The sequence below is a fragment of the Tachyglossus aculeatus genome, chromosome 1 (assembly GCF_015852505.1).
Source record: "Tachyglossus aculeatus isolate mTacAcu1 chromosome 1, mTacAcu1.pri, whole genome shotgun sequence".
Lineage (NCBI taxonomy): Eukaryota > Metazoa > Chordata > Mammalia > Monotremata > Tachyglossidae > Tachyglossus > Tachyglossus aculeatus.
Genome location: NC_052066.1, coordinates 143,676,272 through 143,747,850, shown reverse-complemented (window position 1 = coordinate 143,747,850; position 71,579 = coordinate 143,676,272). Strand labels below are relative to the sequence as shown.

Below are 71,579 nucleotides of genomic sequence, written 5' to 3'. Positions count from 1 at the left end.
AGAGTCCAGGCCCAGGGGTCAGAGAACTTGAGTTCTAATCCCAGCTCTGCTGCTAGTCCGCTGTGTGACCTTGGATAAATCACTTAATTGCTCTGGCCTTCGTTCCCTCACCTATAAAATGGGCATTCAATACCTGTTCTTTCTCCTATTTAGACCATGAGCCTGATGTCGGGGCAGGGACTGAAACCAACCTGATTATCTTGTATCTACCAGTGCTTAATACACTTTTGACACATAGTAAATGCTTAAAAAATACCACCATTATTATTATTCTTGCCTATCTCTGCATCATTTACTCTTTCAAATTCCTCCTCCCTCTGCTTCTTTCCTCTCTGTTTCTCATTCTTTAACTGTCTTCCTTTTTCTCTGTGATTCTGACTTTTTCCTGTCTCACTCTTTATCTCTCTTTCTGTCTTTCTCTCTGGTCTCTAGGTTACTTCGTCCTTTCCACTGTCATAATTATGATAATAATAATGGCATTTGTTAAACGTTTACTCCATCACAAGCACTGTTCTAAGCACTGGGATAGGTACAAACTAATCAGGTTGGATACAGTCCCTGTCCCACGTGGGGCTCCCAGTCTTACTCCCCATTTTACAGATGAGGTAATTGAAGCACTGAGAAGTGAAGTGACTCACCCAAGGTCACACAGCAGACAAGAGGCAGAGCTGGGATTAGAACCCAGGTCCTTCTGACACCCAGGCCCGTTTTCTATCCTCTAGGCCACACTGCTTCTGTTGCTGCTTCACTATATCTCTCTGCCTTTCTGTCCCTGACTTTCTGGTCTCTTTTTCTACCTCTCTCTCTCTCTCTCTCTCTCTCTGCCTCCCCTCCCCCTTCTATGCACTCTCCCACTCCTTAATATTTGTCAGCCTTTTAGCTGCTGCTCTGAAGAGACACTGACACCCACGGAGATGTGAAAGTTGTGTTTTTTTTTTTGAAGGAGACATATCGGCTTGACAGAATTTTTCAAGCATCCCATATTTTATTACTGAGTAAATGAGCCATCAAGATAATGGTCTCTGATGCCGGAACGAAGCTGACTCCCATCGGTAATCCATCAGAGAGAGTTTGTTAAGAATTAGGTTAGCCATTTAGGACTTTATACGATTAAGGAACATTGCTCTCGTACCTTAGTTCCAAGTTGAAAGGGACAACAATTCAGGAACTCGCAGGGAGTTAGAAGCAAATGGCTTTGAGTGGTCTGAGTTTTCCTGCCTGCTCCCCTGAGGGGCGAGAGAAGGTCAGGTTTTCGGGGATGATTCTATTTAGCAGATTCGGCATCCCTGAAAGCAGAATCCTCAGACTTCACATGCAACCTGCCCTGAGACACATCCAACGGCTTTTCCTTTCTCCTACTCCCAGGGCTCAGGAAAATAACAAAATGTGATTCAAGGCCAAGGTGGCACAGACAGCAACAGCACTGCCAGCTTCCCAGTGGCAGAGGAAATCAGAGGCAGCAGACCTAAATAATAATAATAATAATAATGGCATTTATTAAGTGCTTATTATGTGCAAAGCACTGTTCTAAGCACTGAGGAGGTTACAAGGTGATGAGGTTGTCCCATGGGGAGCTCACAGTCTTAGTCCCCATTTTACAGATGAGGGAACTGAGGCCCAGAGAAGTTAAGTGACTTGTCCAAAGTCACACAGCTGACAAGTGGTGGAGTCGGAATTTGAACCCGTGAACTCTGACTCCAAAGCCCATGCTCTTTCCACTGAGCCACACTGCTTCTCCGGTCCCTACTTGCTGCAGAGCAGAAGCCCTGTGGCCACCGAGAATGATGATGATGGTGATGACTGTGGTATTTGTTAAGTGCTTACTATGTGCCAGGCCATGTTCAAAGCAAATCGGGCTGGACACAGTCCCTTTCCTACACAGGGCTCAAAGTCTTAATCCCCATTTTACAGTTGAAGTAACTAAGGCCCAGAGAAGTGAAGTGACTCACCCAAAGTCACACAGCAGATCAGTGGCAGAGCTGGGACTAGAACCCAGGTCCTCCAGACTCCCATGCTCTATCCACTAGGCCACGATGGGATGGAGAAGCTTCCATTCATTCATTCAATCATATTTATTGAGTGCTTACTGTGTGCAGAGCACTGTGCTAAGCATTTGGGAAGTACAAGTTGGAAACATATAGAGACGGTCCCTACCCAACAATGGGCTCACAGTCTAGAAGGGGGAGACAGATAATTCCTGGGGTCTGGCCCCGAGCCCCATTACCCTGATGGTGGAGTGGAAAGGGACTGGAAATCTTTCCTCGTTTCTAATCGGAGCCTCTAGTGCATTTTGGTAACTTGTTATCACCTTCTGGCCAGGTCAGCGGCTACTGCTTCTTCATCTGTCCTCCTTCTGCCCCCTGGTCATCCAGGAAAAAATTCAGCAGGAAGTTTCTCTTTGTATTTCCATTCCTCAGTTCCCTGTTTCTAAGTAATGTTGAAATCCAGCTGGTTTGCTCAGACTGCTCCCCTATGCCAGACCCAAAGATAGCTAGACATATAGGATGGCCTAATGGTTAAAGCATGGGCCTGGGAATCAGAAAGATCTGGGTTCTAATCCCAGCTCCGCCACTTGTCTGCTGTGTGACCTTGGGCAAGTCAGTTCACTTCTCTGTGCCTCATTTCCCTCCTCTGTGAAATGGAGATTTAGACTGTGAGCCCCATGTGGGACAGGGACTGTGTCGAACCCGATTATCTTGTATCTACTCCAGCATTTAGAACAGTACCTGGTGTATAGTAAGCGTTTAACAAATACTGTAATAATTATTCACTCCAAGCAGGTCCAGTTCTCCTGGAGAGAAGAATTCCAGGGGAGTGGCTGGAAGTCAGGGAGCTGTCCTTCTGGGAGGACTCCTTAGCTAGCATCTCACAAGGCCTGTGACAGGAATGGGGAATTCTGAAAAAATATGTCAATTGCTTAGCTTAGTTCTTTAGTTGAGGTTTCCACTCAGGTCTCCCACTGAAACAAGGGGAAGACTCCAGTCTGGCATTGGGTTTCTGGAAGGCCCAGTCCATATGGATGATATAAATGATAATAATAATACTATAACTGTGGTACCTGCTAAGTGTTTACTATGTGCTCAGTAAAGCGCTGGGGTAGATACAAGATATGAGGTCAGACACCGTCCCTGCCCGACATTGGAATCACAGTCTAAGAAAGAGGGAGAATAGATGATGACCCCTATTTTACAGATGAGGAAACTGAGGTCCAGGGAAATCTTAAGTAAACTACCCCAAACCACATGGCAGGCAGGTAGCAAGAGCTGGGATTAGAACCCAGGCCCCCCAACTCCCTGTTCTTTTTGCTCGGCCCTGCTGCTTCTCTATATATGACATTCCACGTGACTTGTGGAGTATGATGAAACCACTCTCCTTTTCTGTGACTAACTCTTCATTAATGGCATAGTAAGTGGAGAAAAGCAGCATGGCCTAATGGATAGAGCTTGGGCCTGGGAGTCAGAGGACCTGAGTTCTAATCCTGGCTCTGCCACTCATCTGCTGTGTGACTTTGGACAAGTCACTTCACTTCTCTGGGCCTTAGTTCCTTTGTTTGTAAAATGGGGATTAAGACCGTGAGCCCTATGCGGGACAGGGACTGTGTCCAACCCAATAATCTGGTATGTACCATATCTGGCACATAGTAAGCGCTTAACAAATACCACAATTACCACAACTAAGTGCTCGCTGTCCAGAAGCCACAGTGTTCATCCACCCGCTTTCCCAACCGTCCTGATCCTATGCCAGACAGCGATCCATAATCAGGCTCACTAAAGCAAACCTCGATCCTGCAGACCTCCAGGCTCCGTAAGATGCTCGAGCACTCCGGTGGCTTGCCCAAACATCTGCCGGGTACGCGTGGTGGGATCCAGGCAGCAGGACATGACCCTCACTAGGGTAGGCATGTCAGAACAGCAGGCTCCAGCAGGGGCAAAGGATGAGCTCATGGAAAGAGAGGGGGAAACAGCGTGCGGGAGGAGGAAGAGCCAATGAGAGAAGGGAGGAGAGGTAAGGGTCATGCAATCGCACATCTGTCTCAACAGTGGATGTTTTAACGGGGCTTCTGTTCGGAGGGAAAGGGAAGAGCAATTACTAAGCTTAATGTCCTTGTCTTCAAAACCTGCCCTCAGGGATGGAACAGCCAATGGGTTGGAGGCTCTGCCAACTCTCAATTATCCACGGTGATGGGGGCGGAGGGATCGCAGATAATTAAAGTCCCCAAATAAACCCAGAGCTTTCAATCCTGCCTTCTTCCTGAGCTGCTCACAAAGAAGGAAATTCTTTCATTTTCCCTCCTTCTGGCTTCCTCTGCTGGCCATCTTGAGGAGGTGTCAGTGAGATGGGCCGTGGCCTTGAAGGTGAGAAGGAGCAAGTCAAGAGACCTGGATAATTCATAGGTTGATTGGGTCAGCTAAGTAGCTCTTACCCGTAACTGTAATAATAATAATAATAATTGTGGTATTTGCTAAGTGCTTACTATGTACCAGGCACTGTCCTAAATGCTGGGGTGGATACAAGTAAATCAGGTTGGACCCACCAGGAGGGGCTCACAGTTTCAATCCCCATTTTACAGATGAGGGAACTGAGGACCAGAGAAGAGAAGTGACTTGCCCAAGGTCACACAGCAGGCAAGTGGCAGAGCAGTGATTTGAACCCATGACCTGACTCCCAGATGCATGCTCTATCCACAATGCCATGCTGCTTCAGTAAACTCAGATCATCATTACAACATGTCAGAATCAAGTCAACAATCAAACCTAACCCTGACATTGACACCTACTCTAGTCCCTATCACTACTCTAAACTTCATCTTAATGATAACCACTGTGTGATTGGAAGGATTTGTATTTTTGATATTGTCAAACTATCATCATATTTACTGAGCACTTACTGTGTGCAGAGCACTGTATGAAGTGCTTTGGAGAGTGCAACACCATCTCCTTCAAGAGACCTTCCCTGACTAAGCCCTCCTTTCCTTTTCTCCCACTTCCTCCTGTGTCACACTGATTTACTCCCTTCATTCTCCCCCACTCCCAGCCCCACAGCACTTATGTACATATCTGTAATCTATTTATTTATATTAATGTCTGTCTCCCCCTCTATACTGCAAGCTCATTGTGGGCATGGAATGTGTATGTTTATTGTTATATTGTACACTCCTCAGTGCTTAGTACTGTGCTCTGCACACAGTAAGCGCTCAATAAATACAATTGAATGAATGGAGGTCATGGGTTTGAATCCCGCCTCTCCCACGTGTCTGCTGTGTGACCTCGGGCCAGTCACTTCATTTCTCTGTGCCTCAGTTCCCTCATCTGTAAAATGGGGATTAAGACTGTGAGCCTCACATGGGACAACCTCATCTCCTTGTATTCCCCCCAGCGCTTAGAACAGTGTTTTGCACATAGTAAGCGCTTAACAAATACCAACATTATTATTATTTTTACATAATCCCTGTCCTCACAAGTTTACAATCAAATTAATGGTAAACAACAAAAAAGGACATTAGGAACAAGAGATAAGCTTGGAATTGAGTTTAAGGCAGTCACCAGGATAGCTGGAATCAAAGACTCAAATTGCATATGTGAGAATAATAATAATAATTATGGTATTTGTTAAGCACTTACTAAATGCCAAACCCTGTAGTAAGCGCTAGGGTAGATTAAGTCCCACGTGGGGCTCATAGTCTCAGTAGGAAGGAGAATAGGCACTGAGTCTTTATGTTGCTCCATGTTACAGAGAAGAGAAGGAAAGCACAGAAAAGTTAAGTGACTTGCCCAAGATCACAGAGCAGACAAGTGGAAGAGCCACTCGAGAAGCGGCGTGGCTCAGTGGAAAAGAGCACGGGCTTTGGAGTCAGAGGTCATGGGTTCAAATCCCAGCTCCGCCAATTGTCAGCTGTGTGACTTTGGGCAAGTCACTTAACTTCTCTGGGCCTCAGTTCCCTTATCTGTAAAATGGGGATTAAGACTGTGAGGCCCCCGTGGGACAAACTGATCACCTTGTAACCTCCCCAGTGCTTAGAACAGTGCTTTGCACATAGTAAGCGCTTAATAATGCCATTATCATTATTATTATTATTATTAAGAGCCAGAATTAGAACCCAGGTCTTCAGAATCCCAGACCCCTGCTGGTTCCACTAGCCCATGCTGCTTCTCAACCACTCCAAGACACCTATTCATATTTCCTCTTTCTCACTCCCTCTCTCTTCCTCACAAACACACACACACATAGACATACACATCACACATACAGGTAAAACCTTAACCCAGGTTTCTGCCCAATAGACCTAAGTAAAGAAAGTGGTCAGTGAAATATTCTTTCCAAGATTTAACCCTTTTCATCATACAAAACTTGGGATTATTTGTTTCGTGGAGCTTCTTCTGTCCTAGTTCTGAGCTCTGTGTTTTCAACCAGATGTGGAGACACCAGTCAGAGACCAAAGAAAAGCAGAAATAAAGATTACAGGATACCAAAAAGAGCAAGAAGACAGGCTACCTTATCCAGAAAGGAAAGAGAAGACTAAGGGGATACCCGTGAGAAGCAGTATTGCCTAATGGATAGAGTACGGGCCTGGGATACAGAAGGATCTTGGGTCTATTTCCGACTCCACCACTTATCTGCTGCATGACCTCGGGGTAGTTACTTCACTTCTCTGGGCCTCAGTTACTTCATCTGTAAAATGGTTATCAAGACTGTGAGCCACATGTGAAACATAGACTGAGTCCTACCTGATTAGCTTGTGACCACACCAGTTCTTAGGACAGTGCCTGGCACATAGTAAGAACCTAACAAATACCATTAAAATAAAACAAAACAAAACAGAACACGGTGAACTTTTCTCTGTGATAATGACAGAAGCACATGGGCCTTGTCAGAGGGCTGAACAAGAAGAACTCGAATGACAATCGCAGCAAGAGGGAGTCTGGGGTAATGTAAGCTCACTGTGGGCAGGGAATGTGTCTGTTCTATTGTTCTATTATACTCTCCCAAGCCTTTGTACAGTGCTCTGTGCCTAGAAAGATAACAAATACGACTGACTAAGAGCTCTCTAATGGTCAGAAGGAAAGGACAGAAGAGAGAGGAGGTTCTTCTATCCAACTTCCATCCTAACCCAGAGACCCTAGAGAGAGACCCCAGGGCTGAATCCCCTTCTAGAGGAGTCTAGCTGTGGGCCTATGGGAAACTGAGTCATATTGGACAAGAAAAAGTAGAGAAATGCCCCCCGGCTGCCAATGGAGACATCTCCGATTAGCTGATTTAGTGATTCCACTCTTTGAGGTTAAGGATTGTAAATTCTCCCAGATAAACAACTGAGTCTCCTCTGGCTACCTGGGGTGGCAGAAAAGTGGAATTGCCAGCTGCTGTTGGCCCAGGAAGTGCTTTTCACTAGGACTCCTGTTCGGCCCACAATTTCCAAAGCTTCTTGGTTTCAATTGGCACTCTCAGCTGGGCAGCTGGGCATCCTCCTCCCTGTCCCCCGCCACCCCCCTGGACTTCTTCCCTGCCACCTCTCAGGACCAAGACCCACTTTGCCGACCTCCAGAGCAAACTCGGTTAGGATGGCAAGGTAATGGAGTGTCCTGAGTGGCTGGAGCTTGCTGGGACCCTTCCCTCCCCAGGAGCCTTTCTTAGCTGATTTCATGGCTGGGAAAGACTGGGCAAAAAAAGGGGGTTTGAGTAATTGGGATTTCTCAGAATCCTGGGCTGCAATGTGGGGAGGGAGTGAACCCTTTCAAACCCACCTTCAATATCACCCTACCACAACTATCCACCACCCTTTAACTTGTGGAAAGAGCGTGGGCCTGAGTGTCAGAAGACCCCTGGGTTCTAATTCTGGCTCTGCCACTTGTCTGCTGTGTGACATTGGACAAGAAACTGCTCTGTGCCTCCATTACCTCATGGGGATTAATGGGAAATAAAGCACCATGTGGGACATGAACTGTAACTAACCTGATTATCTTATATCTATGCCAGTGCTTAGTTCAGTGTCTGTCACATAATAAGCACATAACAAATACCACTGATAATAAAAAACAAAGAAGAAAACAAAAATAAGTCAAAAAATAAAATATAAATATAGACTCAGTCAAACAATCAATGGCAATTAATTAGCCCCTACTGAGTGGAGAACACTGTACTATGTAAGAGAAACAGCATGGCCTAGTGGATAGGGCACGGGCCTGGGATTCAGAAGGATCTGGGTTCTAATTCTGTCTCTGCCACTTCATCATCATCATCAATCGTATTTATTGAGCGCTTACTATGTGCAGAGCTCTGTATTAAGCGCTTGGGAAGTACAAATTGGCAACATATAGAGACAGTCCCTACCCAACAGTGGGCTCACAGTCTAAAAGGGGGAGACAGAGAACAAAACCAAACATACTAACAAAATAAAATAAATAGAATAGCTATGTACAAAATAGTATAGCTATGTGCCACTTGTTTGCAGTGTGATGTTGGGCAAGTCACTTCACTTCTCCATGCCTCAGTTCCCTCATCTGTACAATGGGGATTAAGATTATGAGTCCAAACCAATTTGCCTATATCTACCCCAGTGCTTAGGACAGTGCCTGGCACATAGTAAGCACTTAACTCATTCATTCATTCAATTGCATTTATCAAGCGTTTACTGTGTTCAAAGCACTGTACTATGTGCTTGGCAGAGTACCACACAACAACAGACACATTCCCTGCCCACAATGAGTTTACAGTCTAGAGGGGGAGAAGTTCTTCCTCCATTCAGAACTCCCAAAATACTCCTCCCCTAAAATGACTGTCACATGGCAATCTGGAGGGGATTGCTCTCCTTTAGTAGTGATTGCAGGAAAACAGGAATAGTAAGAGGCAGATTTGACAACAGCCACAAACACTGCAAGCGGCGTGAGCCAAGGACAACCCTTATGGAATCACAATGGGAAGTGGATTGTCAGTCAGACACAAGTCTTTTCCATCACTCCTATTCGCAGGGCATGAAATGGCATCTTCAAACACTAAAAATGTACAGACAAACATACATACGCTAATTGATGGGAAAAAGTGACAATAGAAGAATAAGGGATTTTATTCATGAGTCACAACCAATTCCACTGTCTAGACCTGCTCCCAAAGACTCTCAATTTGAAAGAAACAATGTTATCTCAACCCAGACTTTTAAAAATCTTAGGTGGGAACAAACAATTAATGATGTCCTGAATTCAGATCTACCTAAAATAATCCCTCTAAACTGAGGGGAGAAGGGTGTCAAGTGACCGTCATTGTCCTTTAGCTAAAGAATGGAGGAGAGGGACATTTAATCTAGAGATTTGAAAAGTAAGATGCAGCAGCAATTAGGATAATCTGGGAAATCCAAAACTCTTCTTTCCCTTACTCCTCTGCCCCCTCTTCCCAACTTCTCAAAAACAAAGCTAATTGTTCCACCTTTCATAATAATAATAATAATAATAATAATAATAATGGCATTTGTTAAGCACTTGCTATGTGCCAAGCACTGTTCTAAGCATCGGGGTAGATGCAAGGTAATCAGGTTGTCCCACATGGGGCTCACAGTCTTAATCCTCATTTTACAGATGAGGTAACTGAGACCCAGAGAAGTTAAGTGACTTGCCCAAAGTCATACAGCTGACTAGTGGTGGAGCTGGTATTAGAACCCATGGCCTCTGACTCTCAAATCCATGCTCTTTCCACTTAACCACACTTACCTACGCAGCCAATCAACTGCTTTCTACCTTTCTTGTCCACTGATAATACATGGGGAGGAGGCACCATCAGCCATCAAACTGAGAGGATCACCTACCACAATTACTATTATTATCATTATTATTTTGACTATACAATAGAGTCGGTACACATAATCCCTGCCCTCCAGGAGTTTTCAATAAAGTTGGGGAGACAAATCCTGAAACAACGCCAGTCTGCAGAAATACTAGATGAAGCAGAGATGCCACTGGACAAGACGCTTGGCTCCGAGCTGGAATCCAAGTTAATATATCTGTACCCACACCACTGAAGCACCTGATGGCAGTCAGTTCCAGGTATTGACAGACAGGCATGGTTTCAGGGCCTGGATCTCCATTCATTCATTCATTCAATTGTATTTATTGAGCTTTTACTGTGTGCAGAGCACTGTACTAAGCGCTTGGAAAGTACAAGTTGGCAACATATAGAGATGGTTCCTCTCCACTCCTCATGGATTCCTTGCAAGTACTTTGTATGTTTTATCAGTTTTATGGTATTTGCTAAATGCTTACTATGTCCTGAGCACTGTACTAAGTGCTGGGGTAGATAAAACTAATCAGGTTGGACCCAGTCCCTGACCCACATAAGGCTCACAGTCTTAATCCCTATTTTACAGATGAGGTAACTGAAGCACAGAGAAATGAAGTGAGTTGCCCAGGGTCACCCAGCAGACAATTGGCAGAGCTGGAATTACAACCCAGGTCCTTCTGACTCCCAGGGGCAGTTATCTGTCTGCACAGCCTGGCCACCGCACCCATGGGATGGCTTTATTGACAGAGACTGCCTTAGTCCTTGACTCAGCCAGATTCTCTGATTGAGTTAGAATCCTCTATCTGTTCCGCGGATGCCTGTGATAAGGTTCCTCGGTGTTCACACGGCTGGAGCCAGACAAGGCTCATTTATTTCCTCTCACTCGGCATGGTTTTCTGAGTAAAACAGAAATGCAGTGATGTGGCAGGGGAGAGACTCAGGGGGGACACGGAGAGTATCTCACCAGCAAGGAAGAGAGGCATTGTGGCCTACCGGATAAAGCCTCGGAGTCAGAAGAGCCTGGGTTCTAATCCCAGCTAAACCACTTGTGGGCTGTGTGACCTTGGGTGAGTCATTTAACTTCTCTGAGCCTCGGTTCCCTCCTCTGTAAAATGGGGATTAAGACTGTTTGTGAGACATGGCCTGTGTACATCCTGATTGGCTTATATCTACCGCAGTTCTCAGTACAGCACCTGGCACACAATAAGCACTCAACAAATATCATTAACAAAAAGGAGTATTCCCAGGTGATGTCTGACAAGGGTGCCAAAGCAACAGCCATGGGACCCTGGAGGTTCAGGAGAAGTGACTGCAATTTGGAAACACAAGGCAGATGTGCTGGGAAGTGGCAGCTAGAGATGGGTGGGAGGAGAAGAGAGAGGGAGGAGGAAGAGGCTTTTTTGGATAATAGGGCCAGGATGAGGGAGGAGCGGAGAGCCAAGCCAGACCATGCAGACAAGCACTGAGTAAAGTGCTTTGCACACAGTATGTACTCAATAAATTTGATCGACTGACAAAAGTCCCGGCCGCAAATGTCCATCCCTCCTTTGAGGATCCCCAGTGGGAAAGGGCTGGTGGTTACTCCTTCAATCAACCAATCGATCAATGCATTTACTAAGTGTTTCCTGGGAACAGAGCACTGTTCTAATAATAATAATAATAATAATGATGGCATTTGCTAATGCTCGAGGGCATGCATTATAACAATATAACAGAGCTGGAAGACCCATTTCCTGCCCATAATGGGCTTACAGTCTAGAGGAGACAGACATTAATACAAATAAATAAATTACAGATATGCGCATAAGTGCTGTGGGGCTGAGGAAGGGGTACATAAAGGGAGCAAGTGCAAGGGTGAACTGTTCTGTTTGGTCCCTGTGGATAACTTCCCAATCATGGGTAAGCTCCTGTCCTAAAACCCTGGGCCTCAAAACTCGTGGAGATGTTGTAGGCCATCTGGTCCAGCCCCTTGCACCCAGGCAGATGCAGGACCAGGCCATCTCAGACAGGTGGCCAATTATATTTCTTTTTATCTTTAAAGACCTGAAGTGTCAGGTCCTGGGATAGGACGCACAAAGAAAGGAGTGGAGGGTCCCTACAGGCAGTCTTTAAGGAAAGAATCCCCTGGTCCTGAATGGGTTTGTCTTTCACTGGGCTGGAGACAAAGGGCTGGCCTGGATGACGTTAACATCCCGTCCAGCTCCGGGATTCTAACTCTAGAAAAAGGGATGCCACTGATTCACCTAATGTTCCAATGTATTATCCACTACTAGTCGAGAGAGTTCTGTTTCATATCCAACTGGAATCTCTCCAGCAAGTCAATTTCCTCTTGTTCAGGCCTTAGTGTTCTCAGAGAAAAATTAGCCAACACTACTTAGTAGAACTCCTGCTACGCTCCCCCTCAGCCTTGTCTTCTCCAATAAAGCCCCAATTCCCTCAACTGTTCCTCACAGGAAAGACAAAATTCCATCCCTTTCCCTATTTTTCCTTCTCTAATCCTCTCTACTCATCGGTTTCTCCATATAACCCTTTGAATGTGCTTTCATTTTCCCCAAGCACTGTCACATTAATAAGTTCATTTTTATCACAACATCCCTTGGACACAGAGACCAAGATCATTCTCCCCATTTTACAGCTGAGGACTCTAAGGTTCAGAGAAGTTAAGTGATTTACATAGCACACAACAGACCCATGGCAAAGCTGGGATTAGAACTCAGGCCTGCTGACTCCCGGCCGCTTTAGCAGGCCTCTCTTTCTCCCACATGGAAAAACCCAGCTGTGGATACAAACACCAAACCACGTGGTCAGGACCTAAAATAGACCAGGGCAGACCAAATGGAAATCAGGCACGGGACTTAAAAAAAAATCAGACAATGGGTTTGAAATGAAATGAAACATTCCCTGCTTTTCTCTAGCTTTCATGAAAGGAGATTGGGTGGTGGATGGGGGAAGAGGAGGAAACTGGAATAAGTTTGCTGCTGATGGTTTCTTCTGGTCTTAGAGTGTGGGGTTCTCCAGACTCCCAGCATTCTTTGGAAGCTGTCAGTGCTGCCCCAACCCAAGCCCCCACTCATCACCTTCTTCCCACAGTCCTGAGGTAATGGTACTCCCCTCTTTTCCCTAAAAATAATTATAATGATAATTATGGTACTTGCTAAGCACCTACTATGTGCCAAGCACTGTTCTAAGTACCAAGGAATTATTTATTTGTATTGATATCTTTCTCACCAACTCTGACTGTGAGCTCGTTTTGGGCAGGGAATGTCATTATATATTGTTGTATTGTACTTTACCAAGTGCTTAGTACAGTGCTCTGTGCACAATAAGTGCTCGTTAATTCTGACTGAATGAATGAATTGAATGAAAACAAGTTAATCAGGTTGGACACAGTCCCTTTCCCGCATGGGGCTCACAGTCTTAATTCCCATTTTACAGATATGGTAACTGAGGCCCAGAGAAGGGAAGTGACTAGCCCAAGGTCACGCAGCAGACATATGGCAGAGCTGGGATTAAAACCCAGGAACTTCTGACCCCCAGGCCCATGCTCTCTTCCCTAAGCCACGCTGCTTCTAAAGTCACTCTGCTTCCCTCCGTTCTGGCCCTGAAATTCCAAACCCAAAAAGTGAAACCAGTTACAGGGTGAGTGGGGGTGACAGAAGAGGGTGAGGGAGAGGACAGGCTGTGCAACATTAAGGGCGGGCCATGAGGGAGGAGACCCAGGACGAGGGGAGTAGGGGAGGGGGAAGAGGGGAGAGGAAATGAATCTTTTGCATACTTGTGGCGTTACTTAATTGTTTTCCCCTCTGTGTGTGGCTGGAAGCTGGTTATCGGCCCAGTCGCTAGCCGGGGCCCGCTCTGTTTGAGGCCTCCGGGAACTTTGATTTGAGCCCCTGAAACCACTCCATCCTGCCGGATTCTATCTGAAGCCAAAGACGTTGTACAGCATTGTTCCAGGTTGGGAGGAAGAGCTCTCTCCGGCCCCGGGAATCAGCGGGTGGGGAACAGAAGGCAGGCTAGCCCCGTTGGGGCCTGGTCCTGCCCTCCAGCAGCCAGAGGTTTGTTTCTGGGGCTTCGGCCTACTGGGTTTTGGCTCTGAAGCAGGCCCCCGAGCAACTGGGAGAATAATTTTCCCAGAAGGGGAGAGCACTCCAGTGGGGTGAATCACTTGGAACAGAGCTGCCCAGCACAGGTAAGTAGCCGGTTTTCTGTGTTCCTAGCCCTGCTGCTTTCTTCAGTTTCACTGCCCCACTGTGGCTCAGGGCAAGGAGAGGGGAGGGGCACAGTTTTCTCCCATGTGGACTTTATGCCAGGACTTGCTGGGGGTTAGCCCTAGCCCTTGTGGACTCGGTGTCTCATATTCCCGGCATCTCTTTCCCTCCAGGGGAAGCATCCGTTATCTTCTTAATATGAATGATGATAATAGTCATTCAATCATATTTACTGAGCACCTCCAGGGGAAGCTTTGGTTCTCTTCTTAATATTAATGCTGATAATAGTCAGTCAGTCGATCGTGTTTATTGAGCACATACTGTGTGCCGAGCACTGTACTAAGCACTTGGGAGAGTATAACATCATAACAGACACATTCTCTGTCCACAATGATCTTACACACTACTAAGAATAGTGGTTTTTGTTAAGTGCCTAATATGTGACAAGCACTGGGGTAGATAGAAGATCGGCAGGTCCCAGGGACCACACAGTTTCTCTTCCTTCGGATATTTTAGAGGGTCTTCCATGCAGCAACTTCTCCCCTCCTCCCCTCTCTCCCTGCACTGACAAGCACCCATTGGGAAAAGCCTCTAGCTCTCATCTTTGATAGATTGCAACTGCTTTAGGGGCAGTGAGTATTGTTGTTTGTCTCCAGGCACCTTGTACAGTACTGTGCACAAAGTAAATGACCAGGCAGTGACCTTTTTTTAAAATTATATTTGTTAAGCGCTTACTATATAATGATGATGATACTAGTGATGATATTTGTTAAGCGTTTTCCACGTGTCAAGCATTGTTCTAAGCGCTGGGGCAGATAAAAGCTGATCAGGTTGGTTACAGTCCCTGTCTCACAAGGGGCTCACAGTCTTAATCCCTATTTTACAGATGAAATAACTGAGGCACGGAGAAGTTAAGTGACTTGCCCAAGTTAGCATATCAGACATATGGCAGAGTCAGGATTAGAACCCTCTGATTCCCAGGCCCATGCTGTATCCATTAGGCCATGCTGCTTTCCTATGTACCAGGCACTGTACTAAGCACCAAGGTAGACACATTCTAATCAGGTTGGATACTGTCCATATCCCACATGGGACCCACAGTTTTTACTTTCCCAAGTGCTTCGTACAGTGCTTTGCACATAGTAAGCACACAATAAAAACCCTTGACTGATTGATTAATTCCCATTTTACAGATGAGGTAAATGAGGCAAAGAGAAGTAAAGTGACTTCCCCAACGTCACACAGCAGACTAGTGGCAGAGCAGGATTGGAACCCAGGTCCTTCTGACTCCCAGGCTCATGCTCTATCCACTAGGCCAGTGGGCAGCGAGAACATAGCTCTGCACGCAGCGGCTGCTCAGTACACTGCTCAGTACACTGCTCTGGCACACAATAGGAGCTTAGTACAATATTACGTGTCCACTGTATGTGTTTAGTACAGTGCTCTATATACAGTAGGAGTCCAGTACAGTGTTCTGCCTACAGGGACTAATAATAACAATAATAATAATAATAATGGCATTTATTAAACACTATGTGCAAAGCACTGTTCTAAGCACTGGGGAGGTTACAAGGTGATCAGGTTGTCCCAAGGGGGCTCACAGTCTTAATCCCCATTTTACAGATGAGGTAACCGAGGCCCAGAGAAGTTAAGTGACTTGCCCAAAGTCACACAGCTGACAGGTGGCTGAGCTGGGACTTGAACCCACGACCTCTGACTCCAAAACCCGTGCCCTTTCCATTGTACCACGCTGCTTCAGTTTGCTATTCAAAACTTTTGTATTGTTCTCTCCAAAGCACTTAATCAATGAATCTATGGTATTTTTCGAGCACTTACTGTGAGCAGAGGACTGTCCTAAAATACTTGCGAAAATACAACAGATAAGATAGACATGCTTCCTGCCAACAATTGGCTTACAGTGTTAATATAGTGCTCTGCCCACGGTAAGCACTTAGTAAATACCTTTGACTGATTGTTTGATTGATTGACTGACAAACCTCTCAACCATTCACAAAGATTTCAGACCCAAGAACCTATATAAAAGAATGCATTGTGGTCCAAGTAGTTTTGGTACAGTGCCACTCAGCCTATCTCGTCTCCACCAATCTTATACCCAGTGGGACAATGGGTGCAACAAATGAGCGGATGGGCAGCATAGAGAACAGCGTGGCTTAGTGGATAGAGCACAGGCCTGGGAGCCAAAGGGCATGGGTTCTAATCTCAGCTCCAACACTTGTCCACTGTGTGATCTTGGGTAAAGTCACTTCGCTTCTCTGTGCCCCATCTGTAAAATGGGTATTTGGGACACGGACCGTGTCCATCCTGATTACCTTGTATCTACCCCAGTGCTTAGTACAGTGCCTAGCCACGTAGTAAGCACTTAGCAAATACCATAAAAAATTGGGAAATATATGCAACTGTGTGTAAACCTATTAACAGCTCAAGAGCCCACAGCACAGTGGCAACGTTGTGCCATACCAAGCAGAGCAGAGGAAATTGGTTGTCGGGGCTGATGCATGTTCTTGGCCAGAAACATTAGGTAACCATTTTTTCATAATGATATTGAGTGCTCACTATGTGTAAAACGCTATTCTAAGCCCTGAGATAGGTACAAATTAGGTTTTATACAGGCCCTGTCCCACATGGGGCTCATAGTCTAAGTAGAAGGGAGAGCAGGTATTCTCATTTTGCAAGACTCCCATAGTCAGTCCTTCAGTAGCCTTCAGCAGCCTTCACAACAGACAATTACTCCCCTCATTTCCAAGCCTTATTGAAGGCACAACTCCTCCAAGAGGCCTTCCCTAACTAAGCCCTCCTTTCCTCTTCTCCCACCCCTTCTGTGCCACCCAGACTTGCTCCCTTTATTCATCCCCACTCCCAGGACCAGATACACTTATCCGTAATTTATTTATTTATACTAATGTCTCTCTTGCCCTCTAGGCTGTAAGCTCTTTGTGGACAGGGAATATGTCTTCGTATTGTTATATTGTACTCTCCCAAGTGCTTAGTAAAGTGCTCTGCAAACAGTAAACACTCAATAAATAGGATTGAATGAACGACTGAATGAATGAACCTTAATGGCACAACCTCAACATGCTATGCCTTGCTGCTTCTGCCCATTTCACCCCTCCACCAGGGTGACAGGACAACAATCCTGCTAGGTTCATTGATCAATCAGTCGATGATATCAATAATCAATCTGTGGTACAGATCAGGGCAGGTTTCCTACCTGGGACCCCGCTTCCCTCCTTATTTACTCCATCCACTGTGAAATGATTCAACGGCAGAGCCTAGAATTGCTGGAAGGAAGAAAACTCTCATCATTGAACCCTCAACCCTGTGATAAAGCCTCTCATCACCAAAACTAGCGTCATGGCCTAGTGGGAAGTCAGGAAACCTTACCCTGAGTCCCAGATCCACCGAAGGCCTGCTGTGTTTCCCCTTCACCGTCCCGTGCCTCAGCGCTCCCATCTGTAAAACGGGGAGAATCATCCCTACTGTTCAGGGATGTGGTGGGGGTAGAATGAGAAGGCGGAGGTGAAAATGCTTAGGTTGAATCTGGATGGAAACTTTCATATCATTTCAGGAAAAGCGCCAGCTGTTGAAGTTGTGGCCTCCGGGAGGGGTAGGGTCTCCTATCAGATCTGGGTCACGTGGCCCTCGGACTCCTGTGAGGCAGAACAGCTGGAGGACTTCTGGCCCTGGGGAGAAGTAGGGTCCTTCCAATTCCTCCAGCAAAGAGAAAATTTTCACTGTTTAATGTCTATTGAATAGAGCATGTGCCTCAGTCAGAAGGACCTGTGAGCCTGTTGTTGGGTAGGGACCGTCTCTATATGTTGCTGACTTGTACTTCCCAAGCACTTAGTACAGTGCTCTCACATAGTGAGCACTTAAATATTCTTGTTATTTATTTAGTAGCATGTATGTCCCACTGACACTTCAAACTTAACATGTCCAAAACAGAACTCCTTATCTTCCCACTCAAACCCTGTCCTCCCATTGTGTCTCCCTGTTCTAGACTGTGAGCCTGGTGTTGGTTAGGGGACATCTCTATATGTTGCCAACTTATACTTCCCAAGCGCTTAGTACAGTGCTCTGCACACAGTAAGCGCTGAATAAATATGATTGAATAAATGAATGAATGAATGAATGAATGCTCTGCACACAGTAAGCACTCAATAAATATGACTGACTGAATGAATGAATCCCAGCTCTGCCACTTCATTCACTCATTCAATCGTATTTATTAAGCACTTACTGTGTGTACTGAGCCCTTGGGAAGGAAGAGTACAACAATAAACAGTGACAATCCCTGCCCACAAGGAACCCACAGTCTAGAGTGGGGGAGACTGACATTAATACAAATAAATACAATTACAAATATATTATAAATGCTGCAGGGTTGGGAGGGGAAAGGCACTTGCCTGCTGTGTGACCTTGGCCAAGTCACTTCACTTCTCTCTGCCTCGGTTTCCTCAACTGTAAATTGGGGATTAAGACTGTGAGCCCCATGTGAGACAGTGACTGTGATTAGCTTGTACCTAACCCAGCACTTAGTACAGTGCCTGGTACGGAGAAGTAGCATGGCCTAGTGGAAAGAGCACAGCTCTGGGAGTCAGAAGGACCTGGGATCTAATCTCGGCTTTACCACTTGTCTGCTGTGAGACCTTAGGCAAGTCTCTTCACTTCTCTAGGCCTCAGTTCCCTCTTCTGTAAAATGGGAATTAAGACTGTGAGCCCCCTGTGGGACAGGGACTGTGTCCAAACTGATTTCCTTGTAACTACCCAAGTGCTTAGGACAGCACAAAATAAACACTTAACAAGTGCCATAATTATTAGTAGTGGTAGATTATGTCTACCCCAGCTCTTAATAACCTGTCTGGCACATAGTAAGCATTTAACGAATAACCATTAAAAAATAAATGAATGGAAACCTGAGCACACTTCCCAGGGCTGTTGTAACTCTGTGCTCAGCTGAGGATCGTGTTTCTTAGGCGGGTTTGGTGTTGTTGACCTAGTTGGATTACGGTGCCTTGGGCAGCCAAAAAGGAGTTTGCTCAAGCCCTGGTTGCCCGCTGCTGCTCTGATGCTGGACTTGCAAAGGTGACCATCCTCACAGCCTCCCAGACAGGGATGTAGGGACGTCCAGACTCTTTGCCCTGAGCCCCAGGTGGGTAGCTTTATTTATTTATATAAATGTCTGTCTCCCACTTTAGACAGTAAGCTCACCATGGGCAGGGCATGTGTCTGTTACGTTGAAGTCAGTCAGTGAGTCAATCGTATGTATTGAGCTCTTTCTGTGTTCAGATCACTGTACTAAGCTCTTGGGAGAGTACAATATAATAGCAGACACACTCCCTACAGCACTTAATACAGTGCTCTGAATACAGTAAGTGTTCAATATAAGCTTGCTAAGGTCAGGAAATGTCTCTGTTCCATTGTCCTATTGTACTTTCCCAAAAACTTAGTACTGTGCTCTACACCCACTAAGTACTAACTATAAACTCGTTGTGGGTAGGGAATGTCTCTGTTATAGAAGCAGCATGGCTCAGTGGAAAGAGCCTGGGTTTGGGAGTCAGAGGTCATGGATTCTAATCCTGCTTTGCCATTTGTCAGTTGTGTGACTTTGGACAAGTCACTTAACTTCTCTGGGCCTCAGTTACCTCATCTGTAAGATGGGGATTAAGATTGTGAGCCCCACGTGGGACAACCTGATCATCCCAGCGCTTAGATCAGTGCTTTGCACATAGTAAGTGCTTAACAAATACCATCATTATTATTATACTATTATATTGTACTCTCCCAAGCACTTAGTACAGTGCTCTGCATACAGCAAGCACTCAATAAATATGATTGACTGACTGACTGAACCCAGGTATGTCCAGCTGACCAGGGGGTCTATTCAGGGGCAGACTGTCACGGGGCACGATTAGTGTACCTTGCTGTTTCAGGTTCATGAAAGGGCTTCTTCCAGAACCCAAACCTTCAACTGCAGCAAGGCAAATTCAGGTTAGATACAAGGAAGAACATCCCAGTTAGGGGAGGATAAAACAGGTGATTGAGGGAGTCTAGGGGGCTTGAACAAAAAGGAGAGGGCCCATGTCTTTCTGTACATATCTGTACATATCTGTAATTTTATTTATTTATATTAATGCCTGTCTCCCCCTCTAGACTGTAAGCTCTTTGTGGGCAGGGAATGTGTCTACTATATTGCTATCCTTTACTCTCCCAAGCACTTAATATATTGCTCTGCATACAGTAAGCACTCAATAAATATGACTGAGTGAATAAATGAAAAAGTAGGCAGAGAGTGTTTGTTATACTGTTATATTGTACTCTCCCAAGTGTTTAGTACAGTGCTCTGCACATAATAAGTGCTCAATAAGTACAAAGGGCTGACTGACCGGGAAGTATGGATCTGTCCAGAGACAAGGAGTTGGACTCAATGACTCCACTCCATGATGTTCTCCTCCGAGCCCCGGCTGAGAAACCCCAGTCCGGCCGAGATGACCAGAGAGGCTGGGAAAACAATCGTTTTCAGGGGATTCTCCTCCCTTGCCAGCCTGACTCAGGAACCCACAGAGACCCAGGTGTGCCAAGGCCCAGGAGAAGGGGGTCTCAAGAAAACAGACCCTCATATCAGGGGAAAGAACAGAGCACTAGGTCGAGCGAGAGCCTGGATGATCCAAGGACAACAGAGCTCCGTGATCCAGACCATTCCAGCTCCGAATAAAGATTCTGGCCGTGGGCCCGAACAGCCTGCCCTTGGCAAGAGACAGTGGAAAACATCCAGACTAAGTAACTGGGCCTTTCTCCATGCCGGGCACAGGATGGTCTCCAAAGCAAAGCAGCAGCGGGGAGGACCAGCCCCACATTCCTGAATCATGTGTCTCAGTGGAAAGAGCATGGGCTTTGCAGTCAGACATCAGGGGTTCGAATCCCGGCTCTGCCAATTGTCAGCTGTGTGACTTTGGGGAAGTCACTTCACTTCTCTGTGCCTCAGTTACCTCATCTGTAAAATGGGGATGAAGACTGTGAGCCCCCTGTGAGGAAAACCTGATCACCTTGTAACCGCCCCATCACTTAGAACAGTGCTTTGCACTATGTGCTTTGCACATAGTAAGTGCTTAATACATGCCATCATTATTATTATTATGTGCCACCTGCGTTACCTTGGCTCACCTCCCTCTAATTCCTCTTTGTCTCCCAGACAGGACTCACTGTAGGGAGAGAGGGGGCTTTGCACTCGTCATTTGTAAGGGCACTGATATTAGAGGGCACTCATCTCCTGGCTATGTGAAGTGATAGAGGGCTGAGACTTCCTGTCTTCATGAGAACGGACATATGTAAGCCCCAATCAGCTATGGTCTGTCCAGTCTAGAACTCTTGTCATTGAAAACAATACCAGAATGCTTAGAGGAGTTGTGCACTGGTTTCCTCTATGAACATCCCCTCTCTAGGTTTGGGAGGGACCATTCAACATCCTAACTCTTCCCTTTCCATCCCGCCCCTTCCTCCAGTGACCCAGCCTGGACACCCAACACCCCTTACCCTCCCCTCTCTCCATCTATGACTCTCCTTCCAGTGACCCAGCATGGACCCTCCAACACCCCTAACTCTCCCTTCTCCAACTGTGACTGTCCCACCAGTGACCCAGTATTGGCCCATCAACACCCCTATATCTCCTCTCTCCACCTATGATTCTCCTTCAGCGACTCAGCATGGACTGTCCAACATCTCTAACTCCCCTCCCTGAATCTTACCATCCCTCCGGTCTCACTAACCCACAACCTTGGTGTCGTCCTTGACTCCACTCTCTCATTCACCCCACACATCCAATCCATCACCCAGATCTGCTGGTCTCACCTCCACAACATCACCAAGATCTGCCTTTTCCTCTCCATCCAAACCGCTACTTTGCTGGTTCAATCTCTCGTACTAACCCGACTGGATTACTGCATCAGCCCGCTTTCTGATCTCCCATCCTCCTGTTTCTCCCCACTTCAGTCTATACTTCACTCTGCTGCCCAGATTATCTTTGTACAGAAACGCTCTGGGCATGTCACTCCCCTCCTCAAAAATGTCCAGTGGTTGCCTATCAACCTTTGAATCAAGCAAAAACTCCTCACTCTTAGCTTCAAAGCTCTCCATCACCTCGCCTCCTCCTACCTCACCTCCCTTCTCCCCTCCTGCAGCCCAGTCCGCACCCTCCGCTCCTGTGCCGCTAACCTCCTCACTGTGCCTCATTCTCGCCTGTCCCGCCATCGACCTCTGGCCCACATCCTACCTCTGGCCTGGAATGCCCTCCCTCCACACATCCACCAAACTAGCTCTCTTCCTCCCTTCAAAGACCTATTGAGAGCTCACCTCCTTCAGGAGGCCTTCCCAGACTGAGCCCACCTTTTTCCTCTCCTCTTCCTCCTCCCCTCCCCATCACCCCCCTCCCCTCCCCACAGCACTTGTGTATATTTGTACATATTTATTACTCTATTTTATTAATAATGTTTATATAGCTATATCTCTATTTATTCTGATGGTATTCACACCTGTCTAGTTGTTTTGTTTTGTTGTCTGTCTCCTCTTTCTAGATTGTGAACCTGTTGCTGGGTAGGGACCGTCTCTATATGTTGCTGATTTGTACTTCCCAAAAGCTTAGTATAGTGTTGTGCACACAGTAAGCTCTCAATAAATACGATTGAATGAATGAATGAATGAATTTCCCTGCAGTGACCAATCAATCAATCATATTTATTGAACAGTGTGGTCTAGTGGAAGGAGCATGGGCTAGGGAGTTAGAGGACTTGGGTTCTAATCCATGCTCCACTACTTGTCTGCTGTGTGACCTTGGGCAACTTACTGCACTTCTCTGTACATAATTTACTTCATCTGTAAATTGCGGATTAAGACCGTGAGCCCCTCATGGGACAGAGATTGTGTCCAACTTGATTATCTTGTATTTACCCCAGTGCTAGAGGACTTAACAAATACTGTAAAAAAATCTCAGTGGGGAAGATCTCCCCCTCCAGGACTCTATCATTCTTGACTACTGGAGAGAGAGTCAAGCAGAGGCCTACCCATTCTATTCCTATGTTGGGCAATGGCTAGAGAATGGAAAATAATCAGCTACAAGTCAAAACTCACCTGTGCTGGGCAGCAGTGACATGGGAGAGAGTTGAGGGTGGAGATTCAAGCTTACTGCATGGAAGGAGGCAATGGTAAACCACCTCCACATTTTTACTAAGAAAACTCTATAGATACACTACCAGAATGTTTGCAGATGGAGGTGGGGCATTCCGGGAGAGTTGTGTCCATGGTGTCGCTATGTGATGGAGACAACTCGACGGCATAAGGCTGTCGAGCCCCCCTACCAACAGATGTCGGACTAATCTTCACTTGGTGCCCAGAATGGTGATGTTAGAGTAGCAATGGGAGTCAGCTCCAGCATGGAGGTCACAGACAACCCTTGGTCTGTTATGACAGGAAGCCTTCCTTCCCCCACCTCCGCCTCCCCCCTCACTGTGTCCACATACCTGCAAAGCCTGGTTTGAAGTGCTAACAGCGATGGTAAACAGCCCATCGTCATAATAACCATCTTCCTCTTCGACCCGTGGGCAATAAAACTAGATTCAATGAGATGAAAAAATTGCTGGGATTGGAAATAATTGAACCAGGCAGGATAGATCTTCTCTGAGACTGTCATTATGCCGCACCCTGCTTGTCAAAAATCGTTATTCCTGCAGGCGGAGGAAGGGAAGGCATTCAGGCAAGGGCAGTGTTTTCTCCTAAGCATCAAACAATTGGCCAGAGTGATGTGGATTTCTTCGCTGATGCAATTTCCTCATTTGCCTCCAGCAAGTAAATGGACCGTTGTGTCCCAACGCCCAGGTGTTCCACTGAGGCTCTGAGCAGGGTGCCAGAGCAGGGAATTTCACCCAAGCGGCTCACCTTCCCGTCCATATAAATCCCACTAAATGACTCACATCCTCTAGACTGTAAGCTTCTTTGGGCCCTCTTAAAGGTCATAAATGATCTCCTTCTCAAAAATTCCAATGACCTCTACTCAATCCTAATCCTCCTTCACCTCTCCTCTGCTTTCGATACTGTCAACCTTTCCCTTCTCCTGGAAACATTATCCAATCTTGGCTTCACTATCACTGTCCTCTCTTAGTTCTCCTATCTCTCTGGGCTCTCAGCCTCAGTCTCTTTCACAGGCTCCTTCCTCTGCCTCCCAACCTCTAACTGTGGGACTCCTTCAAGGCTCAGTTATGGGTTCCCGTCTATTCTCCATCTACACCCACACCGTTGGAGAACTAATTCGTTTCCATGGCTCCAATTGCCGTCTCTATGTGAATGATTCCCAAATCTACAGCTCTGGCTCTGATTTCTTTCCCTCTCTGCAATCTCACCTTTCCTCCTGCCTTCAGGACATCTCTCTTTGGATGTCCTCCTGTCACCTCAAACTTCACATGCCCAAAACAGAACTTCTTATGTTGCCAACTTGTACTTCCCAAGCGCTTAGTACAGTGCTCTGCACACAGTAAGCGCTCAATAAATACAATTGAATGAATGAATGAATCACCCCAACCCTGTCTTCTCCCTGACTTTCCCATCACTTTAGACAGCACCAACTTTCCTCCCTGTCTCACAAGTCTATAACCTTCGCATTATCCTCATCTCATTCAATCCACATATTCAATCCATCACCAAATCCTGTTAGTTCAACCTTCGCAACATTGCTAAAACCTGTCCTTTCTTCTTCATCCCAACTGCTATGTCATTAATAGCGAAACACTTATCCTATCTCACCTTGATTCCTGCTTTAGCCTCCTTGCTGACTTCCCAGCCTATCTCTCCCCACTCAAATCCATATTTCACTCTGTTGCCCAGATCATTTTTCTACAGAAATGCTCAGTCCATGTTTCCCCACTCCTCAAGAAGCTCCAGAGGTTGCCCATCCACCTTCACTTGAAACAGAAACTCCTTGCCATTGGCTTTAAATCACTCAATCACCTTGTTACCTCCTGTTACTCTCTTACCACTGCTCAGTCCGTGCACTTCACTTCTCTAATACCAATCTACTCACTGTACCTCAATCTCATCTATCTCACTGCCGATCTCTCACCCACATCCTGCCATGACCTGGAAATTCCTCACTCTTCAGTTCCTACAGATGAACACTCTCCCTACTTTGAAAGCACATCATTATCAAGAAGCCTTCCCCAACTAAGCCCTCATTTCCCCTACTTCCTCTCCCTTCTGCATCGCTCTTGCACTGGGATTTGCACCCTTTATTCACCCTACCATCAGCTCTAAAGCACTTTTGTGCATATCTGTAATTTACTTATTCTGATGTCTGACTCCCCCTCTATACTGTAAGCTTATTACGGGCAGTGAACATGTCCACCAACTCTGTGATATTGTAATAATAATAATAATAATATTGACTGTATTTGTTAAGTGCATACTATGTGCCAGGCGCTGCACTAAGTGCTGGAGAGGATACAAGCAAATGGAGTTGGACACAGTCCCTGTCCTGTGTGGGACTCACAGTCTCAATCTCCATTTTACAGATGAGGTAACTGAAGCACAGAGAAGACAACTGACTTGCCCAAGGTTTCACAGCAGACAAGTGGCAGAGCTGGGATTAAAACCCTTGACCATGTGGCTTCCAGGTTCGTGCTCTATCCACTATGCCATGCTGATTCTCAAGAGCTTATTCTCCTAAGAGCTTACTTCAGTGCTCCACATAAATTAAGCACCCAATAAATACCATTGATTGATTAATTCATTTCCCCCGGTTAGTTGTCAGGTGCGAGGCTGGACCAAGTGGTGCTTCCTGGGGGCTGAGAGATGGGGCTGGGTTTAAAGCAGGTGGGGCGGGGAAGGTGGGGATGAGTGGCAATTGGCATTTAAAGGTATCTCACCACCATTGTCCATCTCCCTTTCCTTTTCCCAAAGGGTTTGTGCCTCCAGGCCTGGACACCCACTGCACAAGGATTTCACCCAGAGACAGATCCCCAGGGATCTGGATTTCATCTTGCTGGCACCCCCAAACAGCATGAGGAAGTGCCTGTCACCCCTCCAATGCCTGGGAAAGACAAGGTAAGGCAGGCAGGGAGGCTCAGCCCAGTCCACCTGTGTTCGTACCCTGGCAGACTTCTGTCCATCAGGCCCAATTGGGGGGGTCCATGATTGGGAAGGTAGGGGGTAATAATAATAATAATAATAATAATAGTATTTGTTAAGCGCTTACTATGTGCCAAACACTGTTCTAAGAACTGGGGTAGATTCAAGGTAATCAGGTTGTCCCATGTGGGGCTCACAGTCTTTATCCCCATTTGACAGATGAGGAGCTAACTGAGGCATAGAGAAGCTAAGTGATTTGCCCAAGGTCACATGGCAGACAAGAGGGGGAGCTGGGATTAGAACTGATAATAATGATGGTGTTTGTTAAGTGCTTACTATGTGCCAAGCACTAAGATCTGGCATAAATACAAGGTCATCAGGTTGTCCCACGTGGAACTCACAGTCTTAATCCCCATTTTACAGATGAGGCAACTGAGGCACAGAAAAATTAAGTTACTTGCCCAAAATCACATAGCTGATAACTGACAAAGCTGGGATTAGAACCTACAACCTCTGGCTCCCAAGCCCGTGTTCTTTCCACTATGCCACGCTGCTTCTGAGTAGTCATGGAGGACCTCGCAGGGGGAGGTGGCTCTGTAGGAGCCTTTGAGAGTGTGGAGGGATGTGGCTGGGATCCGTCGAGGGAGGGAATCTGATGCAGGGAGTGCGGTTGGGACGGTGGGTCAGGAGGGAAGAGTGGGGACGGGGAACAGGGAGGAAGGAGGCTGTGGCGGGGATCACCGGCTGAAGACCCCAATGAAGGGTTAGCCCCAGCAGGAAGCAGCCACCCACCCTCCAGGAAGAGAATTATCCCCAGAATCTCCATCTCCTTCTCCCACCCTTTCCCATGCTCAGGGGGGGAATGGAGGGAAGGGAAGGTCATTTTCCTGCTCCAATGCAACAGCCACCCTAAGTCCCCCTGTGCCCCTGACACACACAGGCCAGGGACGGGCAGTGTCCACCTTCGATCCTGAGGAGAAACCAACCCCCAGGCCCAGCTGTGGGCAGCAGGCGGAAAGCAGAGAGGCGGGTCCGGTTCCTGGAGCCCGAGGCCAACACTGTGCACGGTACGCTCCATCACCCCAGTGCCCGGCCCGGCGGCATGCAGCAGGCCGTGGGAAGAGGGTGGCAAGTGGCTGATGGGGTGGCAGACAGCAGGTGGAAATGGGCAGAGGACAGTGGGTGTCAGACAGCAGATGATGGACAGCAGGTGGTGGACAGAGGATGGTAGACAGTGGGTGGTTGACAGTGTATGGCAGAAAGCAGGTGGCAGACAGTGGGGGGTAGGAGAGAGGTGGCAAGGAAGTGCTCTGAGCCAGGCCCCGCCTGGAGTCTAGTGGGAAATGTCATTCACAGGCTGAGCCTCTCCTGCCCCACTCATCTCCCCATGCCCCCAACCCCATGCCCCCAGGGTGTCTTGGGGATTGGGGGGTGGGTAGGGGTTGTCTCCCAGCTCTGATTGCTATGGGCTGGCTGGGTGACCTTGGGCTTCTCTGGGCCATCTGAGAGCTGATTTCTGTCCCTCTCAGACTCCCCAGGGTTGGGTGAGGGTAAAATAAGCTAGCGGTCTGGGCACTTGCTCCCAGCCCTGGGGGGGCCTGACTCTCCCACCATCTGGGATTGGGGCTTGATCAGGCTGACTGCTGAAACAGGCCTCCCAGGAATGCTTCACCTTGGTCTGGACTTCTGTGGAAAATTTCAGGGGGGGAGGAGGTCTCGGGGCCCCAGGAGAGAATCTGTCTTCTGCTATTCCTAGAGTCATTTGGAAATTTCACATTCACCTTTCACCCACTGGGTTTTTGAATCCCAATTCAGATTTTAGAGCTAAGAGCAAATTCCTTTGGTTGCAACACTTTCTCGTCCTCCTCTGTCCCACTCCCACACACTACACTCACCTCCTCCTCCGCCTTTTCCTCCTCTTCCTCTCCCTCCTCCTCTCCTGTTCCTCCTTCTCCTCTTTCTCTCTATCCCTGATCCAAGTCTCCCCCTTTCCCAGGTGCTGGAGGAAACCCCTCAAGCAGTGGGGAATTCAGGAGAAATATCTGGCTAGGGTAGTTACCCAATGGTGGAGCCCAAGGTTGCTGGATTGGGGAGCACCCTACCCTGCTGACCCTGCTCCCTGACTCACTCAGGAAACTCCTCCTCCAGAATTTCTCTCCTTTTAGCTCCCCTTGGGGCACCCATTCCTGCCTGCCCTGACCACGGCTCCCTGGCTCACTCAGGAAGCTCCTCCCCCCGGAGTTTCTCTCCTTTTAGCCCGCCTTGGGGTACCCATTCCTGCCTGTGACACTCAAAGAAGAGGAATCCTTAAAAATCTTTGGTGATCACTTTTCCCTGCCACCTGCCCCTCATCGCCATCCTTCACCCTAATTTCCACCGTGAAACACCTCTCCACACTGCCCATGACCCACCCTGTGACACACTACAACACAACCTGCCACACACCCATGACGTACCCTGCCACACTCCCCACAACACACCCTGTGACACACAGCACCACACTGCCTATAACAAACCCCCACCATGTGTCCATGGCACACCATGTGACACACCCTGACACATTGCCCACAGTGCACCCCACCACACTGCCTTTGACACACTATGTGACACATTCCACTACACTCCAATGACACACCTCACCACTCTGCCCATGACATATCCCACCACACTGCTTACAACACTCCCCAAGACAATGCCCATGATACCCCGTGGGACCCATCCCACTGGGGTCATGGACACTCATCCTGGTTTCTCCGTCTCCTTCCAGAATTCTTCGAAGACAACGTCGAGGGTAAGTTCCCCCGGGAAGGACCATCCATCAGGCTGGCCCGGCCCCAATGCAGAGGGGATTCCGGGCTGAGAGTCCAGCTAGGACAAGGGTTTGGGGCCTGGCCCTGAGGGAGCATCAGAGGGTCTAGCACAGAAGTTGCTGTCCGGGGAAGATTATAAGCATGGACGGGTCCAGTAGTGACCCAAGTCCATGTCCCTCTTTCTCCAATGACAGGTTCACTTTGTGGTCAGGGAAAGGTTGGCGAGGGGGTTGAGTCCCACCCAACCACCCCAAAACGACTGAAAAGACAGCATTCCAGGTGCCCCAGTGGGAGATAGAGACCTGGGCTCAGTGAATCCTGGGACCAACCCAGGAAGGGGGGTGGGGGGGAGAGACGAAGAGAGAGACGGAGAGACAGAAAGAGAGAGAGAGAGAGAGAGAGAGAGAGAGAGAGAGAGAGAGAGAGAGAGAAGTTAATCCTGTTAAAGGTTTTGATAAATCCATGAATGAGTGGTCCATATAGGGAAACTGGAGGGTGAGTCAAGGATGGAGACGGGAGAGCTTGGGGGGTTGGATGATCCATGCTGGATCACTGGAGTATGAGTCGGGAATGGAGGGGAGAGAATTAAGGGTTTTGGATGCCCAATGCTGGATTACTGGAGGGAGAGTCAGGGATAAAGAGAGGTGTTGAGGGATGAGCTAGGGGTGTTGGATGGACCATTCAAGTAAACTGAAGGGAGAATCAGGGATGGAGAAGGGCCCTTTCCTCTCTATCCAAACTGCTACCAATTTAATACAATCACTCATCCTTTCCAGCTTGGATGGAAGTATCAGCCTCCTTGCTGACCTCCCAGCCTCCTGTCTCTTCCCTCTCCAGTTCATACTTCACTCTGCAGTCCGGGTCATTTTTCTATAAAAATGTGCAGGAGTGTCACCCCACTCTTCAAAAAACTCCAGTGGTTGCTCATCCACCTCCGCATCAAACAAAAACTCCTCACCATTGGCTTTAAAGCACTCCACCACCGTGCCCCCACCACCACCGACCTCACCTCAGCTACTCTCCTTCTACAAACCAACCCACACACATCACTCCTCTAGTGCTAACCTTCTCACTGTGCCTCATTCTCGCCTGTCTCACTGCTGACCCCTAGCCCACATGCTGCCTCGGGCCTGGAATAACCTCCCTTCCTCAAATCAGGCAAAAACTCCTCACCCTGGGCTTCAAGGCTGTCCATCACCTCGCCCCCTCCTACCTCACCTCCCTTCTCTCCTTCTCCAGCCCAGCCCGCACCCTCCGCTCCTCTGCCGCTAATCTTCTCACCGTGCCTCGTTCTCGCCTGTCCCACCATTGACCCCCAGCCCACTTCCTCCCCCTGGCCTGGAATGCCCTCCCTCTGCACATCCGCCAAGCTAGCTTTCTTCCTCCCTTCAAGGCCCTACTGAGAGCTCACCTCCTCCAGGAGGCCTTCCCAGACTGAGCCCCTTCCTTCCTCTCCCCCTCGTCCCCCTCTCCATCCCCCCATCTTACCTCCTTCCCTTCCCCACAGCACCTGTATATATGTATATATGTTTGTACATATTTATTACTCTATTTATTTATTTTACTTGTACAAATCTATTCTATTTATTTCATTTCGTTAGTATGTTTGGTTTTGTTCTCTGTCTCCCCCTTTAAGACTGTGAGCCCACTGTTGTGTAGGGACTGTCTCTATATGTTGCCAATTTGTACTTCCCAAGCACTTAGTACAGTGCTCTGCACACAGTAAGCACTCAATAAATACGATTGATTGACTACCAATTTCCATGCACTGGCTGAGAATCCACCACCAAAGTCCATGACAGAAAGCCTAGCTCAGCCCACTGTAACCGTGCTGGAACCATGACTTTGATCAATCAGTTATCAATCATTCTGTGGCAGAGAAGCAGCATGGCTTAGTGGAAAGAGCCCGGGCTTGGAAGTCAGAGGTCATGGGTTTGAATCCCGGCTCCACCACTTGTCAGCTGTGTGACTTTGGGCAAGTCACTTAACATCTCTGGGTCTCAGTTCCCTCGTCTGTAAAATGGGGATTAAGACTGTGAGTCCCACGTGGGACAACGTGTTAACCTTGTATCTACTCCACTGTTTAGAACAGTGCCCAGCACATGGTAGGTGCTTAACAAATACCATTATTATCATTATTATTATTATTTACTGAGCACTTACTGTGCAGAGAACTGTACTATGTGCTTGGGAGAGTACAATACAGTAGAGTTAGTAGTAGATACATTCATTCATTCAATCAATCGTATTTACTGAGTGCTTACTGGGTGCAAAGCACTGTACTAAGTGCTTGGGAAAGTACATACAAGAACAAACAGACACATTCCCTGCCCACAATGAGTTTAGGGTTCATAGGGGAAGACATGCATTAATATGAATAAATGGATTAAAAATATGTACCTAGTGCTATGGGGCTGAGGGTGGGGTGAATATCCAGTTCCCAAAGGGTATGCATAGATGACAGAGAAGGGAGAGGGAGTCGGGAAAAGAGGGTTTAATCAGGGAGGGCATCTTGGAGGAAACGTGACCTTAGTAAGGCTTTGAAGGTGGGGAGAGTGGTGGTCTGACTTACATGGAGGGAGAGGGAATTCCAAGGCCAAAGAAAGGATGTGGGAAAGGGGTAGGTGGAGAGATAGAAGAGAAAGACTGTGAGTTCATTGTGGGTAGGGAATGTGTTTACCAAGTCTGTTGTATTGTGCCCTCCCAAGAGCTTAGTACAGTGCTCTGCGTGCAGTAAGCGCTCAATAAATGTGATTGACTGATCTGGGCACAGTGAGTGAACTGGTGCTAAAGGAGCGAAGTGTATGGTTTATTCATTCATTCATTCATTCATTCATTCAATCAATCATATTTATTGAGCACTTACTGTGTGCAGAGCACTGTACTAAGCGTTTGGGAAGTACAAGTCAGCAACATATAGAGAGGGTCCCTACCCAACAACAGGCTCACAGTCTAGAAGGGGGTTTAGGCTGTAATAGGAAATCAGTTATCTTTACTGCCTCTATAAATACCTCATACTGAGAGCCAAGTGTCTTTAGGGGAGAGAGCAGGCTGGAGGGAGCAGGTAGTGCTCAGAGAAAAGTGGGAAGACTCTAGTTGGGAATAATACTCAGAAGGCAGAGGGCAGGTTTTGGGGGACAGTGCCAACAAGGGAGACGGCAAACTGGAGGGGTAACGGTGCCCAGAGGGGAGAGATCAGACCTGGGGGGCAGTGCCCAAAGGGGTTGGAGGTTGGGGCAGTGACCAGAGGAAAAGCCTGTCCCTCCAACTCTTGCCAGGGCCCTCTGGCCTGTCTCTGGCTTTGCCCCTGGGCTGTGGAAGCCCCACATAGGGAGGTGGGTACAGGTGGGGCCACAGGACGGTCACCATAACCACATGCTTTAATAATATTTCTCCCCTCTCATACGCATCCCCGCAGTTCCGGCCCGGACCCCCGCTGGCCTCTCCCTACTTCTGAGGATCTCCGTATGCATCCTGCTGCTTCTGGCCGGGGGGCTCTGCTACAGCCGGGCCCGGATGGACTACCAGCCCGGGGAGGGCCTGCCGTCCCAGCTCCTGCTCTTCCTCATTCAGCTGAGGAAGGCCGCGCTCACCTGTTGGGCCTGGTTAGGGCGGCAGTGACCGAGGCCCAGACGTCCCCCCGCCCCCCTCACAGCCCCGGACCATTCATTCAGTCGTATTTATTGAGAGCTGTGTGCAGAGCACTGCACTAAGCACTTGCACTGTACTAAGCGCTTAAGATGGAGCCAGACAGGCCACCCAGCTGAGACTGCAGCGGGTGAGGCAGTCCCTCATCCCTGCCATCAGCAGGGCACCCTGGCCTTCTCTGAATGGAGTCCTCGAACTGGGGGAAACTTCAGGTGAGGCTCCAAAATCTGCTTCCGACACTTCTGAAATGCTTCTGAGTCACAGTTGTCATCATCGTCGTCGTCGTCAATATTGCTGAGTAATTGCTGCATTTAGTGCTCTGTATTGGGCACCTACTGTGTACAGATGACTGTACTGAGCACCTTCTGTGTGCATAGCACTGTGAGTACCTACTGTGGGCAGAGCAACAAACAGCACACCTACTGAGTGTACAGAGCACTTTCCCAGGCCTCTGCTATGTGCAGAGAACTGTACCGGCATATTGAGCTAATTATTATTTTTTTTTTGGTATTTTTTAAACGCTTACTATGTGCCAGGCACTGTTTTAAGCACTGGGGTAGATGAAAGATAATCATCATGAAAGAATGTTTATAAAGAGATGGGAGATTCTCAGGTGTTGAGAAGACGGCGTCTAGAGGAGGGTCTCACTGGGCCTGCATAGACAGGAATATAAGCATGCTTCTCTTTGGTGGGGGAATTCCTCTCCATGGCACCCTCCAGGAGGCTCTGGTCCACTCCACCTGCCAGCCACCCTCTGTGACCTCTCCCTCAGGGGCATTCAAGCAGACATTTCCTGAATAATAAACCATCATTTTCATTAAGCGCTTACTTTGAGCCAGGTCCTGTACCAAGCGCTTGGGGTAGACACAAAGAAAATTGGGTCAGACCCACTTACAGCCCCACATGGGGCTCACAGTCTAAAGAGGGTGGCATGGACAGATATTTCATCCCCATTTTACGGATGAGGCTCAGAGATGTCAAGTGACTTGCCCAAGGTCTCTTAGTAAGCAAGTGGCAAAGCCAGGATTAGAACCCAGATCTCCTGATTCTCAGGCCTGTGACCTTTCCAGTAAGCCAGATATCTAAGATGCTGACTGGGCCTGGATAACATCAGCCCGTGATCCCCAGGAGTGGGACTGAGCCTGTGACTGAATCAAGAAAACCAGAGACTCTCTTCCAGGCCCTGATCATCTCCCTCACCCTGAGGTCAGGGACCGCTTCCAAGCGGCAAGACACCCCACCCCACCATTGGCATGGAGCGTGGACCTTCCTCTCAGCCCACAGCTCCCTGCATGGACAGCCAGGGAAAGAGAGGGGCCTCCTGGGACACCTGCAGAGAAAGGGGAGTCTCCCTTCTGATACCCGCCCTCTCTTCCCATCCTATTCTCCCTGATTACAGGAGCACAGAGATAAGCGGGGATATCATCCGGACAAGCATGAAAAAGCACCCACTGGGCCACCACAGGCTGGGAGAGAGAGGGCATCAATTTAGTGTGCAGCAGGAGGGATTTAGGTTAGATTTGGGAAGTAGTTTCTGAAAGGAAGAGAAGTTAAGAGGTAGTGTAAGGAACAGGGGAGGGAACTCATTTCTAGGGGTGGTTTGAGAGCCAACCTACCCTGAGAAAGGAGATTGGACCATATGACCCTTCTGAAGTTCCCTTCCATTGGGCCAGAGTGGGTCTATTTTCTCAGAAAAATAAATACCCCAAATGGCAAGATTAGGCGTTTATTTTCTCTTTCCTTGTAGTAAAAAATAAACTCACGTGCAGCTACAGATATATTCATGCACACACACACAACTCACACACAAATGCAACACACAAACACACACACAGACATGACCGTATGTATGTACAAGTGTGCTCACTTCCCTGTCTTCCCTCCCTGTCTCCCTCCCAGTGGGCCACCCAGGCCCACACCTGCTGGAGCTGGCAGGTCTAGGGGCCAGTCTCCCCCACGACTAGGGTGCCACCACCACCTGTCCAGACACTGTCACAGCATCAGGGAGAAACAGACCAGGAGAGGAAAGGGGTCCAGAGGACAGGTGGAGGTGGCAAAGGATAGATGAGGGATCCCTGACCTTTCTGGGAGGGCTGATCCTGTGATGGGCAGCTCTAATTCTTGTTCCTAAGGAGTTCTGGAATTCTGGAGTGGGTGGGGGGTGGAAAGAAATGAAGAGAAGGGGGAAGGGAAGGAGCAGATAGCCAGTTCACCTGACCTTCCCTGGTAGGCCAGAGAAGGTGGCCTCAAATTCAGCTCCACACCCCCTCCAGCTCCCAATCTGCTAGGGTGAGGCTAGATTCCGGCTGCTGGGGGCCTCATCCCCTGGGAATAGCAGAGGGATAAGCAGAACCCCAGACAGTGCTGGGGAGGGGTGAATCATTCACCTGCCTGGAGGCAGGGGACTGAACTAACTGACCTCTCAGGGTCTCTCCTAGGGTCTTCTTGTTAGTTAGGGTCATAGTTTATCTTTTGTTTGTTTTTTATAGTATTTGTTAAGCACTTACTATGTGCCAGGCACTGTACTGAGTGCTGGGATAGATACAAGCTAATCATGTAGGACACAGTCCAGGTCCCACATGGGGCTCACAGTCTTAAACCCCATTTTACAGATGAGGTAACTGAGACACAGAGAAGTAAAGTGACTTGCCCCAGGTCACCCAGCAGACAAGCGGCGGACCCGGGATTAGAATCCAGGTCCTTCTGTCTCCCAGGTTTTGTTTTATCCAATAAGCCATGCTGTCTGCCACTCAACGGGACACCATCAAATTCCCCTTGATCCCTCTGGGTCTCCACAATGAATTCTTCTTTACGTGTGATGTCAAGGGATTGTCTGTAGCACCTGACTTACCATAGTGGCTGGTGTTGAAGGTAATGGTGGCTGAATGGTAAATGCGAAAGATTTTCCTCTTAGCAAATGCGAGAGGATCAGGGTTCTCTTCCTCACCTAGACTGTTAGCTCATTGTGGGCAGGGAACATGTCTAACACCTCTCTCTCATGTGCATAGTACAGTGCTCTACACACAGTAAGTGATCAATAAATATGATTGATTGATTGATCTCTCAGTCAGGTGAGGCTGGGTTCATCCAATCCATTGATTCTCCTCCATTAGGGGCTAGAGATAAAATAATGATAATAATAATAATAATAATAATAATAATAATAATAATAGCATTTGTTAAGCACTTACTATGTGCCATGCACTGTTCTAAGTGCTAGGGTAGATACAAGGTAATCAGGTTGTCCCACGTGGGGCTCACAGTCTTCATCCCCATTTTACAGATGAGGGAACTGAGGCCCAGAGAAGTGAAATGACTTGCCCAAAGTCACACAGCTGACCAGTGGCAGAGCCGGGATTAGAACCCACGACCTCTGACTCCAAAGCCCGGGCTCTTTCCACTGAGATCATGCCTTCTGCTTCTTCAGCATGCTCCCCTAGCCATTGGAATAATAATGGCATTTATTAAGCGCTTACTATGTGCAAAGCACTGTTCTAAGCACTGGGGAAATTACAAGGTGATTGGGTTGTCCCACATGGGGTTCACAGTCTTAATCCTCATTTTACAGATGAGGTAACTGAGGCACAGAGAAGTTAAGTGACTTGCCCAAAGTCACGCAGCTGATAATTGGCGGAGCCGGGATTTGAACCCATGAACTCTGACTCCAAAGCCTGGGCTCTTTTCACTGAGCCACGCTGTGCTCAGTACAGAGTAGATGCCTAGAAGAGTGCTCTGTGCCCAAGAGTCATTTAGCACAGGGCTGTATATGCAGTAAGCACCCAGTGTCTCCAGGATGGCAGCAACAGGAGATAAAGCTGGGAGTCCCCAAGGACTCGGGGAGGAACTGGACTCAGGTTGCCCACAAACACACGTCCTGTGGAAAGCAGTGGGGCAATGTTTTAGCTAGATGATTAGGAATGTCCTCCATACCCTGCTGTGACAGGCCAGCCTATACACCAGGGGCAAACAGAGTGATGGTGAATTCATTCTTCAGCAAGAATAGCCCTATGTACCCAGTGGTACAAAGCAGAGAAAACCATTGCTGCAGCTGTAGGGACACCAGCTCTTCCACCCAATGTGCCAGGAAAAAAATCAATTCTGAGGTGCCAAATTTTCATTTCCTTGCGGGCAAGGTCATCCTTTTGGTCTCTGTCCCCAACCCAGATGGACCAAATAAGCATCCAGACCTGAAACCGTTTCAAAACAAGCTATATTTCAACAGCATTAAAGCTACAAGCCACCGATTCAGCAACACGACCCAGAAAGGCAAAGTGAGAGTCAAATGTTTACTCCTACCGACTCCACGGGACTCTTATCCCGGCTCCCAGAGGCTGGGCCCAGCGACAGCTCAGGAATCCTGGGATGTTCCGAAAGTGCATTGGAAAGGGAAAGAGGAGGGAGGATATTTGAAATCCTAGGGTGATAGCAGACCGGCTTCCTTCTCGCTCTCTATGATCAGGACTTCATTAATCCCAGGTGTAAATTTTGAGCAATACATAAGAGCTTGGAGATCACAAGAGGGACAGTCAGGGTGAGAAGGGGTGCCTTGGTGAAGAGCGAGGGCTGGGGTGCAGCCGAGAACCCAAAGAGGTGACTGCCCACAACCATGTTTCCTAAGACTCCATCAACCCCGAGGTGGATGCTGTTTGGAAGTGCCCCCGAGGGGCTGGGACTAGGGGTTTGGCAGGACTTTAGCATGTGGGCAGAAGCTGAAATCCATCTTGTGATTCGCTCACCTGGAGCACAGCCAGAGGTGGCCTCTCTGAGTATTATAAAGTAGCGTTCCAACTATAATATAATAACAATAATAATAACAGTTGTGACGTTTAAGGGCTTACTATGTGCCAAGTGCCGGAATAAATAGTATTTGTTAAATGCTTACTATGTGCCACATACTATACGAAGCACTGGGGTGAATACAAGAAGTTCAGGCTGGACACAGTCCATGTCACACATGGGGCTAACACCTTTAAACTAAGTGCTGGGTAGGTACAAGTTAATCAGGTTGGATACAGTCCTTGTTCCATATGGGGCTCACAGCTTTAATCCACATATTACAGATGAGGTAGCAGAGACACAGAGAAGTGAAGTGACTTGCCCAAGGTCACACTGCAGACATGTGGCACAGTCAGGATTAGAACCCAGGTCTTCTGACTCCCAGGCCCAAACTCTTTCCACGAAGCCATGCTGCTTCTCCAAATATTTTACAATCAGGTCAGACATAGTCCCTGTTCCTCACTGGACTCACAGTCTCAGGGGTGGGGGGGAGCAGGGATTTAATCCCCATATGACAGATGAGGAAACTGAGGTCTGAAGAGGTCAAGCCCTCGCTGTAGCTCAACCCAGAAAGTCCAAGCCGTCAGGATCCAGAAGAAATCTAGTGGCAAGAGCATGGGCCGTGAGTCAGAGGACCTGGGTTCTAATCCTGTCTCTGTCACTTGTCTGCTGTGTGACCTGGGGCAAGTCACTTCACTTCTCTGGGCCTCAGCTCATTCATCTGTAAAATGGGGATGAAGACTGTGGGCCCCATGTGAGACAGGAACTGTGTCTAACCTGATTAGCTTGGATCTACCCCACAGCTTAGGAGAGTGCCTGGCACACAGCAAGTGCTTAACAAATACCATAAAGAAGCCCCAGGCCCTTGTCTCTCTGGGGGCAAAGCCAAGGGACTCTGGGAACTTCTGCAAACCTGCCCTCAGTATGGATGTCTGGATTCCTCCACTAAATAACGGCTTCCTTGTGCCTGTTGCCATGCTGGTGGACGGGACGGGTGGTGGCAAGCGACTTGCCAAAGTGACTTGCCAAATGACCCTCCAGCCTACCTTGAGTGAGAATGAGGGTGGAGAGGGAAAGGGAGAGAGAGGGGATGAAGGAAGGTGGAAAAGAAAGTCGAGCCATGGACTTTTGGGTGGGGCCCAGGCCAGAAGCGATGTGCCAGGGATGGAAGCTGCAAAGGAAGACATGGGGAGGGGAGATCCATTTGAAACTTGGGTTGTTGGGGGTTGAAGCCAACCCAAGGGGTGGTCTATGGAAGCTACAAATCCAATCTGGGCCCCATTGGTCTGAACACATCAGGCCCTCAAAGTACCTCATGCCTGAATTGTCCAGGTGGTTCAGTCTGAATTTATTTCAGGAGCCCCAAGCTGCGTGGATGATTTGCCTGTGTAGATCCTCCAGTTTTCTACTTCAGAATGAAAATAATCATAATAATAATAATAGTGATATTTTCGAAGTGTTTACTATGTGCCAGGGACTGTACTAAGCACTGGGGTAGATACAAGGTAATTGGGTCGGGCCCCGCGGAGGCTTGCTCAACCCCACGGTCACTGTCATCAGCGGGTCACAGACTGGCTCCGGCCCCAGCCCCAAGTGAAGGGATGCACCGCCCTACAATCTGAGCCCTGGGTCTCTCTGTTGCACCCCAAGAGACTGCTGACTCTCCTCTGAGGACTGGCCGGGGACCGGCTGGACGATGGGATCCCTCTGAGAAGGGGGAAGGTGGGGAAGGGGGAAGGCGGAGAGGGACCAGCTTGGGATTTCTAAGGGGAGGAAGCTGCCCAGCTTTTCTCTGGGTTCACGGGGGATCCTCCGGGAGAAATTAGACTAGACTGGGCTTATAGAAGGACGAGCTGTGGTTGGACTGGAGAAAGAATGTCCTGATGATCAGGGCTATGACTCACTGGGAATGGCCACCAAGGGGGGCTGTACCATCTCAGTCCCTGGAAATCTTCAAGCAAAGAATCAGTTACTGTCTGATCCAGAAGGGTTAGTCATCCATCCGCCTGATGGGAGATGGGAGACTGGACAGGAAGGGTAGGGTGTGGGATGATAAAGACCCCCTGAGGCCCCTCCCAATAGGGGACTATGGGCTTCCCAAACAGGGGTGCGGAAGGGGATTGTCAGGGAGCTGCAGAAGATCTTCAATCCTTCAGACCTACAAGGAGGACTCCAAGCTGAACAGGATACAATTCAGACCATCTCCCTCTTAGGAGGTGGACAGAAGGTGGTGGGGTTGGGAGTGCAGTGAGAGTGGATCAGGGGATGACTACTAGCTTTAGGCTGTCGGCACCTCCAGCACAGTAGCAGTCTGGCACCCTGGAGCACTTTGTATTTATAGAGCACTAGAAACTCAGTTCCAAAATGAAAGGTGGAAGGGATGGTCGAGACTGCCCGATGGTCTACACCACCCAAGTTCACTGCTTATTCTATTTCCTTTAACCTGCACACACCCACCTGTGGGGTGAGACATCTTGTGCCTGGCAGGAAAGGTCAGTGGCACTGATCTGACTCTCTTTCCAGCTTTAGGCTACTTTCTGCTGCAGGTAAGGCTTCCACACCCCTTGACTCCTGACACACCTCTGGCATTAACCCACTGGCATTTAAGCACTTAATACAGTGCTCTACACACAGTAAGTGCTCAATAAATACGATTTCTGAGTGATTTTTGGACTTGCTGGTGGGCCAGATGGCATGACTTCCTAGGATAAACCTTGCCCCTCTGCTCCCAGGGACCGAAGGTTAATTAGCTGGCTCTGGATTATTCCAACTCCATCAGCACTTCTGTCTAAGGGATTGTCAGGTGCTCAGAGAACTTCCCCTGAATCTCTTCTGGCCTCCAAGTGATGGAACTGAGCTGCTGGGGCTGAGTGTGGCAGCTGAGATCCCCGCCCCCCCCCCGGACAACCAGTGGGTGGATGGTGCCCCCAGTGACAGAGAAAGGCCCATCTGCTCCCCACCTCTCCAACTTTGTCCCGGAGAGAGGAATACGGGCACCATCAGGGCAGACTAATAACCTGTACGGGCCATGGGAGCCTATTCAAGAGGAAGGCCCACTAGGATTTCCCCAAAGGAATGCCAGGAACACCCTGGCCACTCCTGTAGACCACTCCCCTTAGTGGGGCAGTTCCCAGGGGGTCCTTCCCCGGACTCTCCATCCAGTAAGAGAGGCAGCCTTCTTGTCTGCCACACTGTCCAGCTGCCCTGTGTCCCTCTGGCTCCCATTCTCCACCCCCTGGCTTGCTCACCCATGCTCCTTGACCAGACAGTGGCTCCTTAAACAGGTGCCCCCATTCCACAGCAGGCCATGCAATCCACTTTGAGTTATCTCCTGGGCTGGCCCGGTCACTCCTCTTCCGGCCCTGGCCCTGAGGATAGAGCCAGGGTTGCCATGGTTACAAGGGTTCTTCCAGGGAGGGGCAAGACCACCCAGGTCTGGATCTTAGGACTCAAGTGCAACCCCTTAGAGGTCGCAGACATACTCTGCTGAGAGTCCAAGTCTAAACAATGTCGTGCTATTGAGGACAGCAGCGAATGCTTGGTATTGTTGCAGAGTCCAACGACCCCCGGTAGCCAGACCCCCTCACTGAGCTGGACTGAGATTCCACACAATGCATTCACTGCCCTGGATGCTTGACCGTAGACTCTAGATGTGTAAGGGGGATTGGTAGGGAGAGCTCACTGTTCCCAACTGATCCTAGAAGGAGGTGGCGGGGGGGTATGGGTGACCACTGACCCAAGACCTGTGGGCCAGAAGGGACCATGGCATCACACAGACCCTTGAGCTATCTGGGCAGACAGGCTGGACCCAGAGGGGCAGGGCTGTGGAGTTGGTTAGCCAGGTCCAACAGGAATGGTAGAGGGGTGACTTTAGGGGGCTCATGCTCAGAATAGCCAGAGGCAGATTAGGGGCCACTGGTGGGTTGCCTCTCCCCGCCCTACCTTGCCCAGGACGCAGGGAGCCAACCATTCCACCCCCCACCACCCAGATCTTCCTTCATCACCATCTGGGGGCTCCTGGGTGGGGGGCAGGGAAGGTGGGGCAGGGTGCCAGGCAAAGCAGGGGGTGGTAAGGCGGGGGGCTAGATCATGCCACTCCTCTGGTCCAGTGGGGAGGACCGTGAAGACGCCGTGCCCAGCAGCAGCTCCTTCTCGTGGATGAGCGAGTCCAGCAGGTCTCCCTGCCGGTAGTTGTGGTACACCTTGAGGAAGGCCAGGACGGCGATGCCCAGCCACGCCAGCCAGGAGGCCCAGAGCCCGAACTGGACAGAGAGGAACAGGGCAAAGTGGAGCATCAGTGAGTGCATCCCAACCCCACTCTGGGTCCCACCCACTGCCTTGGTTCTCTATTTCCTTTTTAAATGAAATGCGTTAAGTGCTTACTATGTGACAAGCATTGTAATAATAGCTGGGGTAAGTACAAGATAATCGGGTTGGACACAGTCCCTGTCCCACATAGAGCTCACATTCTTAATCTCTATTTTGCAGATGAGGTAACTTAGGTACAGAGAAGTTAAGTGACTTGGCCAAGGTCACACAGCACACAAGTGGCAGAGCCAGGATTAGAACCCAGGTCCTCTGACCTCCAGATCTGTGCTCTTTCCACTGAGTGGGCATCAGTTGAATGAAACAGAAGAGGGGAAAAGAGAGAGATAACCCCCCATGCCGCCACTGCCCACCAGACCCCAGCAGAGCCCCTGGAAGAGGTGGGATGTGCCCACCTCCGGACTTCAGCCATCAGTTGTGGGGGACAGAGATTCTCTGAGATTCCTTAGCATCAGTGGGTGCTTTGCTAAATTCTATGTACTAAGCATTGTGCTAAATGCATGGGAAGCATCATGGCCTAGTGGGAAAAGCATGGAGTCAGAGAACCTGGGTTCTAATCCTGGCTTTGCCACTTGTCTGCTCTGAGACCTTGGGAAGTCACCTAACTTCTCTGTGCCTCAGTTATGTCACTTGTAAAATGGGGATTAAATCCTCCTCTCTCTGACTTAGACTGTAAACCCCTTGTGGGAGAAGGATTGTGTCCAATAAAATTATCTTGTATCTACCCCAGTGCTTAGTATAATGCCTGACACATAGTAAATGCTTAACAAGAACCATTACCAAAAATAAACCAAAGAAAAAAAGAACACTGGGGTAGCTAATCAGATAAGACATGGTCTCTGTCCCTCACAGGGCTCCCAGTCTAAGGGGGAGGAAGAAAAGGTATTTAATCCCCATTTTATAGATGAGGAAACTGAGGGCCAAAGAAGTTAGGTGACTTTCCCTAGGTCAACCCTTTTTCCTCTCCTCCTCCCCATCCCTCCCACCCTACCTCCTTCCCCTCCCGACAGCACCTGTATATATGCTTGTACAGATTTATTACTCTATTTATTTTACTTGTACATATTTACTATTCTATTTACATTGTTAATGATGTTCATCTAGCTTTAATTCTATTTGTTCTGATGACTTGATACCTGTCCACATGTTTTGTTTTGTTGTCTGCCCCCCCCTTCTAGACTGTGAGCCCATTGTTGGGTAGGGACCGTCTCTATATGTTGCCAACTTGCACTTCCCAAGCACTTAGTACAGTGCTCTGCACACAGTAAGCGCTCAATAAATACGATTGAATGAAATGAATGAACCAGCACGCAAGTGGTGGAGGAGGGATTAGAACCCAGGCCTCCTGACTTGCAGGCAGTGCTCTTTCTAGTTGGCCATGCTGCTGCTCAACCCCTTGGCCAAGACAGGGGGATATCTGAGCGGGCAGAGGCTTCTACTCCAAGTCTGGGAGGGTCCAGGGCTTGGGAAGTCTGCTGCTCTCTATGGTGACGGAAAAGGAGGGAACGGGGGCCTTCAGCCTGTTGGGGCTGACCCCTCTAGGCACACCTATTCCCTAATGAAACTAGCTGGGATCTGCCTGATGCTTGTCATTCCCCAAAGCATCCTCAAACCATTACCTCACTTACCCTCACACCAACTGTAGGAGAGAGGGCTCTTGTTCTCTTTTTACAGATAAGGAAACTGAGGCCTGAAGTGACTCCCCAGGTCACTGCTAGGACTAAATCTCAAATCCCCAGACTCAGAGTCCTTTTACTTGCGCTAAAGTTGATTGCTCTGACCCCCAACTCTCTCTGCTGGGCAGATGGACTCAATGGCTGAGGATTTTCAGTCTTAATCTGCATCATGCTGAACTGGGGAGGTGGAAACCAACACCCACACCCCTTAGGTGGGTGGTCTTCCTGTCCCCTCTGCTCACTAAGATCCCCCCATCCTGCTGCTGAGCCTCCCCAAGGATCCTAATGTCTTATACCCTCCTGAGAATCTGTATAATTTGACCAAATGCCTGGTTCTTGGAGGCAAGGAGATAACGGGGAGATAGCCTGAGAAGTCCCCCAGATAATTAGACTTGCCTGATCACTTAAGAGAGTTCCACACCAATGCAATAGAGAGGGCGAAGGGATGAGTTAGGGTCATTACTAAAAGCCCCCAGAGCAAGCTCTTTCATTTCAGCATTGTAGAAAAAGGACAGAGTTGGGTTCCGTTTAACAAGCTACCCTTCCCAGGGAATAGTACAATTAATAGGGGGGAATTAATTCATTAATAGCCTCCTTGACCCCTCAGCCATTTAGCAAGGTGGGCTAATTAAAAATCTGCTGAATCCCACCTGGATAATTAGAGAGAACCAATCCCCTCAGGACCTCAGAAAAGAGGATGTTGGTTTGGGAGACATACAAAGGACAGAGAGAGGTGATCTTTGGCTAGATCGTCAAACATTTTACTATGTTGTTGTCGGAGGTACTGAAGACTGAATGGACCAAGGAAAAGTAAATATTGAGGGGAAGCCATATTGGCCAGTGAGGGACTGTGGATTTCTAGATTTCAGTGTGTCTGACTGGGTTTTGATTTTGCCTCTCCTTTACTGGTCACCTGCTTGATTAGCTGGGGCCCATGTGGGAGAGAAAGGGAGGCTTGCAATCTCTCTGTGCTGGTAGCCCTGGGGATTATCTGGTGGGGTGGTGGGGCCTCAACCCTTGCCTAGATGGAGGTACCCTATGACATTTTCAGGCAAGTGGAAATTGCTTTAGTGGTATGCTTTGCAGGAGCACTCTATAGCTCCCACCAACCCCTGCAAGAGAGGAAAACTCCCAGGATTTGGAAACTGGAATTTGCCTGATTGACCACACCTTCCATACAAGTGGTCTGTCTAGCTTCTCTCAAACTGGGGAAGGTTCAACAGGTCCCAGAATCAGAGAGGTATTCATACCTCATCTTGCCCCTCCCCACAATCTCTGGAATGCAGGAAGATTTTTGAATGTTTCCTGGTTGCCTAATGGGGGACCCAATGTAAGAAGACAGTGCTCTGATTCACACACTATATCTTGCTCTTTCTGCCCTCTTTTTTTCCCCTAGATATATGTATGTGTCTGTGTGTGTGTGGGTGTGTGTGCTTTTGATCTCTTTCTTTCTCTCTCATCTGTTCTCTCTGAAAATGTCACTTTAACCCATCCAATCTTCCAGGAGAGTCCTTATAATATTCCAAAACAAATTATGCAAGAAACCCTCCCGGCCCCTTCCTCCTTGGGTTTTATTTTGATTAAAATCAACAGCCCTAAGGGCCCCAAGTCAGTTTTCCCATGGCTTCTCCATTCTGTTGGTGCCTGGCAGAGTGGCAATTCCAGCCCGAGGTAACCATCTCTGAAGTGAAGCTAGCCTGAGTCTGCCCAACAAGAACAGGGAGAGCATCAGGATGGGGAATAGAGAAGCGCTGTAGCATAGTGGAAAGAGCAAGGGCCTGGGAGTTGAAAGGACCTGGATTCTAATCATGGCTCTGTCACTTGTCAGCTGTGTGACCTGGGCCAAGTCACTTAAATTCTCTGTGCCTCAGTTACCTCCTCTGTAAAATGGGGATTGAGTGTGAACTACATGGGGGACATGGACTGCGTCTGACCTGATTAGCTGGTAACTAACCCAGTGCTTAGTACAGTGCCTTGCGTATCCTAAGTTCTTAACAAATACCATAAAAAATTTTAAAAGAAGAAGACCAGACAAGGCACCACTGGAGTCTGGAACCCACCTACCTGGGCAATAGCAAACTGGTCATAGAAGGCTGAGTTTTCTAAGTTCAGTTCCAAGTCTATGTCCTGGAGCTCTTCACAGCTACAACAGAAAGATGTTTGGGACAGCATAATAATAATAATAATGGCATTTGTTAAGTGCTTACTATGTGCAAAGCACTGTTCTAAGTGCTGGGGGGGGAATACAAGGTGATCAAGTTGTCCCACGTGGGGCTCACAGTCTTAATCCCCATTTTTCCAGATGAGGGAACTGGGGCTCAGAGAAGTGAAGTGACTTGCCCAAGGTCACACAGCAGACAAGTGGTGGAGCCGGAATTCGAACCCATGACCTCTGACTCCAAAGCCCGGGCTCTTTCCACTGAGCCACGCTGCTTCTCTACTGAGCCATGCTGATTTTATGTTCTTCACAAACTCCAGATTTTCCCTGAGGTGCCACTTCTGCCCCATCCATTCAAACTGGTTTCTGTTGCACAAGAAAAGCTCAGGCCCCCAAAGCAGTGCATAGCATTAAGGGATAATTTTTGAGCCCACCCTCCAGGCAAGATGGCTCTGAGACCCAACTTGAGAAGCTGAGAAGGCAACTGCAGTTTGGTCTCTGGGAACAAGTTCCCCAAATCAGTCAACTAACTTAATTTTTTGAGTGCTCTCCCAAGCACAATACAACAGAATTAGCAGACATGTCCCCTGCCCATAACGAGCTTACAGTCTAGAGGGGGAGACCAATATTAATATGAAGAAATAAGTAATTTAAAATATGTACTTTGAAGATATGTACATAAGTGCTTTGGAGGTAGGGAGAATATCAAATGCCCACAGGTCACAAAATGAAGTGTTTTGATGATGCAGAAGGAAGAGCGAGCAGGGAAAAAGAGGACTTAACCAGGAAAGTCCTTTTGGAAGAGATGTGACTTTAGTAATGCTTTGAAGGTTGGGAGACTAGTGGTCTAGAGGATATGGAGGGGGAGGGAGTTCCAGGTTAGGGGAAGGATGGGGGAAAGGGGTCGGTGACGAGATAGATAATAATAATAATAATAATGATGGCATTTATTAAGCACTTACTATGTGCAAAGCACTGTTCTAAGCACTGGGGAGGTTACAAGGTGATCCTACGGGGGGCTCACAGTCTTAATCCCCATTTTACAGATGAGGTCACTGAGACCCAGAGAAGTTAAGTGACTTGCCCAAAGTTACACAGCTGACAACTGGCGGAGCCGGGATTTGAACCCATGACCTCTGACTCCAAAGCCCATGCTCTTTCCACTGAGCCACGCTGCTTCTGTAGATGAGAATGGGGCACAGTGACTAAGCTCATGCTAGTGGAGCAGAGTGTGCAGGCTGGGCTGAAGTGGGAGATTGAGGTAAAATGGGGTGAGCTGATTGAGTGCTTTAAAGCCAATAGTAAGAAGTTTCCGTGTGATGCAGAGGTGGATGGGCAACCACTGAAGGTTCTTGAGAAGTGGGAAGACATGAACTGAATGTTGTCATCCTCCTGGATTGGCCAGTTCTGGAAATAAAAACCAGTGATTCCACAGGATGGGAGACGGAAAAGGATGAGGTGGGGTCTAGGAAATGCATACACACATTCCACCCCATCATTTACTGCTCCATCCCTCACTCGAGGGTGGTTGCTTCCTCCCTTGGCTGCTGCCTCCCTCTAGCGGGGTCAGCATGGGAGATGGTCCAAAGCTCCTCATTTTCCGGTGCTCCTGTGTAATGTTAAGGTGCCGTGGAGACAGCTGCAGATTAACATGCTGCCTGGGGACTTTAAGTTTCAATTGCCTAGTCCATGGCAACTGGATGGGGGGAAGCCCACAGGCCTCAGCAACAGCTTGTATGGCCTGCTACCAGGACAAGCAACGGAGCCCCAGCCTCCTCTCCCCTTGAGTACTAAAAAAACAGCCGTGGCCTAATGGAATGAGCACAGGCTTTGGAGTCAGAGGACTGAGGTCCTAATCCCAGCTCCGCTACTCAACTGTTTTGACCTTGGGCAAGTCCCTTAACTTCTCCATGCCTCAATTCCCTAATCTGCAAAATTACCTCATCCTAATCTACCAAAACCTGCCAGTCTCACCTTCACAACATTGCCAAGATCCTCCCTTTCCTCTCCATCCAAACTGCTACCTTGTTAGTATGATCACTCATCATATCCGATTGGATTACCGCATCAGCATCCTTTCTGATAGCCCAACCTCCTGTCTCTCCCCACTTCAGTCTATACTTCACTCAGATACCCAGATTATATTTCTACAGAAACGCTCTGGGCATGTCACCCAGCTCCTCAAAAATCTCCAGTGGTTGACTATCAACCTTCATATTAAGCAAAATCTCCTCACTATTGGCTTCAAAGCTCTCCATCACCTCGCCCCTTCCCACCTCACCTCCCTTCTCTCCCTCTACAGCATAGCCTGCACATTCTGCTCCTCTGCCACTAACCTCCTCACTGTGCCTCCTACTCGCTTGTCCTGCCGTCGACCCCTGGCTCACATCCTACCTCTGGCCTGGAATGCTCTCCCTCCTCACATCCGCCAAACTAGCTCACTTCTCCCCTTCAAAGCCCTACTGAAAGCTCTCCTCCTCCAAGAGGCCTTCCTACACTGAGCCTCCCTTTTCCTTTGCTCCTCCTCCCCTCCCCACCACCTCGACTCCCTCCTTCTGCTCTACCCCTCTCCCTGACCCATAGCGCTTATGTACATATTTGTTATTCTATTATTCTATTCATTGTTATTCTATTCATTTTATTAATGATGTGTACATACTATCCTATTTATTTTGTTAATGATGTGCATCTAGCTTTATTTTTATTTATTCTGATGATTTGACACCTGTCCACATGTTTTGTTTTGTTGTCTGTCTCCCCCTTCTAGACTGTGAGCCTGTTGTTGGGTAGGGACCGTCTCTGTATGTTGCTGACTTGTACTTCCCAAGTGCTTGGTACAGTGCTCTGCACACAGTAAGCTCTCAATAAATACAACTGAATGAATGAATATATCAATATTCTATTTATTTATTTTGATACTATTGATGCCCATCTACTTGTTTTGTTGTCTATCTCCCCCCTTCTAGACTGTGAGCCCGTTGTTGGGTAGGGATTGTCTCTATCTGTTGCTGAATTGTACTTTCCAAATGCTTAGTACAGTGTTCTGCACACAGTAAGCACTCAATAAATATTATTGAATGAATGAATGAATGAATCTGTAAAATCAGTATTCAATATCTGTTCTCCCTCCTACTTAGACTGTGAGCTCCATGTGAGACTTGTATCTACCCCAATGCTTAGTACAGTGTTTGGCATATAGTAAGTACTTAAAAAAAACCAAAAGTAGTATTATTATTACTAGTAATAAATTGCTTCCCCCAACCTTTCCAATCAATAATACCTGGCCCATGGGATACCTAGGTGTCATTCAGAATATTGTTAGGTTGTCCACTTATTGATCAAGGCTATTGGCTGACAATTTGAGTTTAACAGTGGCAGGATATTCCCGGCAGCACCACCTGATGGAAAACAGTGGGAAATATTGGATTTTTCTCTGCTAAGAGGTGTCATCCATGGGGAAGGATCCCAGGAGGAGGGAGGAGACTTGGGGCAAGCAGTTGGTTGTGGGGGTGGGGAGTCCGCTCTAACTCCTCATCAGAGTCACCCAGCAAGACCCAAGTTCACCTCTAAGTGCCCTTTCCACCCCAGTGAGGCCACTCGCCCCCTGACATGGGGCCTGTCCATCTTCCTACGTCATCTTCCCCTAACTATGCCCCATCATCTCCCTCAATCAAGCTCTATTTCCTGCCTCATTCCAGGTTATGCCAAACAGTGAGGGGTGGGAGGGGGCATTCCACACCAATGTCATCCACCAGAAGGCCCTGGGAGTTGGGCATACCGCTGGGTCTCTAGGGAGTTGCCATTGCTAGAAGCAGCATGGCTCAGTGGAAAGAGCCTGGGCTTGGGAGTCAGAGGTCATGGGTTTGAATTCCAGTTCCACCACATGTCTGCTGTGTGACCTTGGGCAAGTCATTTAACTTATCTGAGCCTCAGTTACCTCATCTATAAAATGGGGATTAAGACTGTGAGCCCCACTTGGGACAACCTGATCATCTTGTATCTACCCCAGAGCTTAGAGCAGTGTTTTGCACAGAGTAAGTGCTTAATGAATGCCATCATTATTATTATTATTATTATTAGTAGTAGTAGTAGTAGTAGTAGTAGTAGTAGTAGTAGTAGTAGTAGATTAAGGGAAGTCCTGGACCCCTCGAGAGCATCTCACTCTTTCTGTGCCCGCAGAGGGTGAGAACCAACGCTGGGAAATCAATGGCAACCCCATCCCATGTCCTGTAGTCCAGGGTCTGCTGAGACCCCAGAGACCCTCCACTGGTCTCTGTGCCACACCTGCTTTCATCGACACCTCCTCCCCATCCTGAGAACCATCACCCACCTGTGGGGGAATGTCCCCTTCTCAGTGATGGCCTCACACCACATGTTGAACCCGACGCTCACGATGGTGCTGGCGATGAAGATGAGGAACACGACGAAGGCGCTGACTAGGAGGTTCAAGAAGGCATAAAAGAAAGAGCTGAAATGCAAAGAGGAGGATGATGTCAGTCCTAAAGAACTGGGACACCACCTCTCCAACTAGCCACTGTTGCTCCCCCCGCCAGCCCCAACTCAGGGACTGGGGTGGGGGCTGCCCAAATGGAATTCACAGTCTAGAGGGGAAGACAGACATTGATATAAATGAATAATTTATAGTTATCAACATAGATGCTGTGGGGCTGAGAATGATAGAGGGGGGAATGCTGCTGTTGACAAATCATGATGGTTTTGTTCCTTCCCAATATCCTCTCCTTGTAAGGTCTTTTATTTTTGAAAATAACTAGTTGGGGGGCGGGGGGGTCTTAATCATATGCAGGGTTGGGGGGCGGGGGCAGGGTAAGGCTCCAGGCTGAGCTCCTTTCATTAACTCTAATGATAAAAATCACCATGTTTGAACATAAACAATCGTTAGCTCCAGTTATCATCTACACAATGATTATTTAATGACCAAAATGAAGATAAGAGTTGAAATTATCAGCTGTTAAATTCATACTGAAGCTCTCAGGACTGTGCAGATATGTGATGTGGGAAAGAGTACGTGTTTAACATAGCTGGAAGGACTAATTTCAAATTAAGCTGCTATTGCACTGATAACTCAAACTAAAAATACTTAGTAAAATGAGCACAATTATCTAGCATCTATTAGTCTTCCAACTATCTAGCTTTACATTGTGATGACTAACAGTAAAGGAGTAAATTTATTTATATTAATGTCTGTCTCCTTCCCTTCCCAGCCCCTGAGACTATAAATTCACTGTGGGCAGGGAATATCTCTGGTTACGTTGTACTCTCCCAAGTGCTTAGAACAGAACTCTGCACACAGTAAGTGCTCAATAAACACAATTGACTGAAGGAGAATAACAAATATTATTGATAGTAAAAGAAAATGATGAGGACTTCTTTCCAAGAAAGATCTCCTAAGAAAATAACTTAATCAACCAGTGGTATTTACTGAGCACTTACCAAGCGTAGAGCACTATACTAAGCACGTGGGAGAGTACAGTGCAACAGAGTTTGTAGATATGTTTCCTATTGAAATGGAGTTCACAGTCTAGAGGAGAAGACAGAAATTGATATAAGCAGTATGGCTTAGTGGAAAGAGCACTTTGGAGTCAGAGGTCATGGGTTCAAATCCCAGCTCCACCACTTGTTAACTGTGTGACTTTGGGCAAGTCACTTAACTTCTCTGTGCCTCAGTTACCTCATCTGTAAAATGCGGATTAAGACTGTGAGCCGCAAATGCGACGGCCTGATCACTTTGTAACCTCCCCAGCGCTTAGAACAGTGCTTTGCACAGAGTGAGCACTTAATAAATGTCATTATTAATTAATTAATTAATTACATGAATAATTTCTAGTATGAACATAGATGGTGTGCGGCTGAGAATGGTAGAGGCACACCAGACGTTTGCACCAACAGTGCCCAGTGCTTAGAACAGTGCCTAGCACAAAATAAGCACTTAACAAACACCACAATAATAATAACAATACTGAGCACGTACTCTCCAAGATCACTCTAACAGTCCTCACCCAATCCCCCTAGACCTCTCAGCTACCTTTGACACTATGCTGTAGATGAAAATGCTAGCTAATCCAGCCACCTTTTTAAATGGTATTTGCTTAGTGCTAAATAGGTGCCAGACACTTTACTAATTGCTGGGGTAGATACAAGCTAATCAGATTACACACAGTCCATGTCCCACGTGGTGTTCAAAGTCTTAATCCCCATTTTACAGGTGAGGTAACTGAGGCCCAGAGGAATGAAGTGACTTGCCCAAGGTCACAGAGCAGACAAGTTGGTGGAGCTGGGATTAGAACCCATTTCCTTCTGCCTCTCTACCGTACTCTCCCACGTGCTCAGTACGGTCTTCAGGCAATGCTGCTCCCAACTGAACCCTGGCGACCAGTTATGGCAGGTAGAGCAGCATGTCATACTGCAATCAGGAAAAGGGTGTCTTTACTGGAACAGAAACAGTGTGGCCTAGTGGAAAGCGCATGGGTCTGGGATTCAGAGATCAGGGATTTTAATCCCAACTCTGCCACTTGGGAAAATCACTTGCCCAAGCAAGTGATCACCTGCCCAAGAAGCAGCGTGGCTCAGTGGAAAGAGCCCTGGCTTTGGAGTCGGAGGTCATGGGTTCAAATCCCTGCTCCACCAATTGTCAGCTGTGTGACTTTGGGCAAGTCACTTCACTTCTCTGGGCCTCAGTTCCCTCATCTGTAAAATGGGGATTAAGACTGTGAGCCCCACGTGGGACAACCTGATCACCTTGTATCCCCCCAGTGCTTAGAACAGTGCTTTGCACATAGTAAGCGCTTAATAAATACCATTATTATTATTATTATTTATCTGTGCCTCTGTTTCCTCATCTGTAAAATGAGGATTAGGACTTGAGCCCCATGTGGGAGAGGGACTGTGTCCAAACCAATTATCTTGTATCTACCCCCATTCTTAGAATAGTGTCTGGAACACAGTAAGTGCTTAACAAGTACCATTATCATTATGTTGCATAAAGATGGTAAAACAGGAAGGCAAAAACAAAAAAGAAACCAAGTACTGCAAGCAACAAACTGTGAGCCCGTTGTTGGGTAGGGACTGTCTCTGTATGTTGCCAACTTGTACTTCCCAAGCGCTTAGTACAGTGCTCTACACACAGTAAGTGCTCAATAAATACGATTGAATAAATGAATGAATGAACAAACATAACAAACAGAACAAGCGTTAATCTTTATATGTGCACCAAGTGGTCTTTTCAATTGCACATGCATCCGTGGGTGAATTTCACTCAGTATCAGCTAGATGGGTAAGCTCATTGTGTTCAGGGAATGTGTCTACCTACTCTGATACAGCGTATTCTCCCACCTACTTAGTACAGTGCTCTGTACAAAGGAAGTACCCAATAAATACAACTGATTGATCTTCTTTGAGCATGAATGACAGCTATATAAAATAAATAAAACCATTATAAAATGCCCATTACTAGGTCAACTCCAAAGCCCATGCAGATCTGCTGGTCTCTGTTTCCAGTAGGGGCTCTGAGTGCTGACCGCCTTCCTGGACCTCCATTCCCATGGTTAAGGATGAAACATCCGATCATCCAACACTTCCAACGATGCCTTCTACGTTCCCAACTTGGCCTCTCTACATCCCAAAATTTCCCCGGGAAACATATTTGCACACAGGCAAGCATACACACACACACACACACACACACACACACACACACACACACACACACACACACACACACACACACACACACACACACACACACACACACACACACATATCTGTAGAGGGTTCTAATCCCAGCTCCGCCACTTACCACCTGTGTGACTTTGGACAGAGCACTTAACTTCTCTTTGCCTCAGTTACCTCATCTGTAAAATGGGAATTAAGACTTTGAGCCCACATGAGACAATATGATTTCCTTGTATCTACCCCAGCGCTTAGAACAGTACTTGGCACATAGTAAGTGCTGAACAAATACCCTCATTATTATTATTATTATTATGTTAAGGTCAAATTACATTACTGATAATGAAATTTCCTTCTCCCTTTGCAAATGTGGGCGATACAGTCCCGTTTGGGCTGGGAACAACTAGTGATGTCCTGTTTGCTCTGTTCCATTTTGGTTATGTAAACTCAAGCATGCACTGTTTCATTCTAGGAATATCTAGAGCTCACTGCAACTTTTTGATCAATCAGTGGTATTTACTGAGCTCTTGTTGTAATCAGAGCCCTGTACTAAGCATTTATACTGTAAGCTCATTGTGGACAGGGAATGTATCTGTTCATTGTTATATTGTACTTTCCCAAGTGGTTAGTACAGTGCTCTGCACACAGTAAGTGCTCAATAAATACAAGTAACTAACTAAATACAGTTGACTGATTTGGAGAATACAATTCAATAGAGTAGGTAGACACGATACGTGCTGTCAAGAAACTTATTTTTGTTTTATAGAATCCGTTAAGCACTTACTGTGTGCCAGGCACTGTACTAGTCACTAGGGTAGTTACAAGCCTATCAGGTTGGACAGAGTACATGTCCCATGTGGGGCTCACAGTCTTAATCCCCATTTTACAAATAAGGTACCTGAGGCACATAGAAGTGAAATGACTTGTCCAAGGTGGCACAGCAGACAAGTGGCTGAGATTAGAACCCAGGCCAGTGTTCTATCCCCTAGTGCACTCTGCTTTCTCAAGTTGCTCAAAATCTAGTAAGTCAGACCAGAACGGGAGATCCAGTTAAGGGTCTAAAAATAGCCCATCACTGACCTCTGGTGAGCCAGCTAGCCTAAACGCTAAGCAAGGGGAAAAAATTCATCAATAAAATCAGTCCCAGTGAATAACGATTCATTCCCCTGCCAGTATATGTTGTTTCCTGCGTGCAGCAGATCTTCACTTGTCACCCCCACAGGGAACAGTAGTTTCCTCTTTGTTGCTGTCAATCAACCCCTCAGAAAAGTACAAGGAGGAGGTATGGGGATGGGGCACACTGTCCCACCTGCTCAGTGCTCATTGTGTTGCAGCAAAGACCAACCCCAGCCTAGGCATGGACTGAATGAAAGAACGGAGGAACATGGAAAGATTTACCTCACACACAACAATCTTATCTCTGGGTTCTCCCTTTGGGCAACTGAAATGGACAACCACCCCCACCCCCTACACACATCTGAGCAACTTTAATAATGATTATTTTGGTATTTGTTATAGCTATGTTCCAGGTATATAGTACTGGTACATAGTACAGGTACTAAGTACTGGAGTGGATACAAGCAAATTGGGTTGGATACAGTCCCTGTCCCACGTGGTATGCACAGTCTCAATTCCCATTTTACAGATGAGGTAACTGAAGCACAGAGAGGTGAAATGACTTGCCCAAGGCCTCACAACAGATAAGTGAGCCTGTTGTTGTGTAGGAACCGTCTCTATACGTTGCCTACTTGCATATATATCAAGGCATTTGTTAAGTGCTTACTATGTGCAGAGCACTGTTCTAAGTGCTTAGTACGGTGCTCTGCACACAGTAAGCGCTCAATAAATACGACTGAATGAATGAATGAGTGAATAAGTGGCAGAGCCGGGATTAGAACATGTGATCTTTTTACTCCCAGGTCTGTGTTCTATCCATTATGTCATGGTTTATTTACATATTTATTACTTTATTTATTTTACTTTTACATATTTACTATTCTATTTATTTTATTTTGTTAATATGTTTTGTTTTGTTGTCTGTCTCCCCCCTCTAGACTGTGAGCCCGCTGTTGGATAGGAACCATCTCTATGTGTTGCCGACTTGTACTTCCCAAGTGCTTAGTACAGTGCTCTGCACACAGTAAGTGCTCAATAAATGCGATTGAATGATGAATGAATGAATGAATGAATGAATGAATGCTACTCTAATCTCTGGCACCCTTGACTCCAAGCCTGTGTCTTCACAGACCACAGGAGGGGAACATGAGGCAACGATTTAGATCATCCAGGGAAAATACTGAAACCTCCCCACTAAAGAAACAGGGTCTTTGTGGTTCAAAACCTTCCAGAAGGGAGGCCTGCACTGACTTACCAGATACTTCTCACCTCTGTCTCACTACTCCTTCGACTTCGGGTGGGGAGTGGTCCTTTCCTAAAATAGAGGATCACTGGAGGCCTGACTCTTCCTTTCTAACTCTTCCTAATGGGACCAACGTTACTCTGGGTCAATGCAACTTGTACTTCCCAAGCGCTTAGTACAGTGTTCTGCACACTGTAAGCGCTCAATAAAAACGATTGAATGAATGAATGAATGGAGGGCTGATGCCATGTTGGGAGGGGCTGGTCTGCAAGGCAAACTCAGCCTGGCTCTCTGCTTGGATAGGTCCAAGGGCATACACTCGGGCTTAGAAGCCCCAAACAGTCTGCCCTCAATCCAACCTGGGTCAGTCAATCAATTGTACTTACCGAGTGCCTACCGTGTGCAGAGCACTGAACTAAGCGGTTGGGAGAGAGAGTACAATATAACAGAGTTGGTAGACATGTTCACTGCCCACAACTGGAAGAAAAAAAAACCTGGATGATGCACAGGAGTCCAAGTAGACCCCTGGGCCAGGCTGAAGGTCTGAGGTTTGGTCCTGGGCCAAAGCCGGCCTCCAGCCCATCCCCAGGACTGGTTGGCCACCCCTTGCCCAAACCAGCAGCTCCACCCCACTGCCACCCTGGGCCTTCGGTGCCATGGGCAATATCCATGCCATCCAATGGGTGCTCAGTGCCCCCCTTCCCACTGTAGTGAGATAAACTCTGATTCTTTGCTGTTTTATTTCTCAAGCCGCAGGGCAGTTCACCCTACGGACAGGGCCCCTGATAGTAAATATGATTATAAATGCCATTATAATTATTATTATCACCAATATTATTATCACCACTTTCATTATGTGCCAAGCATGACGTGGCTCAGTGGAAAGAGCACGGGCTTTCGAGTCAGAGGTCATGGGTTCAAATGCCGGCTCCGCCAACTGTCAGCTGTGTGACTTTGGACAAACCACTTACCTTCTCTGTGACTCAGTTACCTCATCTGTAAAATGGGGATTAAGACTGTGAGCCCCCCGTGGGACAACCTGATCACCTTGTAACCTCCCCAATGCTTAGAACAGCACTTTGCACATAGTAAGCACTTAATAAATGCCATTATGATTATTATTACTCAACACCAGAGTAGATACAAGATCATCAGAACAGGCACAGTGTCTGACCTCCCATAGGGCTCACGGTCCAAGAGGGAGGGAGAAGAGGCATTTTTTCCTTATTTTACAGGTAAGTAAACTGAAACAGAGAGAGGTAAGTGGCCAAGCAGGGATTAGAACTCATTGTGGGCAAGGACTGTGACTGTTTATGTACTCTCCCAGGCTCTTAGTTCAGTTCTCTGCACACAGTAAGCGCTCAATAAATACAATTGAAGGCATGAATGAATTAGAACCCTGACTCGCTGGCCTGCATTCTTTCTCCTTGGCCACACTGCCTCAGACCACAGACTTAGACTGTGAGCCCCATGTAGGCCAAGGAATATGTCCAACCTAGTTAACTTATACCTACCCCAGCGCTTAGAGCAGTGTTTGACACATAAGCACTTAACAAACGTAAGCACTTAACAAATGCCATAAAAAAGCCACATGGCTCAGTATGTTCTGTGGCACAGGGACAAGAGTATGACAGACAGAAATCAGGGATTGCCATGCCATAGGGGCTTTATTGGAATAAAGCCCCGTGCATTTCCACCAGGCTTTCTCTGGAGAACTGAGAACTAAAAATATCCACTCACGCCCTCGTAGGAAGGAACAGTGTCGCCTTTTCCAGACAGGAAAATCGCTTCGGTCACTGAATCTGGGGTCTTTGAGAAATCAGGCAATGGTTCTAATGGAAAGTGTAGATTCATCTGTCCGGCCTAGCTATTGATCCTGAGTTGGATACATAAGAATTCCGTGTCCCAGGGATATCTGCGTATTGGGTGGTGGGGAAAATTACAGGGCGATGCTGGGGTCACTCAATCGAGAAGCAGTGTGGGCTAATGGAAAGAACATGGGCCTGGAAGTAAGAGAACTTGGCATTGCCACTGCACTGCTGGGTGACCCTGGGGAAGTCACTTAACTTCTCTGTGCCTCGATTTCCTCATCTGTAAATTGGGGTTTCATGTTTAGAACGTGCACTCTGCTTAGTACAGTACTTGGCACATAGTAAGCACTTTGCAAATACCACAGTTATCATTATTATTATCAGGAAGATGAGATGGTGAGAAGGAGGGTGGGATTAGTCGGTACAGTCCTTGAGAACAGGGATCATGTCTACGATCTTGATTGTATTCTCCCAAGTGCTTAATTCAGTGCTCTGCATATAGTAAGTGTTCAATCAATGCCACTCATTGATTGACAAGGGGTGGGGAGGAATGATTTAGACAGGAAGGGGGGGGAAGGAAAGATGGGTGAAGTTGACACAATTGTTGCCACCCCGACGGAATGTTCACAGCTTAAAACAAAAGAGAAGTCTGAATGCTTAAGTGGCTGATTAGCAATGATAACAGTGCTTAGGACAGTGTAGAACACAGAGTAAGCACTTAACAAATACCATCAAAAAAGTCACATGGCTCAGTATGGCCATGTATGGCCAGTATGGCCATAGCCCAGGGACAAGAGTATGACAGACAGAAATCAGGGATTGCCATGCCACAGGGACTTTATTGGAATGAAGCCCCACGCATGCCCACCAGGCTTTCTCTTAAGAACTGGGAACTAAAAATATCCACTCACACCCTCGTAGGAAGGAACAGTGTCTCCTCTTCAAGACAGGAAAAGTGCTCCAGTCCCTGAACCTGGGGTTTTTGAGAAATCAGACAACGGGCCTAATGGAAAGTGTACTTGCATCTGTCTGGCCTAGCTATTGACCCTGGGTTGGATTCAGAAGAATATTGTGTCCCAGGGATATTCTTCAGGCCAATTTGCCAGGGGAACCCGGTGGGCTGGAAGGAATATCCAGGGTGACTTAAAGGGGTGTCTCTAGGTCCCCCAGCTCCAGTAGAGAAGCAGTGTGGCTCAGTGGAAAGAGCACCGGCTTGAGAGTCAGAGGTCATGGGTTTTAATCCCAGCTCCGCCACTTGTCAGCTGTGTGCCTTTGGTCAAGTCACTTCACTTCTCTGTGCCTCAGTTACCTCATCTGTAAAATGGGGATAAGACTGTGAGCCCCACGTGGGACAACCTGCTTACCTAATATCTACCCCAGTGCTTAGAACAGTGCTTGGCACATAGTTAGTGCTTAATAAACACCACAATGATCATTATTATTATGCTCTGTGCCTCAGTTACCTCATCTGTAAAATGAGGATTATGACTGTGAGCCCCATGAGGGACAACTTGCTTACCTTGTATCTACCCCTGCGCTTAGAACACTGCTTGGCACATAGTAAGCGTTTAATAAATACCATAATTATTATTATGCTCTGAGCCTCAGTTACCTCATCTGTAAAATGAGGATTATGACTGTGAGCCCCACGAGGGACAACCTGCTTACTTGTATCTACCCCAGCGCTTAGAACAGTGTTTTGCACATAGTAAGCACTTAACAAATACCATCATTATTATTCCACTGGCCTTTTCCCCACCCAGCCATGAGTCCACCTCTTACCATGGGAGACCCTCAAGACCCCATATGATCCAAGCCCCTGCTGTCCCCATGAGGATGTCTCTCTTAGAATGAAATGGGTGTGAGGGTCAGAGAGGGTCTCCTGTCCCTTTGTGACTGAGTGGAGGTCCAGTCCGGTATGGGCCAGGAGCTGGGCTGGGCCTGGGATGGACAGAGCCTCCGCCTGCCCCTCCTCAGGGTCACCCGAGAGCTGACCATGGTCCTAGACGGCCTGGGGCATAGCCCCGGCCTTGGCACCGTGCCCCCACCCAGATGGGGTCAGTCCAAGGGGCTGTTTGCACTGGGGTGCTGCTGGAAGTGGGGAAGGGGCTTTGCCACTTGTGAGGTGTTTATTCTGCGTGGGGGGCATTGTGCAGGGACGTGGCTTGGAGAAGCAGTGTGGCTTAGCGGAAAGAGCCCTGGCTTGGGAGGTCGTGGGTTCGAATCCTGCCTCCGCCTTTTGTCAGCTGTGTGACTTTGGGCAAGTCTGGGCTCCATTTACCTCATCTGGAAAATGGGGATGAAGACGGTGCGCCCCATGTGGGACAACCTGATTACCTTGTGTCTACCTCAGCGCTTAGAACAGTGCTTGGCACATAGTAAGTGCTTAATAATAATAATAATTATAATAATGTTGGTATTTGTTAAGCACTTACTATGTGCCAAGCACTGTTCTACGCGCTGGGGAGGTTACAAGGTGATCAGGTTGCCCCATGGGGGGCTCACACAATTTTAATCCCCATTTTCCAGATGAGGTAACTGAGGTCCAGAGAAGTTAAGTGACTTGCCCAAAGTCACATAGCTGACAGTTGGCGGAGCTGAAATTTGAACCCATGACCTCTGACTCCAAAGCCCGTGCTCTTTCCACTGAGCCACGCTGCTTAACAAATACCATTATATTATTATTATTGGCGGTGGAGGGGTTTGTGGGGAGTGGGGAGCGTTGCACGGGTGGGGGAGGGTTTGCACGGGCTTTGGAGGTATTTTTAGGCTTGGAGGCCTTGCACGAGTGGGGAAGGGGTTTGCACGGGTGTTGGCGGTATTTTTAGGGCTTGGGGTCTTGCACGAGTGGGGAAGGGGTTTGCACGGGTATTGGACGTGTTTTTAGGGTTTGGGGGGCGTTGCACGGGTGTTGGAGGTACTTACACGCGTGGGGGTCGTGGCATGGGGGAGGGTCTGCAGGGGTATTGGAGATGCTAATAATAATAATGGCATTTTGTTAAGCGCTTACTATGTGTCCAGCACTGTTCCAAGCGCTGATGTTTGTAGGGCAAGGGAGACATTGCACGGGTGAGGGGTGGCGAGAAGGGGCCGTGGGTCGGGGGTCGCGGATGGGGGTGGGAGGGGGAGGTACTTACTCCTCGTGGCCTTTGCAGAGGAAAAAGAGGGTCCTCCAGGCCTGCAGCGCGGCCAGCAGCAGGGAGAGGAGGCCGGCCAGGAGGCAGAAGCGGCAGGCGGATGGAGACCCCCACTCCTGCACCGTGAACCGCTGGCGCCCCTGCACCGTCAGGTTGGCGCTCAGCCACAGGCCCTCGGTGAACAGCAGGCACCGCCCGTGGAAGTCCGTCCCGTTCTCCGACAGGGGTACCACCACGATGAAGCTGAATAGGAAGGCCAGGAAGTAGCAGCTGCACTGGGCGAAGAGGAAATTGTTCAGCGCCATGGCCCGGGGGGGAGAAGATGGGGAGAGGGGAGACTGGGGGGCCTGCTGGGAGGGGGTGGGGAGAGGAGGGAGAGGGTGGGACAGATGGGATGTGGAGGGAGAGGGGTGGGTGAGATGGGAAGACGAGGGGGAGCGGCGGGAGAGATGGGAAGAGGAGGGGAGGGGTGGGAGAGATGGGATGAGGAGGATGAGGGGTGGGAGAGATGAGAGAGAGGGTTGGGAGAGATGGCAAGGGGAGGGAGAGGCTGGGAGAGATGGGATGAGGAGGATGAGGGTGGGAAGAGATGGGAAGGGGAGGAAGAGGGTGGGAGAGATGGGATGAGGAGGGAGAGGGGTGGGAGAGATGGGAAGAGGAGGGAGAGGGGTGGAAGAGATGGCAAGAGGAGGGGGAGGGGTGGAAGAGATGAGATGAAAAGGGGGAGATGGCAAGAGGAAGGAGAGGGGTGGGAGAGACGGGAAGAGGAGGGCGATGGGTGGGAGAGATGGGAAGAGGAGGGGGAGGAGAGAAGGAGAAGCAAAGACTGAGTGGGAAGGAGGGAGGGGGAAGAGAAGAAGGAGAGGAGGAGGGGGCGGTGATTGTAAGGAAGAGGAGGAGGAGGAAGAAGAGGAGGTGGAGATGGAGGTAAAAGGAGAAAGGGAAGGAGAACAGGGAGGTTACTGAGCTGCTGCAGCCCGGAGCGTGAGGCGGTGGAGGCTGCGCAGTGAGAACGTCTCTGTGCAAACCCCCCGCCCCCCAGCCCTTAAGCAACGCTCGACCCCCTCTCGCCTCTCTCTCCCCTTCTCCACCGTCCACTCCCTTCTGGGCTGGCTCCCCTCCCTCCCCAAACTCGTCCCGCGGATCCCAGGCAAACCCCCTCTCCGCTGCCTGGTCTTGAGCCCTTGGGAAATCTAGGGGAGGGGAGTCCCAACCCAAACTCGGCTGACTCTATGACCTGCCCAGATCACCATCACCATCTTCATCATCATCATCATCATCATCACTCCTCACTCCTCCGTGAGTTTATCTCTTTTATTTCCTCAAAGACTTTCAAATAATAATAATCATAATGATGATATTTGTTAGGCGCTTGTTATGCGTCGGACCCTGTACCAAGTATTGGGGTGGATCCAAGCAAATCTGGTCAGACACAGTCCCTGTGCCATCTGGGGCTCACAATCTCAATCCCCATTTTCCAGACGAGGTAACCGAGGTCCAGAGAAGTGAAGTAACTTGCCCAAGGTCGCACAGCAGGCACGTGGCGGTGGCAGTATTAGAACCCATGACCTTCGGACTTCCAAGCCATGATCTATCATTTCACCCTCATTCCCTCCCTGCAAGGCAAGGAGAGACACATTCTTATCCATCCCTATTTTACGGATGAGGATACTGAGGCGCTGTGCAGCTCTTGCATGCCCATTCCATGATGGAAACAAATGGCCCTTATAGTTATCTGAACAGGATTCCCAGACATGCACATCCATCGAATCTCCCAACAGGGCTGCAAAACACCCAGATGATGGCTTTCTCTGTGCCTCAGTTCCCACATCTGCAAAATGGGGATTCAATGCCTGTTTTCCTTCCTACTTAGGCTGAGAGCCCCATATGATGATGATAATGTGGATAATAATAATAATAATGGTATCTGTAAAGCGCTTACTATATGCCAGGCACAAAAATACAAATTCTATGGTGCTTCCAGTGACAGTGTATAGATCCAAAAGCTAGACAATGAAAAAACAGGATAGAAAGTGCATCGATTCTTTTGAAATGCGGTGTTGGAAAAGGCTTTTGCGGATACCATGGACTGCCTGAAAAACCAACAAATGGATTTTGGAGCAAATTAAGCCAAAGTTGTCTTTGGAAGACCAAATGACTCGACTTAGATTAGCATATTTTGGACACATGATTAGGAGGACTAATTCTCTATTGCTAGGAAAAGTCCTGGGAAAAAGTGGAAGAGGAAGACCAGCAGTAGGTGGTTAGAAACCATAACAACAATGAAAGAATTGTTAGCAAGGTTATGGATTGAGGATGTTCTGGAGAAAATATATCCATAGAGTCACTGTGAATTGGAAACGACTTGACGGCACTTGATAAAAATAATAATATGCCAGGCTCTGTACTAAGCACTGGAGTAGATACAAGCAAATTGTGTTGGAACAGTCCCTGTTCCATGTGGGGCACACAATCTTAATCCCCATTTTATAGATGAGGGAACTGAGGCACAAAGAAGTTAAATAACCTGCCCAGGGTCATACAGCGGGCAAGTGGCAAAGCGGAATTAGAACCCAGCTCCTTCTGACTCCGAGGCCAATGCTCTATCCACTAGACCACGCTGTTTCTGAGCTTAAGGAACCTGATTATCTTGTATCTACCCCAGCTGTTAGTACAGTGCTTGGCACATAGTAAGCACTTAACAAAGACCACAATTACAATGATGATGATGATGATGAGTAATGAAGATGATGAGAGCCCATTGTTGGGTAGGAACCGTCTCTATATGTTGCCGACTTGTTCTTCCCAAGCACTTAGTACAGTGCTCTGCACAAGGTAAGCGCTCAATAAATACAACTGAATGAATTATTATTTCTGGTCTGCTCTTTGAAGCAAAGAGCAATCAATCAATCAATCAATCGATGGCGCTTTTGATCACTTACTCTCTGCCCTCATGGAGCTTACTCCTAGTCCTCACTCCCTTCCCCCAAAATCACACACACACACACACACACACACACACACACACACACATATTATTCCCCACATACTCTTGTCCCCATGCTCAGGGTGAAAAGTGCTAAAGCTAGCACCTCTGACTAGCCCAAGATAACACAGAAAGCTTTCCTCTTGAAGCAGGTGGGACAGATAGCCTATTGCTGATGTGCCATGATTGGTTCCCACCGAGGCAGTAGGGACTCAGAAAATCTAAGATGCGGGGGAGAGGATGGGCAGAGAGAGAAGGGTGAGGTAGATACCCTTGGCAAACCTGCAGTAAGAAAGATGAGTGGGTACTGGTCACTTAAGGCCATGTGCCAGGCCTTAAGATCATCCTGTATCCCACCTCTGAGCTGTAGGTTTCGGGGTCCGACCGTCAGGGCTCTTCCGGGTTCCCTACACCTCCACAAAAGTTAAGGAATTCATTCCCAAGGTCATCGGAGTGATGATCTCTAAGTCTCTTTCAGCCTGATCCCTGTGAGATGGGGCTGTATCATACCTCAGAGACAGGCCACCGAACTGACTCCACAGTGCCCAGAGCCCTTCTGTTAAATCGAAGCCTACTGTCAAAAGGGAAATGTGACATTGTAGTTGGACAGACAGCATAGGCCAGGAGTCAGAGGGCCCAAATGTGTGACCTTGGAAAACCCTTAGCCTCTTTGATCCTCAGTTTCTCCAACTGTGAAAGAGGAAAAAGATCTGAACTCTTTCCAGAGTCACCGAGATGCCTTATTATCATTGCTAACGTTTATTAGGAGCTTTGGGTGGGCAAAGCACTACACTAAACACTGGGGTAATTCAGACACCAAAATTGAATCAGACACCATCTCTGGCCCACAAGAGGCTCAAAGACTAATTAGAATATATTATGAACAAAAATGAAAATGAATTATATTCAGCAATCAACAGTAAATCCTATAAGCTATTAGAATTAGCAATGATAATAGTTCTAATACTTTAAGCAACAGATGCACGACTCTGTACTCAGAGCTGGGAAAAGGTCCCAGGATATTGAAATGGACAGAGTCCTTGGACTCTCATACTGTAAAACGGGGAGAACAAAAACACTGGATTAAGGGGTTAATACGACCAAAACATCAGTTCAGCATAGGAAGAGAAGCTGAGGAGCAGCTTGGTCCAGTGGTAAGAACGGGGACCTGAGAGGCAGAGGAACTGTGTTCTAATCCTGACCCCACCACTTGCCTGGCTCTGTGAAATTGGGCAAGTCACTTCACTTCTCTGTGACTGCCTCAGCTACCTCATCCGTAAAATGGGGATTAGGACTCTGAGCTCAATGTGGGATATGGACTGTGCCCAACCTGATTATGCTGAATCCATCCAAGTGCTTAATACAGTGCCTGGCACACAGTAAGTGCTCCACGATAATAATTAATAATAATAATAATAATTGTGGTATTTGTTAAGTGCTTACTATGTGCCAGGCACTGTTCTAAGCACTAGGGAAGATAGGAGGAAATTGGGTTGGGCACAGTTCCTGCCCAACATGGGACTCACAGTCTAAACCCCCATTTTACAGATGAGAGAACTGAGGCACAGGAAAGTGAAGTGACTTGCCCAAGGTCTCATAGCAGATGAGTGGCAGAGCCAGTATTAGAACTCAGGTCCTTCTAACTCCCACATCCAGGCTCTATTCACCAGGTCATGCTGCTTTAACAAATACTCATGCTGCTTTAACAAATACCATAAAATAAAAACCCTGCTACCCATCTCTGCTGGGGGACAAGGATTGGGTCTACCAATTGAATTTTACTCTCCTACCGCACAGTACAGTATTCTGCACAAAGCAGACACTCAATAAATACCATTGATTGACTGAACAAAAGTTCTTGGGCTCCTCCAGGCTCCCAGCAGAGCTGTTCAGAAGCTCCTCCAGCCACCTGCCGCAATCTTCAAACAGAAGTTCCCTGGGATTTCATCTCCCCAACGCCGTGTTATGGGGGTTCTCTCCAACCACAGCAGACTTATGGAAATCTTAATAGAACCTTGAAAGAGTGAAGAGAAAGAATTTAAAATTGTGAGGAAAAGGTAAAATTAAGACTCCAGGACTGAAAGATGCACGCTAAGGATTGAAGTTTACAGAACCAGGAACCATGGTCAGCAGGAACATGAAATTGTTGTTTTCCAAATCCCATCTGCCTAAATGAGGGGTGATCATTGGAGCTGCAGAGAGACAGGGTCCAACAAACCAAAGGAAGCACATCTTCCCCAGTGTGGGAGGAACACATGGAGTTCCTTCCCACGGGAAGCTGTGCAGCTGGAAATAGACCCATGAATAAGCAGTCCATGCTGGGTCATGGGAGGGAGAGTTGGGATGGAGAGGGAAGAGTTGAGGGGGTTGGATGGTCTCTACTGAATCGCAGAAGGGAGAATCAGGGATGGAGAAGAGAGAGTTAGGGGTGTTGGATGGTCTATGTTGAGTCACTAGAGGGACAGTCAGGAATTAAGATGGGAGAGTTAGGGGTGTTGGATGGTCCTTGCTGGTTCACTGAAGGGGAGTTGGGGGTGGAGAGGGGAGAGTTCAGGATTTGCGTGGTCTATGCTGGATCATTGGAGAGAGAGTCAGGGTTGGAGAGGGAGAAGTGTTGAACTGTAAGCTTTTTATTAGTAGTAGTAGTAGTAGTAATAATGATAATGATATTTGATAAGCACTTCCTAGGTGACAAGAACTATTCTAAATGCTGGAGTAGATACAACCTAATCAAGTTGGGCATAGTCCCTGTCCCACATAGAGCTCATGGTCTTAATCCCCATTTTACGGATGAGGTAACTGAGGCCCAGAGAAATTAAGTGAATTGCCCAGACAAGTGGCAGAGCTGGGACAACAACCCAGGTCTTTCTGGCTCCCAGGCCTGTGTTCTATCCATTAGGCTGTGATGCAGGGAAATTGTCTGCTGATTCTGTTCTACTTTATTCTCCCAAGCACTTAGTAAACACTCAATAAATATAATTGAGTGATTAATTGATTGAATGGTCCATCCCTAACCATGAAAGCGAGTGTCCAGAATGGTAACCAATACCAAGTTCCTTCAAGCATCCTGGTGCCCCTGTCTGAGACAGAACCTGGCCTTGAATCAATGCAGGGCTAACTCAGTGGTGCATCACTCTAGGGTGAATGGTCCTAAAGACCATAAAAGAGGATCACTAGACACACATATCCCTTCAGGAACTGAGCTCACTCAGAGGCTAAACCACCAATTGAGGTAACTTCCCTCTTTGTATTCAAACCGGTCCATCTGCCTGTCCCCTTGCAGCAAGATTTTTTACTGCATGAGGAGCCTAGAAAGCGGGACCAGGATAAATCACTGTCAGAACTGCCTCGCTCGCTGAATTCCCCATCCTCCCATCTCTCTCCCACCTGGACCCGTGAAAGTGCCCCGGCTAAATCCCCGCTGGGCACACAAAACAGCGCCATGGGGGAGCCGCCTGCCATGATGGATGGGGAAGAAGATTTTGACGCACCGACATCGCTTCCCACGAGAGCATCTGTTATCCGTCCTGACACCACCAGTGCTCTCTGGTTGCTAGTGAAGACCTGTGATGAACGAGCCAGCGTCCCAGAGGCTCATTAAGAAGCGGTTTATTGGGATAAAATCTGCTGATGAAGTCATTAATAAGACAAACATTTTTGCCGGGTTGTTTGGAGGGTTTTTGTAAGGCAAAGTCTCTCTCTGACTCTTCGGGGTCAGTCTTCCAGCATACCATTATCTTTTTTCATGTCTCTCCTCATCCTCTCCTCTGTCAGACACATGCTATGGTGATAGAAAAGGGCCTGTCATGTTTTTAGGGACACAGGGACATTTTTTATGGTATTTTTAAGCACTTTCTATGTTCCAGGCACTGTACTAAGTGCTGGGGTAGATACTGCATCAGCCTCCTCTCTGATCTCCCATCCTCCTGTCTCTCCCCACTTCAATCTATACTTCACGCTGCTGCCCAGATCATCTTTGTGCAGAAACGCTCTGGGCATGTTACTCCCCTCCTCAAAAATCTCCAGTGGCTACCAATCAACCTACACGTCAGGCAAAAACTCCTCACTCTCAGCTTCAAGGCTCTCCATCACCTCGCCCCCTCCTACCTCACCTCCCTTCTTTCCTTCTACAGCTCAGCCTGCACCCTCTGCTCCTCTGCCGCTAACCTCCTCACTGTGCCTCGTTCTCGCCTGTCCCACCATCGACCCCCGGCTCACGTCCTCCCCCTGGCCTGGAATGCCCTCCCTCCGTACATCCACCAAGCTAGCTCTCGCTAGCTCTCTTCCTCCCTTCAAAACCCTACTGAGAGCTCACCTCCTCCAGGAGGCCTTCCCAGACTGATCCCCCTCCTTCCTCTTCCCCCTCCCCTTTCCCATCCCCCCTGCCCTACCTCCTTCCCCTCCCCACAGCACCTGTACATATGTTTGCTCATATTTATTACTCTATTTTACTTGTACATATTTATGATTCTATTTATTTTATTTTGTTAATATGTTTTGTTTTGTTGTCTGTCTCCGCCTTCTAGACTATGAGCCCACTGCTGGGTAGGGACCGTCTCTATATGTTGCCAACTTGTACTTCCCAAGCACTTAGTACAGTGCTCTGCACACAGTAAGAGCTCAATAAATACGATTGAATGAATGAATGAATGAATACAAGTTAGTTGTTAGACACAGTCCATGTCCCACATGGAGCTCACAGTCCTAATCCTCACTTTACAGATGAGGTAACAGGCCCAGAAAAGTGAAGTGACTTACCCAAGTTCACACAGCAGACAAATGGTGGAGTTGGGATTAGAATCCAGGTCCTTCTAATTCCCAGGTTTGTGTTCTATCCACTAAGCCATGCTGCCTCTGGTCACAAATGTCTAGATACACAGGTCAAGTTGTAACCATCAGGAACCCAAGATAAATGGCTAGGTGTCACCCATAAAATAAATCCCCAGGAAAGTTTGTAGCCTGTGAAAGACGGGGATGAGGAAGTGAGTTTAAATGTTCCTGGGCTTCTGGAGTCTCCTGGGGTCAGAACCTTTAGGAAACTTCCTCATTTCTTCCAGATTGTCCATTCTAGGTCCCTGGAGATGTAGGGACTGAGAGGATTAAGTCAGAGTGTTGGATGGTCCTTCGCTAGCCATGAGGATGGATGTCCAGGAGGGCATGTGTCCTGGTGACCCTGCTGGACCCTGGTATCCTGGGATGGTTGAGCCATGGGTCTGGGGTGGGTTGGACAGTGTCCAGTGATCTTAATTTAGTGCACTATGGCTGCAGTGAGATTCGCAGGATACCCAGCAAAATGTTTCCACTGCTGCCAAAGGGGTTATCCCCTGAGGTGTCCTGGCTAGTGGAGACTCTGACTTGGCGTTTAGTCAGTCAGTCAGTCAATCAGCTTTATTTATTGAATGCTTACTGTGTGCAGAGCAATGTACTAAACCCTTGAGACAGTGCAATATAACACTAGAGCTCACAGTCTAGAGGGGGAGAGAGATATTAACATAAATAAATACATTACAGATATGTACATACATGCTATGGGTCTGGGTTGGGGGATGAATAAAGGGAACAAGTCAGGGTGACACCAAAGGGAGTGGGAGAAGAGGAAAGGAAGTCAGTCAGGGAAGGCCTCTTGGAGGAGATGTGCCTTCAATAAGGCTTTGAAGGAGGGGAAAGTAATTGTCTGGCAGATATGAGGAGGGAAGCCAGAGATAGGACTTGGGCGAGATGTCAGCAGTGAGATTGGCGAGCTAGCCTCCACTCTCGGCTAGGAGAATATGTTGAAGGACATTCGTTCATTTGTTTTATAGTATTTGTTGGGTGCTTACTATGCATCCAGCACTGTTCTAGGCACTGATCTAAGCAGTGGGGTAGATACAAGTTTATCAGGCTGAAAATAGTCCCTGTCCCACATGGGGCTCACAGTCTGCATCGAAGAGAATAGGATTTAATCCCCATTTTACAGTAATGAAACTGAGGTTTCATCTGATTGATGAAACTGATTGATTGATTGATTGGTTAATTGATTAACTCAGGGCCAGACCAGCAATAGTGGCTTGGAAATACAGTGGGAGGGGATGGGCTGTGAAGGTTGTGATTGTGTCAGGAGGCTGGCCTTAAACCCCATAACCCTACTGGTGTTCCCAGCCTATCTCCCCAACCAAGAGAGCCCAGGTAGTCAAACAAATGACTCACTCTGTGCCCATTCCTCGCCCAGCAGAAGTTCCCAGACCAGCGGGAGAGTATCTATCTACAACCCCAATTCGCAGAAATCAATTCTAATCCCCAAACCCTACCTCCCCGCTCTCCAACCTGCCCTTTCACATACCATTAAGGTCAGTATAATTTTCAATGCCCTTTTCCAGGTTGTCAGGGAGAGGAAGCATTGTAATCCTTCAACACTGTTGTTCATCATTGGCTTTAAAGTACTCAATCTCCTTGCCCCCTCTTACCTCAACCTCATTACTCTCTTACTGCAACCCAGGCCACGCACTTCCCTCCTCTCATGCCAACCTTCTTGCTGTAGTACTATCTCGTCTATCTCACCGCTGACCTCTCGCCCACGTCCTCCCTCAAGCCTGGAACGCCCTCCCTCCTCAAATCCAACGGACAATTACTTTTCCCGCCTTCAAAGTCTTACTGAAGGCATGTCTTCTCCCTGATTCTGCCTCAACTAGTCTCCTTTCCTCTTCCTCTACTCCATTCTATGTCACCCTGACTTGCTTCCTTTATTCATCCCCCCTCCCAGCCCTGCAGTACTTACGTGCTTAGAAACAGCGTGGCTCAGTAGAAAGAGCCCAGGTTTGGGAGTCAGAGGTCATGGGTTCTAATCCCAGCTCTGCTACTTTTTAGCTGTGTGACTGGGAAAGTCACTTCACTTCTCTGTGCCTCAGTTCCCTCATCTGGAAAATGGAGATTAAAACTGTGAGCCCCACGTGGGACAACCTGAATACCTTGTATCCCCCAGCCCAGTGCTTAGAAACAGTGCTTGGCACATAGTAAGTGCATAAAAAATACCATCATTATGTACCTATCTGTAATTTATTTATTTGTATTGACTCCCACCCCCGGACTATGAGCTTGCTGCGGGCAAGGACTGTGTCTGTTTCCTGTTATTTTATGCACACTTAAGAGCTTAGTACAGTGCTCTGCACCCAGTAAGAGCTCAATAAATATGATTGAATGAATGATTGAATCCTGGCTCAGCATAAAACGATACAACATCCATTCCAGCATGGACATGTGGACCAGTCTGTGATGCCTACCCTCTGTCCTACTCAGGGACACGCTGTGACACAGAAAGGAAATACCAGGGTTACTCCCGGCACCTGCAGTCCACCAGGGTCAGCTCCAGCCCTACGTTCCCTGCATTTCAGCAAACTCTTTCCCCTCCAGGGATCGTGCTGCCTGCCCCATCACTCTTCTTGAAACTCTGAGACGATGACACTGAACTGCAGTCAGACAGGTACGAGACTCCTCTGGGTGATATTCAAACTGAAGGAGGGGGGGAATAGCAAGTGGATTTGGGTTGTGGTGATGCTATAAAACAAAGATGAGCTGTCTGACATTTGCCGGAAAATTTAAATACCCAGGCTGCCGCAGAAAGTCAGCCTCTGGTTGTGACAGTATATCTCTCCATCGCCTGGGTTGGGAATCCCAGGTATCGTTGTGGAGATGCCAGCTCTAAAAGGAAGATGTGATCCTGGGGATTGATTTTTAGTATCAATAAAGGGAGATCCTTGTGGGTGGATCATACTTACTGTACTTACCCATGTATTTAGTACAGTGCTCTGCACACAGTAAGCAACCCCTGGCCCATGTCCTACCTCTGGCCTGGAATGCCCTCCCTCCACACATCCACCAAACTAGCTCTCTTCCTCCCTTCAAAGCTTTACTGAGAGCTCACCTCCTCCAGGAGGTCTTCCCAGACTAAGCCCCCCCTTATCCTCTGCTCCTCCTCCTCTCCCCATCACCCCCACTCCCTCCCTCTGCCCTCTCCCCTCCCCTCCCCACAGCACTTGTGTATATTTGTACATATTTGTTACTCTATTTATTTTATTAATGATGTGTCTATGTCTATGATTCTATTTATTTTGATGGTATTGACACCTCTCTTCTT

At 47.9% G+C, this 71,579-nt stretch overlaps 2 protein-coding genes across 5 annotated transcripts; one reads left to right on the top strand and one right to left on the bottom strand.

Moving 5' to 3' along the window:
* The first annotated feature begins 13,592 nt into the window (after window positions 1-13,592).
* On the top strand, window positions 13,593-32,953 carry C1H14orf180 (chromosome 1 C14orf180 homolog). 4 transcript variants are annotated; one of them, XM_038747224.1, is made up of 5 exons: window positions 13,593-13,817; window positions 25,929-26,072; window positions 27,037-27,163; window positions 28,864-28,887; window positions 32,325-32,953. In XM_038747224.1, exons 2-5 carry the CDS (start codon window positions 26,055-26,057, stop codon window positions 32,525-32,527), a joined length of 372 nt encoding a protein of 123 aa, XP_038603152.1. In that variant the 5' UTR covers window positions 13,593-13,817; window positions 25,929-26,054; the 3' UTR covers window positions 32,528-32,953. The 4 variants fall into 4 exon arrangements, with proteins under 4 accessions (XP_038603152.1, XP_038603138.1, XP_038603161.1 ...); XM_038747210.1 differs by having other exon boundaries at window positions 13,593-13,951; XM_038747218.1 differs by lacking the exon at window positions 13,593-13,817 and adding an exon at window positions 25,604-25,642.
* Window positions 32,954-38,110: 5,157 nt separating this feature from the next.
* TMEM179 (transmembrane protein 179) lies at window positions 38,111-60,843 on the bottom strand. The gene is made up of 4 exons (XM_038751952.1): window positions 60,484-60,843; window positions 49,821-49,958; window positions 45,397-45,475; window positions 38,111-41,592 (listed from the first exon to the last, which is right to left on the bottom strand). Exons 1-4 carry the CDS (start codon window positions 60,786-60,788, stop codon window positions 41,413-41,415), a joined length of 702 nt encoding a protein of 233 aa, XP_038607880.1. The 5' UTR covers window positions 60,789-60,843; the 3' UTR covers window positions 38,111-41,412.
* Between the last annotated feature and the right edge of the window lie 10,736 nt (window positions 60,844-71,579).

Bases quoted from the DNA above. Each gene is read 5' to 3' on its own strand.
- C1H14orf180 (XM_038747224.1), top strand. The intron at 27,164-28,863 runs GTACGCTCCATC...GTCTCCTTCCAG, and splicing joins CGAGGCCAACACTGTGCACG to AATTCTTCGAAGACAACGTC. The intron at 28,888-32,324 runs GTAAGTTCCCCC...GCATCCCCGCAG, and splicing joins CTTCGAAGACAACGTCGAGG to TTCCGGCCCGGACCCCCGCT.
- TMEM179 (XM_038751952.1), bottom strand. From the start codon at position 60,788: ATGGCGCTGAACAATTTCCTCTTCGCCCAGTGCAGCTGCTACTTCCTG. The intron at 49,959-60,483 runs GTAAGTACCTCC...TTTGCATTTCAG, and splicing joins CTCTGCAAAGGCCACGAGGA to CTCTTTCTTTTATGCCTTCT. The intron at 41,593-45,396 runs GTAGGTGGGTTC...CTCTCTGTCCAG, and splicing joins ACCAGTTTGCTATTGCCCAG to TTCGGGCTCTGGGCCTCCTG.